Consider the following 72,089-nt stretch of genomic DNA (forward strand, 5'->3'; position numbering starts at 1 on the left):
TGTGTGTGTGTGTGTGTGTGTGTGTGTGTGTGTGTGTGTCTGTATGTGTCTCTGTGTGTGTTTGAGAAAGAAAGAGAATGAGAGAGAGAGAGAGAAAGAGAATGAATGAAAGAGAGAGGAGAGAGGATAACACTGGGGAGGTAAGGAGGTGAGGAGGATCTGGGAGACATCAGAGGAGAAAAAATAATCTGATCAGAATATATTGCATGAAAAAAATTTAGTAATTTTTTTTGAAAGAGATGAGTCACACAAAACACAGCAAGGAATGTTCACAGCACACAGACACAAACTGCTGCTCTGTCCCTCAGCAATGGAGAGGGCTAACTGTGGCTACTAAGCTAATCAGAACACCAGACAAACCCAGCCATCCTGCTTGTAAGCACCATCCTAAGCCATATAACTCAAAAGCAAGGTGAGGCGCTAATCATCAGTTGTGTGTCCTGAGTCATAGTCATCAACACACTACACACACTTCAAGGTTCCTGTATGTTTCACCTCTCTTGTGTATAAGAATAGACAAAAAAAATCATGCAGCAAATGTCAGTTTAAGGATAATTTAGCACATGTTAATTTTGTCAGTAGAAATAGAATCTAACGGATATCAGTAAAGGAGTAGTTAGAGTGGCATAAACCAGAATACTGGCAACAACAAGTACTAGTGATTCTTTGGGGCAACACAGCTGCTCCTCTGTGGCTGGTGGGAAGGTGAACAGCCTGGCTGCTTTGGAAGGCAACCTGCAGGCTACTCACAGAGTTTGTGCATCCTTCCCTTACAGTTCATCCATGTGCCATGGGTCAGCATCGACCCAAAGGATTTAAACTCATACGACACAAAGGCACATGCATTTATGACAACTCTATCTACTGTAAAAATGACTAGATGTCCCCTCAATAGATGAATGAATAAAAAAAAATTCCAGACAACGGAATAGTATTCAGCCCTCATAAAGGAGAGAAATGAACTAAACTGGATTTTCCCTCCCTTGAGCTGTTCATTCTGGGTCTTTCGCCAGATGCAAAAACAATGAACACCGTAACTAAATCTCAGACTTCCCAGAAGTGGAATGCCAAGGGAGAATGGCTAAGGTGCTGGTATAATAATTAAAGCGTCTTATTCAGAAACACCACCTATTTATCATGAAATGGCATTTCAGTCAAGGACAGACTGCATACAAGTGTACCCCAGGAAGACTGTAATGAATGTTATTGCCCAGAGATGCCATAACAGCATCGAGATGCACCACAAAGCCCACGAACCTAGCATTCTGCCCACCGTATAAAAAACACACTGGCGAGAGGGTTCAGTGGCTTTGCCTGACAACCTAAGTTTGATCCCTGGGACTCACATGGTAGAAAGAGAGAACCAGTTCCCACAAGCTGGCCTTTGACTAACACATGAATCCTGTCACACACACAAACTCACACAAAAATGATGATTAAAATGTAATTTTTAAAAGTACATGACATGCCTCTGTGAATAGCTCATGGTGCCCAATAACAATAACCAAGGAAGGGGTGCGTTCATGAATTTCCTGACTACACTTTCCTCATCTTAAAGCCTATGCCTTCTTTATAGAAGATGACTACCATCAAAAGCTAGGCCTTGGGACCCCAGCGGAGCATTAGGAATGCCAATCCATCTACAAAACTTTCAACCCAAAATTTGTCCTGTCTACACAAAATGCAGGGATGGGGATGGAACAGAGCCAACCAACAACCGGCTGAGACCCATGCCATGAGCAAGCACCAATCTGTGACACCATTAATGATACTCAGTTATGCTTGCAGTCAGGAGTCTAGCATGGCTGTCATCTGAATGCAGCACTGATTCAGAGGTGAATGTGAGCTGTCGGCTCAAGTGCTCTCTCTTTACCCGAGGATTCTCTTCATTCTTCCTTCTTCTTTCTTCTCATTCTTTTTCCTCCCTCTCAGCAGCGAGCCTGAACCAACGGCCCCCAAAAGCCAAGCAGAAGGTCTGTTCCTCGGCCTCCACAGCCTCGTGACCACCTCCATTCCTCATTCCTGAGAACCGCATCTGCTTCCTTTATTATGGCGTGATTAGCTCTGACTGATGGGGAAACGTTATTCCCCAGAAAGAGAGGTTGAAAGTAAAACAAGAGAAGAGACAGCACATCCGCTTCAGGGCAACAGCAGCTATCGGCACCCGTGGGGATCAACAGCCCGGTGATGCTGTAGGGGCAGGGACTGTGGCAAGATACCCCTTAAGCAACCATGCCGGAACGACTAGGCTCCACGAAGCAGCTGACTCAGACAGATGCAGACACCACAGCCAAAGAGTGGGCTTTCAGAAACTTATGGAAGAGCTGGGGGAAGGATTGCACGGCCCCCAAAGGGACTAGGAACTCCACAGGAATAGAGTCAACTAACCTGGATCCTTGGGGCTCTCAGAGTAGAGCATACACAGCCAAAGAGCATACACAGGCTAGACCTAGGCCTCCCCACATATATGTAGCAGATATGCAGCTTGGTCTATATGTGGGTCTTAAACAGCCGGAATGGGAGCTATCCCAAAGGCAGTTGCCTGTCTGTGGGATATGTTCTTCTAGATTGGCTGCCCTATCTGGCCTCAGTGGGAGAGAATGTGCCTAGCTCTGCAGAGACTTGATGTGTCGGGGTGAGGAGATGGGGGACAGGGGCTCCATCCTCTCAGAGGAGAAGAGGGGGATGGATCATGGGAGGGGGAGCCCGGGAGGCAGACAGTGAGCAGGATGTAAAGTGAATGAATAAAAATCATTTTTAAAAAGAGTTATGCTTTATCATGACATAACATGTAATACCTTATAATTCTGTAACATGTGATGCCTTATCATGCTGTAACATGTAACGCATCCAGTGTCAGCCACATTTCCCATCTGGAAGAGGAGGTCATGTGAAGAAGCTGACCACCACGTCCGGGCAAGGTCTCCTGGCAACACACTTCTCAGAACAAACTCCTGGTCGGGTGAGGTGAGTGCACCCAGCATGTAAACACCAGCAGCAGCAGGCAGGGTCCCAGCTGCGACAGGGAAAGAGAAGAGCAGACGACTGTTGGCAATGCCTGTGAGTCTCACAGCACAGAGGCTCCGTGCATGGGTAACGTTTGGGTTAAAATAATTACTCTTTAAATTTTACTTATATAAGAACACTCATACAAGCTTGTAAATCTAAGAACCCATCTGTATGCATCGAAAAATTACACATGCTCTGAGCCTTCGAGAGTGTTTCACAGCCCGATTTCAGTACTTAACCATCTCCAGAAACCTTGGCAGATGACTCTTTAGGATGCATTTTTAAGCCCTGGGAAACAAGTAACATTATACTCAAGCTGGGGCTTTTTTTGAGAGCACTGAAAACGAGGCATAGCATTGCCGTAGCCTGACACAGCTGGGCTTTCACTATGTAACTCTAACAGTAACTGTGCCTCAGTTGGGGATCCATGGTCCCCCAATGTCACCTCCCTCGGTAGAGAAAAATACAGACACGAGCTCTTGGTTGCCTTCTGTCTCGAGTCATAGGATTTACTACTGGACTAATCCACGGGAGCTGGGGAACATTAGCCAGACAGACAGCAAGCCATTCTGCCACAACACAGCTCGTGGCTGGTCAACAGGCATCGATGAGGAAAATCTGAGGAAAGGAAGGAAGGGCTCATGGGAAATCAAACCCAGTACTGAGAACATAGGGATCTTCCTCTGTGTGGCCATGAAGCACAAAGGGGAAAACATGCTGTTAATCATTGATGCTGTGCAAATGCATTATGGTATAGAATATGGAGGAAGAGGTGTGTGCTCCATGCTAAATCCACCCTGTGTAAACCCTCGTATTGTCAGTAAACTGATTGCCTTACTGCCTAGACCAGTTTTCCTTATCACTCAATTTGTTTTCAAAGGTATTAACCTGAGGCTGTAAACTGCGTGGCCATCGTCAGAAGGTCGCTGCCCACAGACAACCTGTCATGATCCTCAGTATAGAAAGGATCCCAATTTCCCTTAGGCTAATTGCCATCGGACGCCTCTGATCCCTCACATCCTCCCATCTTTTCCAGGTTACCTTTTTATAACTTTCCCATCTTTATAATTCTCCAGAGCTGTGGGACATGGCTTCATTCTTATTCATTTCCGTCTCTGAAGACATTTGTATTTAATCGTGATAAACGCCCCTAATAAGATCGTAAGACACACTGGTTCCAAACTCCAGGAAACACCACACTGAAGGCACACCCATGCTGCCGTGATTGTCGGGGACCCCGAGGAGGAAATGCATGGCTGACTTTTGGTGCAGAGGCTGGTGAGCTGCAATCCCATAGTGACATATCAGCGAGGGGCCTCAGACATCACCACCGAGAGTATAAAAAGCATTCAGAGCTCACATGTGTAGATGTGGATGCTCACTGGGAAGAGCCTCCCTAACTAATCCCGGAGCATGGCCGTATAGCAGACAGTTTGCATTATCCATAGGATGCTTCCTGTGGACCCTACCCATCGTTCAGTCAGTCTTCTAAGCCCAGTTTCTCTTTTCCCTGCAGCTTGCAAAGGCTCAGTGGGCTCAGTGGAGCTAGGCATCGTTTCCCCCTTATGCCAATTAACTTGGAAACCTTAAAGCAGACCACAGCTCTGAGTCTCACCACAAGAGGCTTCTGTGAGCCCATCCACCATGGGCTTTGCTCTTCCCATCATATGACATAGCACCAAGCGACCTGGGGCTGACCTGCCACCTTCACTACAGGCACTTATAACATTGTCTGAGAAGACCGCAGGTTAACCCCATAGGAAAGCCCTGCCTTGGCGTCCAATGGGTGTGGAGACACACCCATATCTGACAGGGCAGGGACAGGGGCAGTCAGTCCTTCTGGGGCCCAGTCTTGCCCATCTGCTCAGACGATCACAGCCACATTTCTGAGACTATGCTTCTCTTCCCTGTTTTTGGAAGCCTAGCTCAGGCAGGTCCTGGAACCCTGACTCTAGTTAATATCTACCCGCATTGATCGTGTGTGCCCCCGCCCCATTACCGCCTGGGCCGTTGAGCTCATTGAAAACAAATATGCCATCAGCCACGCACGATGCTCTTGGTGATATATAAGTGCAGATTCCTTTCCACGCCGCGGTTGCAAAGGCGTGGGATTTAAAAGTGTCCCTAAGCACTCCACCATCACTGGAAGAGAGGCTTTATTTTTGGGTTTCCAGCTTCAGGGGTTGCAATCCATGGCCATCCAGCTTCTGCTAGGTGCTAACACCGCCTGAGAGTCCTGGCTAGGCACTGGACCCATCTCCGGAACTGCTCCTCGCCGTGGGCCTGAGTCCGGCCACAGTTCCGGAAGTGTTCTTTAGCCCGCCTGCTTCAGTCACTTTCTCCACAGCTAGCCTGAAGTCTGAAAGGAGGCCCCTCTGCAGGGACCTTTAGCCCCTCTTGTTTGAGTGATCAAGGGGTAGGCAGCAAGGGTCTGCGTGATGAAGGATCACCCACCGTGTCTAGGCGTATAGCCTAGATGACAGCAAGGGAGCGTCTCAAAGAGAGAGCAAGCCATGTGCCAAGCCTAATATCACCCAGTCCGGTTCTGAACAGATCTTCCGGCCGACCAACAGACCCTGTGTCTGCATCTCCTCTCAGCAGCACCCAATCCTCTGGTTCTAGACCCCACTGCTCGAGTGGTTTGCCTCAGCTGGAGGGGACCCCTATGACAGGCTTAAAGTTACTGACAGAAGGGTGTAACTATTACTGTGCTGGGATTGCTGTAGGGGGGTATCTCACGCTACTTCAAAATCAGTACACAACACAGTCGATTTGGGGATATTTTTTCCCTTCAGTTTTTAGAAACTTTTAAAGTTAATGTTTATGCGTTCTCTAGAAGCTGGAATACATTCATAGGCTACAAAGGAGGGACAAGAGTCCCTGTGAAACCGAGATTTAAGCACGGCCGACCTTCACTTAGCAAAGCATCTTGAAAACTGCTGCTCTGCACCCGTGCACAATTTTCTGTGGCTTATTATTTTTTTCCTCCTCGAGTGTGAGCATCAGCTTAAATCCTTTGCTAAGGCAAGCATGTTCCCGTAAGCAGCCCTTACATGTCACTTCACTGGTGCTGGGGACACAGTCTCAGCACAGGGGTCATTAGCTCAGGGGATAATGGGCCTGCAAGACTGGCTGGCTATTGCTAAGGCCCTCCACATCTTCAGAGTGTACGCTTAGAGTGGCTTCCATGACGACAACTTGATCAAATTAGATCCATTTTCCCAACGATCCCTTTCTCTGTGTGATTCCAAAGTACAGTTGGCAAACCTGGAATTCACACAAAATTGGAAGAACAAGTGGAGCTGGCATTGTGGCCCTCACTGCAGGTTGCCATGGTCACCACCAGCATCAGCAGCCATAAAGAGACATGGCAGTGGGTTCCAGCCCCAGCTTCCTCCTCACTGCTTCAGCCATACACACAGCTCCATAGCCACAATGAAACTGCACCTGCATGGAGGCCCTAGCTCCCCTTGCTGCTGGACCACATGGCTTCTCAGCCCAGTGGCTGCCCATCACCTCTGATCCATTAGCTCGGCCTTCTCTGGCTAGCTCCTGCATGCCAGCAGAAGTCTATCCCTCCAGTGAGCTCCTTCACCTCCATCCATGGGTCTGTCTCACCCTAGAAAAGAGGTGTGTTGTGGGAAATGACCTCCACTCTTAGAAGGAGGTCAGGGTGGTTCATTTATGCTTGGGAGTAGGAAAACCTATCAGACCCTGACCTCTGACAGTGCTGACCTACACGCCTCATTTCTTGCGAACTGGTCAGAGCTCGCCCACTGGTTACTAAGCGAGAGGTGCCATGAGAGATAACTCGCAGAGTAGGCAGGGCTGTCTTGTCTGTCTACACTGGAAAGCTGTGGCCAGCTATGTGCATGATTTAGATTAGGGGTGGGAAGTAAATTGGTTTGGTTTTTGCTTTTCCTTTCCTTTTTTAGCTTGAATCAAACACATTCATTTCTGAAGGTGCAGACCAGGCACCTATGGACACTTTGGGTTGTGTTCTTAACGTGCCCAAATAAAACACAGTCATGATTAACTAATATCTAATATTGTGGGCAATAAAACCCAGAAGGCCTCAATCTCAGACTGATTCTCCAAAACTAGACAGAAACAGATGTGCAAGTCCTATCACATGGGTTGAGCAGGTTGTATTTATGTTTTAGGAATAGCATATTACTGATTATATAATATATTCTTAATTAAGAAGGAAGGGAAATAAGATATAACTGTGTCATAATCCCCACCCGGCTTTTTTTTTTAATATACACAACAGATGGAGAACTGGAGCCACTGGTCCCACCACCCCTCCCTCAGCGTCTGTCAGCTCTAACTGCCGTACCTCCGAGCTTCCACAAACATCTGCCCCCTCAAATTAGAACTCGTCTGTGCCCTATCTACCCCTGTTTTATGACAACCACTTACCTTGCCTAAGTCATCTTGGCAGTCAGAAAGGGAAGCTCTGACAACCACTGCTTCCTGTGGTTCTGGTTAACACATACATCCTGGTTCCTATGGTTATATCAGAGATCTCAGCTACTCTCTCTACGGGCAGGTGAGTCGTCTACTCCTGGCTCGAGAACCACTCGCTTTAGTGAGGAATTTATATAGTGGTTCCCTGTTGAGCAGAATCCCAAAATAAGGCCCTTTTAAAGATGGGATTCTGTGAGGAAGTTTGCAACCCCGTAGGAAGAACAATATCAACCAACCAGACGCCCCAGAGCTCCCAGGGACTAAACCACCAACCAAAGAGTACACACAGAGGGATCCATGACTCCAGATACATATGTAGCAGAGGATGGCCTTGTCTGCCATCAATGGGAGGGGAGGCCCTTGGTCCTGGGAAGGCTCGATGCCCCAGTGTAGGGGAATGCCAGGGCGGGGAGGCAGGAAGGAGTGAGTGGGTGGGTAAGCACCCTCATGGAGGCAGAGAGTGGGGGAATGGGATGGGATTGGGGGGGGAGGTCTGAAGAGGAAACCAGGAAAGGGGATAACATTTGAAATGTAAATAAAGAAAATATCCAATTAAAGAAAAGATGGGATTCTGGCCTTTCGCCATGAAGTTGGATTTTTGCTATAGGCTTTCTGTATGCACTAATTAAGGTTTACATTTGAAGTCAACAGAAACCAAGTCCCTCTAGACTCACAACAGAACCACAGCAGCAGAGTGGTACCAGGTAAAACGGGAATCAATGAAAAGTCCAGCAAGTGGGCTAGAGTCAGTAGAATTCAGAGAGCAAGGAACATTCCAGAACATACCAGAAAAAGCACCAGAAGATGCTTCTGTTCCAGAAGTCAGAGATAACCCCAGACCCAACTGCTACCCTATAGAGCCCATCATCTTGGACTCAAGGTTACCGGTTGACCAGGGACAAATCAAGGTCTTCAGAGAACAAAGTAAGGGAAGCCTGAGAGGTGACAGATCCCTGACCTGGGGCTTCTCAGCATTTATGAGAATACAATCTCTTCTTTATAAATGTCTCGGCTGCAGGAGAACTAGACACATCTCCCAGAAATGCTTGCGGCTAGATGAACTATGTGGCAAAGGTCTGGCCAATGAGGAAAGGAGTCGTGTTCAGTTTACCTGTCTGGTCCCTAGAGGAGCAGGCTATCCTCTTGACCAATTTATCTTTCTTTCTTGTTGGAATAGATCATTAAAAAAATTTCTGCTGTTATATTCTTGATTTCTAAGTTCTTTCTCTGTTCTCTAGCTGTTTTTTTAATGTTTTATTTAGTAATATTGTGTATGTAATGTATGAGACTGTGGAGGCACATGTATGTGCCACAGCATACATTCTGTGTGTGTGTGTGTGTGTGTGTGTGTGTGTGTGTGTGTGTGTGTGGTATGTATGTGTGTGTAATGTATGTGTGGTGTGGTGTGAGTATGTGTATGTATGTATATGGTATGTGTGTGTGCAGTGTGTGTGGTGTGGTGTGTGTATGTATGTGTGTGTGTAATGTATCTGTGGTGTGGTATGAGTGTGTGTGTGATGTATGTGTGGTGTGGTGTGAGTGTGTATGTATGTATATGGTGTTTGTAGTATGTATGTGTGGTATGAGGTGTATGTATGTATATATGTATGTATGTGTGTAGTGTGTGTGAGAGAGAGAAAGAGTGGGAGGGGGAGAGAGAGAGGGAGGAGAGGAGGAGGGAGAGGAGGAGGGCGAGAGAATTTGAGTGTGAAGACACATGTATATGCCACAGCACACATTGGGAATTCAAAGGGCGACTTCTGTTATTCACTTCTCCTTCCATTTTATGTGTCCCAAGAATCAAACTCAAGATGTCAGGCTTAGGTGGCAAGACCTTTCCCCACTGTACCACATTGCCCACCCTAATTCTCATTCTTAAACACTTCCTCTGCTTGTATTCTTCAGACCCTTTTCATTGCTGCAATACACACAACCAGAAGCAACGTGGAGAGGAGAAAGTTCGTTTCAGCTTACAACTCTCGGGTCACACTCCATCCCCAAGAGAGGACAGGACAGGAAACTGGGCACAAGGGTCTGAAGCAGCAGTCATGGGGGAATGCTGCCCACTGACTTATTCCTCATTCCTCGGGCTTGTTCAGTTTGCTTTTTTATCCAACTACCAGCCCAGGGTTTGCTCTGCCCATAGTGAGCTGGACCTGAGCACATCAGTCATTAATGAAGAAAAGGCCCTAAGGATTTGTCCACAGGCCTATCTGATGGGGTTAATTCCCCAGTCGAAGTTCTCACTCCTTAAATGATCCAAACGGGTGACAAGCCGACCAAAAAAAAAAAAAAAAAAAAAAACCAACACATTTGACCCCTTGCCAAATCAAGGCACAAATGCATCACTCATAACCTTTCTTTTTTTAATTATTCCCAATGTCTTATGTAAATAACACAGTATAAAACATAGTATGACTTTAAAACTCTCACGGGGGTTAAACTTTCAACGCTGTTTAAATCCGAGTTCTCTGTTTAAAAGGTTTTTTAAAGTCTGAAGTCTCGGGGCTGGGGATTTAGCTCAGTGGTAGAGCGCTTACCTAGGAAGCGCAAGGCCCTGGGTTCGGTCCCCAGCTCCGAAAAAAAGAACCAAAAAAAAAAAAAAAAAAGGTCTGAAGTCCCTCATCACAGGCTCCTGTAAAATAAAAACTCAGTTAAACAGGGCTAGAGAAAAGAGAGAAATAGCTCACTGATTAAGAGCACCAACTGCTCTTGCAAGAGGAGCCAGGTTTGGGTCCCAGCATGCACTTGGCAGCTCTCAAGCATTCTCTGCAATTCCAGTTCTAGGAGATCCAGGGACTCTTAGCCTCTGCAGACAGTGTATATGTATGGTGCACATACGTGTACGTAGACAAGCATAAAATAAAATAAAATAAATCTCAAAGGGGGTGGGCAGAGAAATGTCTCAGTAGTTGAGGACTTGCCACTCTTCTAGAGGACCTGAGTTTAGTTCCCAGCATCCATATCAGGTAGCTTCGCCACTTTCTATAATTCCAGCTTAGCACTGTCTTCTGATCTCAGAGCACACACACACACACACACACACACACACACACACACACACACAACACGTCACATGTTTCTTATTTCAAAAAGGAAGGACCACAGCAAAATCAAACGGAGCAGCATAAATACCTTAGTGTCTTCTAGTACTTGAGGCTCATCCATGATCTTCTGAGTTCTTCTCTGTCTAACTCTGCCGTCTGCACATAGGGCTGGCTTCCTTCTAAGGTCAGGCCAATTCCACTCCACACCTTCTTGATGGGCATCCCATGGTCCTGACATCTCCAGTGTGGGGTCTCCACAGGCTGCACCCTCAGAAGTGGCTTCCTGGGTTCTTTTCAGGGACTCCCAATTTGCCACACAGCCCAAGCCTCAACTGATCTCCTTGACACCTACAGTCCTGGGGTTTTCACTGTCACCGAGACTGCTCCTTCATCAGTGACCTCTCCTGGACTCTTTCTGTGCTAAGCCTCAGCTGCTTTCCGTGATCCCCTCGATTCTGCAGTTCTCATGCTGCTAAAGCCAGCTCCATGTGGGAGACTCTTACGCACAACCAAACTCAGCTGCCAGCATCAGATGCAGCCTTGGCCCCCTCTAGGCCCATCACCAACACCAACACCAGGGAACAGAGAGAGAGAGGGAGGGAGGGAAAGAAGGAGGAATAGAGGAAGGGAAGGAAGAAGGAGGGAGGGGAAGAAAGAGGGAGAAAGGGAGAGAGGGAGGGAAAGAAGGAAGGAGGGAGAGGGGGAAGAAGGGAGAAATAGAGGGAGAAAGGGAGAGAGGGAGGGGAGAGAGGGAGGGAGAGAGAGTAGGAAGGAGGGATAGAGGAAGTCGAGGAGAGAGGAAGGGAGTTCTAGGCAGCTATAAAATGAATGATAAGCAAGTTTGCTGAGTTGATTTGATCTAACCCTGCCAGACCTCTTTTAAGACACACACCTTCAACCCTAATCTGGATTCCAGGCATAAGGCTTAGAGGTGAACCTCAGAGAGAACTTGTGATTCCCTTGACAAACTGTTTCCGCTCTCCAAGACTCTGAATCGGGTGCTTCTCATGGACGGGGTCTCCTCTTCCACATTCTAGGATCAACAAATCACAAAAAAGCATTAGCTGTTAACGGCTCACCCCTGGCACCATGGTTTAATACAACATTTGAAACCTGGAGACAGAAAGAAATGAGTACAAAGTCCTGCTTGGTTCTGCTGTTGTGCCTGGCAGACAGATCACTGCAACTCGGCTTCACCACCTGACTAAGAAGAAACTAGGCTGCTCCTGCCCAAGGCTCCTCCCTGTCGGCTGTTCTTAGCTTTCACCTGAGGCACATAGGTGTCACAGTACATGTGTGGTGCTCAAAGGACAACCTCCAGGGTCAACCCCTGCCTTCTACCTTGTTTGAGGCATTTGCCATTTTGTCTACCTGCCCAGCAGTCTCCACCTCCTGTCTCACAGTAGAGAAGCTAGGATAACAGACACATGCTTCTGGGGATCCAAACCAGGCATTCCTCTTGCTTGTGTGGCAAGCACTTTATCCATTGAGCCATGACCCTGGCACCTCTTCCGGCTTCTTAACAATCCAGTGCAGACCACAGAGTCTGTCATGAAGCAGAGGCATACAGGATGAGCTGCCTTGGGAGATGGTGGAGAAGCAGGCTGGATGCCCGCCCCTCCCGAAGGCTGGAAGTAGTTAGCACAGGGAGGGTGCGGTTCCTCCACCAGGATGGACCAGAATGTACCTGGTGAGAGAAACAAGCTGAGAACAGATAGCATAGGGAAGACTGTCCTTTGGAATGGTTTTTGCACTAAGAGAAAAAGAGAGACAGAACTGGAGAGGAGGGGGTCTGGAGAAGTGTCTGTGCAAACAGAGTAAGCATTCTGTGTACTGAGGGACTATTCTAAAAGGGAGGGAGGGAACACGGGAGCTGCAGATGGAGATGAGAAGAAACGGTGGGAACCTCGTGGGAGAGGCAGCAAGACAAGCACACAGGCAGGACAGGGCCAGCAGAGAGGCAAGGTGTAGCTGGAGGGTGAGGGGTGAGCAAAGCCTTTGGAAGCCGCCAGGCTCCAGGCATCCTGCACTTCCATACCCAGCCCTGTGGTCTCCCTGCTGCTTCCAACTTTTGTTTGGTTTCTGAGACTGGCAGGGGGGGGGGCAGGCAGCAGGGAGCACGGGTGCAGATTCAAGAGCTGCAGCATGAGACATGAGAGTCATGCTAGCACCAGAGGGAGACCTTTCTGACTCATCCACCTTCGACACACCAGAGATCCAGGATCCAAACTGTGCCTCTGAAACAAATAATCCTCAAAGACACAGTCAATTCACGGTATTAATTTCTTAAGCTTAAACAAAAGAAAAGTACGCCAGAGAGAGAAAAATTCCACAGGACAATTGACTACTAATGTCTGGATTTATAATGACCAATAGCACCCCACCACCGCCACTCCTCAGACACTGATTGCTCCGAAGCCCTCCAAACTGTAGTTTTATGGCTTTGACCCTCCCCCATGATGGAAACAAGAAGTCCTCGTATCTTTCAAAGATAAGGATCTTCAGCAATACTTTTCTAGGCATACAAAAATCAAAGCCAAATTTAAAAAAAAAAAAAAAAGTTTTTCTGTTTTTCCAGACACAAACATCAGTGGAAAAAAGAAAAGATAGCACAATTTAGGCCATACATGACCGCCCACATACATTATGCTGCTTGTAACTTAATTTTTATTAAAGATAAATATCATTAACAAATCATAAACACGTACACCCGCTCCCAAAACACAGTATCAGCGCCTGTAGAACCTCCTCCACATACAGGCAAGTGACAATTCCAAACTCCAGTGACATAGACATTGAATTTTTTATCCTTTAGGAAATCAAATTTGACCACAAAGTGTCCACAGCTTCGGATGAGTCGTTTGCAGTCATGGAAGGCATTTTTTTTTAATGTGAAATGAATCAGCTCTCCTCCTCTGATAGTTCCCTGAAGCAGCTTCTGGGCTCCCCTCTGTGTGGGACAGAGGGGTGGTACTGGATGACATCCAGGGCAGGGTAATGTGAGAAGGGTCCGATCCAGTGTGTGCATCACCCTGAGCATCTGGTTTAGCTTCATTTCCGTTACCATGACAAAATCAACTTGGGGGAGAGAGGGTTGATTTGGCTCACAAGTCCAGGTTGTGGTGTGCTATTGCAGGGAGGTCAAGGCAGGAACATGAAGTAGATGGGCACACCACAGGCCCGACAGACAGAGAGGTAAACACGGATCCTTGCTGGCCCTCGGCTGGCTTTCTCCTCTCATACTATTTAGTATACCCTGCCTAGGGAATAGTGTCGCCCACAGTGGACTGAGTCTTCCTACATCAACTAATAATGAAGAAATAATTTCTCATTAAAATTCTCTTCCAGAGTTAACAGTTAAAACTACCCATAGCATAGCATCTGAACAGCAGGTACCAGCCTCTGATCTCCTAGACCCCTGCAGGAGGTAGTAAAATGCAAAACAACTCAACCAGGGCTGGAGAGGCACAGTAGGGGGACCCCTGATAAGCATTAGGGCTCCATTCCCAGCACCAAAAACCACAAAACAATACCACAGAAAAAGCAGGTATATGACATTTGGCCACAAAAATCCATTTTCTACTTCTATTTAAAACTGTTACACCTGGTAATTAGAAAATACTACTTTTAGTAGACTTAAAACCTTGTGTTAATACGCTTCACTGTAACTTGCTCATGTCAGGCTCACACAGCCCTTCTTGAGTGGTTTCACCCCTCACCTCCAGGAACAATCTAAGGTTATCTCTGAGGATGTTATCCTGGGAGTTAGATTAACAGGTGGGAAACTAGACAGACCTGGGGCAAGCCCGACAAATTTCTATTGAATTCCCAACCAAATGAAAGCATTTTGCAAGTAATCCTGAGAGGGTTTTTTTCCTACTATACCTGTGCCAGTGTTCACATACCTGTCCTAGTGTTAACACACCTGTACTAGTGTTCACACACCTGTGCCAGTGTTCACACACCTGTTCTAGTGTTCACACACCTGTGCCAGTGTTCACATACCTGTCCTACTGTTCACACACCTGTCTTAGTGTTCACACACCTGTGCCAGTGTTCACACACCTGTCCTAGTGTTCACACACCTGTGCCAGTGTTCCCTCACAAGGATTTGCATCATGGAAAGCAATGCAGAAATAAAAATAAGCAAAGAGCCTCAGAGGTCAGTGTCTGAAGGAGCCTTGGCAAATATTTTGTTTACATTTTATGTTTTTTGCATGCACGTGTGCAGGCATATATGTGCCACCGTGGGCTTGTAAAGATCAATTCTCTCCTCTACCATATAAACCTCAAGGACTGAACTCAATATACCAGACTTAGCCGCACATGACCTCGTGATAAGGCTGGTCTAAATGGGGGGGTTTGTGAGAACTGCACGGATAGCCCCCAAGGCCAAGTCACAGGAAACCATGTAGACCAACACTGAAGACAACACCCAGGATAGAGGTGGCGGCATGCAGGCAAAGTGAGATGCTGGTGACTCCTGGGGTAGCACCAGCCCCAAGCTTCTGAGAGAAGCAAGCACACGGGAAAGGATGTTGATGGTGCACCAAGGGGGAAGGCCAAGTACTGTGTCTGGGCCATGTCTCAGCCACTGGGTGAGTCACGAGGTCACCTCAGCTGCCTCTGCTGAAAACCAATCTGGTTGTAAGAATGAAGAATGGCCACTTGTGAAGGATGCTGTTGTCTTTAACGAAACAGCAAGTGTGGACACAGGTGACCACACCTGCTTAGGCTCCAGGGCGCTGTGCATATACTAAGAAAACCTATACCCAACCATCTTCTCAGCCCTGGATGCTCGAACTCCCGCTCACTCGGGTCTGTTGTCTGGAGACCCAGCCTTAACCTCGTTCATGATGTGTGGGTGCAAAGAGAAATATGGCTAATGAATGAGTAAAAGGAAGGTGCATGGAGGCTGGTGCCAGCTCTCCCACCCTTTAGACAGCAACACCACCACATTACAAGCTTTGGCTTCCCCCTCTGTCAAAGAAGATGTGGCTGGGTTTGGTTTTGACGGTGCATGTAATCCACAGTACACACCCAGAAGCAAATACCCTTTCTCTTTACGTGGTTCAGAATTTCATATATTCTCAATAAGGGTCCAGAACATGATGCTGCATGATTTTGAAGAATGCCACAGACAGAAGAATTTCCTCTAGAAGTTGTGGAAGAGATTCGTAGGAGAGACAGGAACAAGTGTGGAAATGAGGCCCTCTAGGCAGCTTCCAGCTTCCTCTACCCTAACAGTGTTTGCTGCAACCGTCAAGTTTTCCTGAGTTCAGGTGAGAGCATATTCCAACATTGACAACAACCTAGCCACATGAAGCCTTTGCTCCAAGCTCATAGTAAAATCTAGAAAAGTAAAAAGCTGTGGGAAAGCAATAATAATTCCTGCAATACAGAGCAAGATTACATGTCTGGTGACTGTGGCTGAATGGTCAAAAGCCCTATTTTTACCCAGCTCTGAAAACCTTCAGGGGTCGGGACACCAAACAGGAATAAAGTTAAATTCCAAATGGCAACACTCAGTATGTCTATGACTAACTACATGATAAATTCAGGGCAAAGAGCCAAAGTCAGGAAGGACCCTAGACTGGGCCTACTCCCATGCTCTGTATCTCTGGAGCTTAAGACACAGCCCAGAGCCCAGGAAAGCTCCTGGATACCCATACAGACTATCCCTATACCTGGCTGCCCTTGAGTTTGAACTTAGAGGTCTGAAGTACCCCAGGGCTACAAATGGTCACTTATAGAACATGCATAGCAGAGTCGGCTCAGTGGAGACATCAGTGGGATGTCAGCAGTGTGGTCAGTCTACATCGCAAGACTCAGCAGTGGCTTCTCAGCCTGACTTTTATGGTCGTGTGAACCAGTTTCCTTCTAACATGGAAGTGAGCCACAGAGACTACAGGCATGTGTGTCTCCTAAAATCCTACTGAGGACACTTTGGGTACCAAGTGGTTAATCCGTGTTAACTCAGAACCCAGCTACATCATTCGAGCCACGGGCAAGGCCTGAGAAAGCTGGTTCATCCCAGTCTTAACATTCAAAAAGTAGAAGGGATTGGGAAGCGAGGGGCAGGAGACTGAAGGACGCTACTTAGCTTCTCCCACCACCACCTTCTCCCAAGGCATGGGACACACAGTTGAGGACCGACCACCAACTGAATCCTGATACCACTTGATTCTCATTCCTGCTCCGTCTGCAGGCTGTGAGTTTTAAACGAGTAAGTGACTCTGGCTGCTGGTTTTTAAACTACAAAATGGGGATGATCATATCCAGGGCTTCTTCCTATGTATGCCGAGCCCTGATATGGGTGGATTAAGGGCATGTCTCAAGCATCGAGGGCATACTGCAAAGGCATGAACAAAACAACATCTGTTATTGCTCTGGGTGCCACGTCGTTCCTCAGGTTTGTGTTTATCCTTTCTCCTGTGGCACTGAGGACTCCTTATCCTCTCTCTACCCCAGACAGTTCCCAGCAAGACCCAGTATCCCAGGTCTTCCCAAAACCATCACCAAAGGTTATCAGAAGTTTGTCCTAGGCGCCACCAGGCTCCCCTCAGACCGCAGGACAGTCCTCGTCTTTCGAGGTCTCCAGTGCCTGCCAGTAAGTGAGCAGGTCCTGGGGCTTCATAAAATGGCACGCCACAATTTTCTGAAAGCGGCACACAGAGAAGCGTAAACCACCAGGGAAGAAGGTCTGCTTGGTGTGGAGCTCCTCAGGTCGGATCTTCAGCTTGGCCAGGCAGAGCCCAACAAACACGTCCTCCAGCTTGATGAATGGAACGCTCTCTGAGACATTGTATACTTGGATCGCCACGTCGCTGGAAAAGACATAACCAGTACCAGAGCAAAACGGTGGGTACCTGTCCCAGGGGTACTCGAACTTACTGACAAACCACTTGTTGAACTTCTGCCTGATGGGAAAGTCGTGGGGCTTTATGTAGCCTGTGAAGAACCTGGTTGTTTTGTTTTTCTTTAGCAGCAGTTCGGTCAGATAGCCAACATTCACAAACATGTCTGAGTCCGTTTTCATCACATAAGCGGTCTGAGGGCAAAAGTGGTAGACCCATTCCATACCCATCATGGTCTTCAGGGTCAAGTTGAAATAGGCGTCCTTGAAATCCTTCTGGATGATGTCACGGTGCTGCTCGCTCTCCAGGGCTGTAGCGTCCATGTCCTCCGTGCTGTCTGAGGACCCCAGAAGGAAGAAGGTCCTCACGGGTTGGCCCTGCACCGATGTCTCTCTACCCCACGTCTTGCGGATGGCCATGCGAGCCGCCAGCTGCTTGTGGGATGACGTCACCAGAAGCACCAGGAAAGGCGGCTTCTGCTTGCAGTCTATCTCCGGAAGCTGAAGGAACTTCCCGTGACTTTTCTTGAAGACAAAGGGGAGTTCTTGGAAAGACTCCATGCTGAAGTACAGGCAGAGCGCACCCATCATGAGAACTGAAGCATAAAGGAGCCTCGTCTTCATGTGGGCCATCTGAAAGAACCAACACAAACAGCTAGGCCTGAGGAGTGTCGGAGTAGACTAATACGAACTGGAACACATAGACTGAAAATTTTAAAGTTTACCAAGAAAGTTCCCAATAATAAGGAAAAATAAATGTTTAAGGAAATAGAATTGTGAGTCGATGCAAACATCACACGTTATATATGGGTGCAGAATTATATCAAACCTTATACATACACAATTTAAAAAAATGAACTTTTTAAAAAAAAAAAAAATACCGAGCTGATGTGCCAGGTAGTTGAGATACAGGAAGAGATGCACAATTTAGTAAACTCCAGAATCTTTCAGAACAGAAATGGAGGCCAGGCCTCAATAGTGAGGCACAAAGGTCCGCCTAATACATTGGCTCACAGCACCACATGCAGGATTCTAGACACAGGGCCAGTTCTGGGGACAGCCAGTCCCTCAGTGATGGACATTCAGACTCCATGACGAAGAATGACACAAAGTAGCTAGACAGCCCACCAGTCTAGAGGCATTCTGGGTGTAAGCACAGGACTAACCACAGACTTCTCTGTGCTCAAAAAGCAAATCTTAAGAATTTGGGTTTCCTGCCAGGCTCAGGAGCTTGAGCTCCTACAGCTGACGGTGTAGTTATAGAAGAGAGCAGAGCCCTTTACGAGGGGGCCCAGCTACAAGAAATGAGTTTGTGGGGATGGGCGTTCCGTTTATGGCACCGTCCACTACGTATCCCCTCTCTGTCTCCGGACCACAAGATGTGAGCTAGCAACCCCACACTCCTGCTTCCATAACTACAAGCTGCTCCCAGTGATGTGTATGTCTTCCTATGGCAATGAAGAATAACTCCAAATCACGGTCCAAAATAAGTCCTTCCTCTGTCGCCGATTCTCATCCGGTGCTCGATCATGGCGATGAGAAAAGTCGTGAGCACAGAGCCACGTCCAAGTTTATGATTTGCATAATTGCCTCGACACTCTAGAAACCTGTGAAGGTTTTAAGGTTACTCTTTAAACCCTCCAACCCAGTTTTCTTTCATCGTCTGCCCGCTCCTTTCTCAGCAGGTTTGGGAGCAGCTATGTTAGTGCAGTAATACCGAGAAAGAAAGGCACTTACCTTTGCCAGGTAAGAGCTCAGGTCTGTCCAGAGGGCTAAGCCACAGGGTAGAAGCCAAGAGGAAATGAATTCCTTTTGAAGAGCAGCCGGGGAGGGTGAGCGAGGTTCCACCCTACCTTCTCAGACAACCTTTTGGACTCGGTTTGTCTACCAAAAGTGATGGTTGTGTCTCTTGGGAATAACTTAAAAAAAAAAAAAAAAAGAGTTCAAGTTGTTCACTCTTTACTAGAGAATTTGACACTTCCCCCTCTGGGTGTGACCTTGAACAAGAGTTTGAGCTGCAATCCTAGCCTCCATTTTGTCTCTTCTAAAATGGGTACAACCGAGACAACATAAAGTCAACTACGTGAGTAACCTGCCTGCAACAGCGAATATCTGAGACTCTCCCCTTGAGCCTCACAGGTGAAGACAGGACCTGTGTCAGTTTGAATGAGAATGGCCTCCATCAGCCTATATTTCTGAATATTTTGTCGTCAGTTGATGTAACTGTTTGGGAAGGATTGGGGGGGGTGGCCTTGTTGGAGGAGGTGTGTCATGAGGTTGAGCTTTATGGCTTTAAGGGCCTGTGCTCTTCCCAGGGTGCTCTCTTTCTACCTCATGATTGTGGATCTAGACGTGAACTCTAGCTGTTGCAACCACCATGTCTTTGCTCTGCCGACTCAAACCCTCTGAAACTACAAGCTCCAGTGAATGAGTATGAGTTCCTTTGCTCACGGTGTTCTGTCACAGCAAGAGAAAGGTAACCCAGAAGTCAGTACCAGGAGTGCAATAAAGCTAGACAAGCCTGACCTTGCTGGGTTCTGGAGGAAGGTAGAAGTCGATGGGACTTTGGACTGAGAAAGTTTTTGAATACTGAAAGCCGAGCTTAATGGGCCATCCTTGTAGGGGTATGGAGGACAGTTCTGTGGACTATGGCGGCCTACCTCAACGGGTTTCAGAGGAGAACAATATTAGTAACCCAGGTAGAGACCATTCTTGCAATGTTTTGGCAAAGAATGTGGCTGAGTTCTGCCCTTGTCATAAGAATCTGCCTGACTGGCAGATTTTATCCAATTAAAGTTGAAGATCAAGGGATTGATTTCACTGGCAGAGGAGATTCTAAAACAGCTTAATATTAATACTGACTTTGCTACATGGTTATTTATAATTACTCCTATGCAAATGCACAAATGCAAAATGCACATCTGAGGAGAAAAAGAATACGGGGAATTTAAGGTTGGAGTCAAGGCTTGTGCTAAAAGACATAAAGAAATTGTCTTAGTTAGGGTTTTACTGCTGTGAACAGACACCATGACATCTTCATCTGAAGGCTGCTGGCAGAATACTGATTTCCAGATGTGAGATGATGTCATTATGCAGGTACAAGATAGAACAAGGCCTGTCGTTGGATGAGAAGGATGGGCAGGAGAAATTTTGAGGGAAGAAGAGGAGACTGGAATGGGAAGTCAGGAGAAGCCATGGAGAGACCATGGAGGCTGACACTCTGTGTATTTATAGGTTATTATGAATATTCTTAAGGGGTTGGTGTGTAGTATAGGGCTTTGAAAGTTTAGGTGGGCAATTATATCTTATCAATTGGATCAGAGGTTATTATGTTGTATCTTCTTTCATGTGGCGATTTAAGTTTAAGAGAGTTTGTGGTGGTGGAGACATTGGGCCACCATGGAATTGAGATGTATATTTCTGCCATGGTGGCAGCCTGCCTTGGTAACTGGATGGGTAGAGAGATTGTTGCCAGGCTCAGAGAGAGGCCATCAGCAGTGTGATATGGGATGGAGCAAAGCGGGTGAGATGCTTTGCTGACTGAGATGAAGATGTCTACCAGATGTCTTAGGGCACTGCGGTGCCGGATCTAATGCAGGGTAAAAGACGGTTATTAATTTTTATAATTTTACAGCAACATCCAGGCAGCTAGGGTGAGGGTCTTAAGCCCACCCACAGTGACACACCTATTCAAACAAGGCCACACTTCCTAATAGGGCCACTCCCTATGCCGAGCATATACAAATCATCACATTCTACTCCCTGACCCCCATAGACTCATAAGTCTATGGGGCCACACCTAAACATACCATAATGCAAATACATTTAGTCCAACTTCCAGAGTCCGAATAGTCTATAGCAGTCTCAACAATGTTAAAAGTCCAAAGTTCAAAGTCTCTTCAGAGATTCATCCAATCACTTTACTGTAATCCTCAAAGCAAGACAGGAAAAACAGCTGGGCACATTCCTAACTCTGCATCTCCATGTCTGATATCAAATTCCTCTTCAGATCTGCAACTCCCTTTTCATCTTTGTTGACTACAACAAACTTCTTTCCCCTGGGCTGGTTCCACTCCCTGTTAGCAGCTTTCCTCAGCAGATAGCCCACGGCTCTGGCATCTCCAACATCTTGGGGTCTCCAAGGCACCTTCAATATTACAGCTTCTTGTTTCACTCATGATCTTCTGGGTTCCTCCAAAGCACTGTTGTCACTTCCCAGCTCTACCCTCTGTAGCACTCTAAGCTCAGGTTGATCCACTCCACTGCTGCTGCTGTTCTTGGTGGTCATCCCATGGTACTGGCATCTCCAATACACTGGGGTCTTCCTCTGCAGCTAGGCTTCTCCAATAGCCTCCCATAAGCTCTCCTCATGGTGTCAAGTCTCAACTCCTTTGCATGACTCCTTCAGTCCTGGGCCATCAACTACAACTGAGGCTGTACCTTCACCAATGGCCTTCCATGGCCTCTCACAGTTCCAAGCCTCAGCTGCTCTTCATGACCCCTTCACGCCTTCAAAAAACAGTACCACCTGGGTGACTCTTAAAACCTTATCAAGTCCAGCTGTAGCATGAGGTATAACTTTGGCTATCTCTGGAACACAGCTTCTTTGTGCTCTCAGAAAACACTTCCCAGAAGATTTGACCTCAGTGATGTTGGTCTTTTCCTAATCACCACTAATTTCTTAGCTCCAGCTACCCAGCATCAATTGTCCCAGTAGTCCCTTCTATTCTGGACTCTAAAGTCAGAGCCACATGGCTGAAGCTGCTGAGTTCTGCTAGTTGCAGGAGCTGGAACATGGCCCCCTTGTTCTATTACTAGCTTTGTTTTCTTACTCCCTCCTAAGCTTGGCTGTCCTGGAACTTGCTCTGTAAACTGACCTTCAATTCAGAGATCTGCACGTCTGTCTCCTAAACACTGGGATTAAAGATGTGGTCCACCAAGCCTGGATTTAATTTTTTATCCAACTAGAGCTTGCTCTGTTCTAGGCTGGCCTTGAACTCAGAGATCTGCTTGTTTTTGCCTCCTGGAATTAAAAGCTTGTACTATCATGCCTGGATCTAAATTTAGCTAGGTAGGATCTTGCCCCAAAGTCACTACTGTCTTAATTCAATCTGATATCGTTGAACACAGGATTCAGTTCCATTTCACTTCCTGGTGCCCCTTTAATACTTGAACCATATGTTTTCTCAGCTTGCTATGCCTGTTCAAAACGTTCTTCATGAGACTTAACCAGAGAACACAGTCTATGGATGATGGGCATTTCTGAGACTTCCTTTGTCAATGCAATCCATTTGAGTCTCTTCACCTTAGTGTCAAAGCAGATTCTTCAGACAAGGGCAAAGAGTAGCCACATTCTTCACCAAAATATCACAAAAACAGTCTCTAGCCCACATACTGAAATTCTCCACTGAAACCTCTTGGGCCTGGTCCACACAATTCAAATCACTTTCAGTAACAAAATCTTCCATATTCCTACTAGGATAGTCTGTTAAGCCCCACTTAAAACATTCCATGGCTTTCCAAATCCAAAGTCCCCAAATCCACATTCTTCCTAACAAAAGCATGGTCAGGCCTATCACAGCAATACCCCACTCTTGGTACCAACTTCTGTCTTAGGGTTTTACTGCTGTGAGCATGACAGCATCCAGGCAGGCATGGTGCAGGAGAAGCTACACACAGAGAGCATAGAGAGCTGTGTGTTGCAGGGAGCAGAGCTGGAAGGGAAGAGACAGCCAAACTCAATGACATTGGATACAGAACCACAGGATGTAGACTTGGCCGTGCTTAGTCTCAGTCCTGCCTTTTATCCAATACTTGTTAACTATGACCTTTGCTCCCTTTTGGAATGGCGATATATATTCTTTGCCATTGTGTGTTGGAAGTACGTAATATGGTTTTTATTAGATTTTATATGTGGTGTTAGTAAAGAGATTGCCTCACCTCAAAGGAGACTTTAGACTTTTAAACTCTATTAAGACTGTGAAAGACTATGGGGACTTGAGTTGAACCAAATCCATTTTTCAGTATTGGTGTGGCTACAAACCTATGGGGTCTGAGAGTGGACTATAGCATTTTGAATAGGAATGGCTCAGAGGACCTGATTTCAGTTCCTAGTACCCACATCAGCAGCTCACAACTACCTGTAACTCCAGCTCCAGGGAATGTGACACCCTCTTCTGGCATGTGTGGAGGTCAGACAAGAACTTGCTGGGAGCCCAGTTCTCTCCTTCCATGTGGATACATGTCTCATGTCATTATGCTTGATGACAGGTACCTTCACCTCTGAGGTGCCTTTTCTCTAGACACTTCACAAAGACTGAAATTCTAGGGGCAAACACTCCACTCACTCACTGCATACATAGATAGCAAATGGCAGCCCATAGGCAAAGCAGAGGCCACACCCAGTGTTAACACTCCCTGGGTTTCCCGTTCCCATAAGGAGTTTTTCCTATCTACAATAGAATTACGAAGAAGCTATATCCAAAGTTACACCCTCAGTATTCCATGTGCAGAGTAAATATTTGTACCTTGAATTGTGAGAACCAGGCACCTCCCTCTTAGAAATTAGAGTTTGAAAGATACTAGAACCATCAAGAACATAGATTAGGACAGCATTTTTCCGGAAGGGCAGTGCACCCATAGATTGCAACTCCAAGCTTCTAGTAGACGGAAACAGGATGTCACTATGTGTGATGTCAACCAAACCTGGGCACTAAGGCAGAGTGAGTCACTGACCTCAGGCCACTTAATCTTTAAGCTCTGCAACCGAAAAAGATCCATTCTGCTGGGTGGAGTGGAGAGCAGTGACCAAGGACAAGAGGCCAGTACACAGAAGGGAAATGAACTCATGGGTCATCACCATTTGAAGCCAGAGAAGAACTACAGCTCTCCCAGTGAATCCAACCCCAGTGTTACCAGGCAAGACTGAGACACCCTTTCTCAGGAAAAGACTTTTCCATGATTTGCAAGGAAGGCAGTCATCAGGCCCCACTGGCAGACGCCATGCAGGAGGAACTGCAAAAGGCAACTGAGCTTCCTGGAGATGGTCCACCATTTTGCACAACTGCGATGGACGTACCTTGAGAGGCATAGCCTTGGTGGCTTCATCTCCTGATTGCCTCTTACTGCTGCTGAGCCTTCCCAAGTTTGTCATTTCTGTGTTCCTCATATACGTTGTGATTGGGTATGGGGAGATCCTCACTACCTATAATCTGGTATGATTGCTTCCTGGGAGACCCAAAAATAAACCCACACACCTATAGACACTAGGTGTTCTTTTACAAAGAAGCCAAAACCATACAATGGAAGAGGAAAAGCATCTTCAACAAATGGTGCTTTGTCTACCTGTAGACAAATGCAAATAAATTCATATTTATCACCCTGCACAAAACTCGAGTGTCAGTGTATCGAAGACCTCACCATAAAACCAGATACACTTAATATAATAGAACAGATAGTGGGGAATAGCCTTGAACTCATTGGTACATGAGACAATTTCCTGAACAGAACACCAAAGGCTCAGACCCTAAGATCAACAGTTGACAAATGGGATCTCATGAAACTGCAAAGCGTCTGTAAGGTAAAGGATACCGTCAACAGGACAAAACTGCAATCTACAGATTGGAAAAATAACTTCACCAACCCTACATCTGACAGAGGGCTAATATCCAAAAAAATGTAAAGAACTCAAGAAGTCAGACACCAACAACCCACACATAAGCCAATTTGAAAATGGATGTATTGGACACAATTCTCTAGAGTCACAGAATTTATGGAATGCCTCTATATGCTAAGGGAATTTATTGGAATGGCATACAATCTGCAATCCAATTAACCTAATAATGGGTAACTGTGAGTGGGAAATCCAAGAATCTAGTGGTTTCTCAGATCCACAAGACTAGGTGTTTCAGCTGGCCTTTCTGTGTAAGCTGGAATCCTGAAGAACTAGGTTTCAACAGATGTGCTGGCCAGTAAGTATAAACGGGCAAAGACTAAGGGAACTTGAGTTGAACCAAATCCATTTTTCAGTATTGGTGTGGCTACAAACCTATGGGATCTGAGAGTGGACTATAGCATTTTGAATAGGAATGGCTCAGAGGACCTGATTTCAGTTCCTAGTACCCACATCAGCAGCTCACAACTACCTGTAACTCCAGCTCCAGGGAACGTGACACCCTCTTCTGGCATGTGTGGAGGTCAGACAAGAACTTGCTGGGAGCCCAGTTCTCTCCTGCCATGTGGATACATGTCTCATGTCATTATGCTTGATGACAGGTACCTTCACCTCTGAGGTGCCTTTTCTCTAGACACTTCACAAAGACTTCCAGGCAGCTAGGAAGAGGGTCTTAAAGCCCACACTCACAGGGCCACACCTATTCCAACAAGACCACACCTCCTAATAGTGCCATTCCCTGGGCCAAGCAAATACAAACCATCATGATACGGAAGCCGAGGCTGCCTCCACATCTTATTGGGTCTCAGGGTCCAAGGGGAACATGGAGGCCAAATGTCCTTTCACAGGAGCGATTTGTTATTAGAGTTATTAGGGTCATTGGTGCCGTGGGAGGAAGCACAGCAAAGGGATCTGAGAGGAGTTCACGCCTGTATGGCCGAGAGGGGGTAACTTTGGTAGAGCCATCGGTCCCCAGGAGATTGATCCTCAACCCACTGAAAGCCTGTGTCCACCTGCATTGTTCACCTAAATCACCCTGCCAAAGGTCACAATAACCTGCTCCGGGTCAGAAAAGACCACAGGAACAACCATAGTCTATTCTCACCTAATCTATCAAGAATATTGCCCAAGATGCTGGGGCGGTAGCTCAGCTGGTAATGCACCCGCTAAGCAAACACACGAGCCTGAGTTGGGTCCCTAAACCCCATTTAAAAAGCTCTATAATGGCTTCTGGTCTGGCATCTAATGCCTATAACTAAGTGCCCTTTACTGAAAGAACAAGCTGCCAAACATCTTATCCAAGAAAGCTGGCACAAGAACATGGTTGGTGCAGGCTCAAGAAGCAAGAAACAGACCCATACAAAGGTTAGATCTACACACAGAGAGACACTGAAAAAAATTGAATGGCCACCATTGTGCTGGCTAGTTTAGTGTCAAATTGACACAAACTAGAGTTATTTAAAGGGAGGGAACTTCAACTGAGAAAATGCCTGTATAAGATCTGGTTTGGGGGCCATTTTCTTAATTAGTGATTAATGGAAGAGGGCCCAACCCATGAGCTGGTGGTCCTGAGATCTATAGGAAAACAGGCTGAGCAAGCCAGGAGGAGCAGGCCAGTAAGCAGCACCCCCCATGGTCTCTGCACCAGCTCCTGCCTCCAGGTTCCTGCCGTGCTTGAGTTCCTGTCCTCACTGTTTCCAGTGATGAACTGTCCAATGGAACTGTGAGTGAAATGAAGGCTCATCACAGCAATAGGAACCCTGACTGAGGCATTTATTTAAAAGGATGTATTGAGAACGAATACCCAGAAGCCTCAGTGCCCACGAAATGCCACCATCACTGGTTGTGGTGGTTCAAATGAGAATGCCCCTCCTTGGTTCAAAGATTTGAATGCTTGGTCACTAGTAGGTAGCACTATTTGAGAGAGATTAGGAGATGTGACTTTGTTGAAGTAGGTGTGGCCTTGTTGGAGGAAGTGTGTCTAGGGGTGGGCTTTCAAAAGCCCAAGGGGGTAGGGGGTGCGGGAGGGGTGGTTCAGTGGTTAAGAGCACTGACTGCTCTTCCAGACGTCCTGAGTTCAATTCCCAGCCACCACATGGTGGCTCACAACCATCTGTAATGGGATCTGATGCCCTCTTCTAGTGTGTCTGAAGACAGCTACTACAGTGTACTCATATATAAAATAAATAAATAAATCTTACACACACACACACACACACACACACACACACACACACACACACAAAAGCCCAAGCCGGCTCCAGTGTCTCTCTTCCTGTCACCTGTGAATAGCATACAGACCTCTTAGCTACCACATCTGCCTGTGTGCCATCATGACCAGCCATGAGGATCATGGACCAAACCTCTGAAACTACAAGTCAGCCCCAAAACAAATGCTTTCTTTTGTAAGAGTTGCTGTGGTCACGGTGTCTCTTCCCAGCAAAAGAACATTGACTAAGACAATGAGTCATGAGAAAAATGAAACGTTCGCTAATCGTGACTGGGACGCGCAGTGGCATCCACACTGACCAGGAATGAGAAGAATCGCATGCTCAAACCCTCCAGTGGGTATAAATTGCAAGAAATGCTTCATTAGGAGAGTCCCACCTACTTTGGCAGCATCCACCCAAGGGGGACACACATGTCATGATACAGCAAGCATCTCCTGATCCTAGTCAACAGAAATTGGTGCTTACAGACACCGAGAGACATGGCCCCGGAGCATTCATAGCAGCATGGCTCATAGCTGCCAGAAATACCTCTGCATTCCAAATGAGAGGGAAACCACTAGAAAGTTTAATTTTTTAAAAAAGAGCCTAGTACAAAGAATTTGCTACCTTGGGGCAGATGTAGATGCACAGCTAAGGAAAAGCCTCACAGCCCCAGATCTGGACCTTGGGGTAAAGGCAGAGCCATGTAGTACATCTAGGAACATGATTGAACACAACACACATACACACACATACATATATATACATACACACACATAGACACATATATACATACATACATATACATACACACATACATACATACATATACACACAGACACATATACATATACAAACACATGCATACATACATACACACACACATAGGCAGACACATATACACACATACATACATATACACATACAGGCACACACATATACATAGACATACATACACGTACACACATACACACATAGACAGACACATATACACACACATACATACATACATATACACACACATATATACACAGACACATACATAAATATATGTCTACACACATAAAACATACAAACACAGATATACACACACACACACACACACACACACGGAGGGAAGGAAGCACGGAGGGAGGGGGGCTGGAGCGCCTGGGCTGACAGGAGAAAGCTGTTTGCAAGTGCCCTCACAGCTGCTCTGGGGTGGGGTGGCCTTGGAAACTGCTTTCCAATGGGTGCTGATGGCACCATAACTGTTAGGAGTCTGTCATGCCAACAGTGCCGACCTCCAAGGGAAGCTCTGTCCCCTCTAAGGCTTCTCTGGCACTGACAAGCTTTAAAGAGCTGGTCTCTGAGCAGCCATATTCGAAAGATCCATATCTGATCTCACAGTCTGTGAGAAAGGGCGGATTTGAGGACCAGCAGGAATACATTAATACCCAACACAACTGCTGTGAGGAAATATCCATCAACAGAAAGACAGACACGTGAAATGCCACACAGCCACAAAATACAAACAACACCACACCACATGGTAACACAACAGACACTGTGCGGGAGAGAGAGAGAGAGAGAGAGAGAGAGAGAGAGAGAGAGAGAGAGAGAGAGAGAGAACACCCATGCATGAATGGACCCATTTATCCAAAGCAGAACAAGGAAAACTCTTTTTATGGTAGAGGAAGTCAGAACAGTGATTATCTTTGGTGAGGGATTGTTGACAGGGAGGGACACAAGGAACCTTCTGGAGGGCTGAATACATTCTATTCTTGCTCAGAATCCTGGCTACAAGGATATAATTATGTTAAGATTTATTGGACCAGACAGCTAAGACCTGTGCCTTTTGTTATAAGAGTACACCATGCATGGTGGCTTGATCCAGAAATGCCCCCCATAGGCCCCTGGTTTTGAACACTACACTTGGCCATCAGTTAGTGGTGCTGTTTGGGAAAGTTATGAAACCTTTGGGAGGTGGAGTCTTACTGGAGAAAGGACATCACTGGGGACAGGCTTTATATCCTAGCCTGTTCTCTCTGTCTCTCTCTGTCTGTCTCCCGTCCCTCTCTCCCTCCCTGCATCCCTCCCTCTGCTTCATGTCTGAAGATGCGATTGCTAAGCTTCCTGCCCTGCTTTCCTCCTTGCTGCCCTTCCTCCCATGATCGACTCTTATCCGTTTAGAACGGTAAGCTGAAATAAACTCCTCCTTCCACTTTTAGCCTTGTATTTTATTGTAGCCACAAAAGGCAGCTAACACAGAGTGCTGATACTTTCATCACAATTAGAACTCTCTGAAAACGTGGTACCTTCTACAGAACTGAGTTCAGTTGGTCACAGATTTAATCCCCCCGCCGCCGCCACCACCCACACACACACAACACAGTTCGTGTTCCCGCATGTCTAAAACAGGCCTGAGAAAGAAGATGGGGTTTGTTCTTTGAGTCTCATCCAAACCACATATCAGCGGCAGGGAAAGGGCTGGAGGCTGGCAGAACCCTTGATCACGGTGAGTTTGTACAATGACTCTCGTAATATCTCATCAGTTAATGAGTCAGTCGATTACATGCCAAAGCCTATTCCAGTTTCCATTATGAATGGGCTGTGAGGCAGCAGACGGAGATATGGGAGTCCCAGGGCACAAATAGAATGGAATAAATCAGGAATGTGGAATTAGAAGGCACTTTACCAGGCTGGTTCAGTTGGTGTAAGCACAAGGGCACGAGTTCTTTCAGAAGAACTCTCCTGAAAGAGACATCTTCAGAGTTCTTCAGAAGAAATCTGGTCACAGTGGCAGACACTTCTGATTCCAGCACTGGGGAGGTGCAGACAGCAGGTCCCTGGGGCTCTCTGGCTAACCAATCTAACCCATTTGGTGAGTCCCGGGCATGAGCAATGAGACCCAGGGTTGACCTCTGACCTCCACATACACGCACATACACATAGGCCCTCACACACATACACAAAAGAAGGCTGCTCCCATCCCAGCTCAATCCCAGAATGGTGTATAGTCCTCCACACCTGGGTCCTGAATCCCTCATCACAGAGGACATGGTCACTGGAACTCTTCTCACTACTACGGGAGCACCCACATGGTGCCCAGGGATGCCAGCCTGGTTTTGCTCCTTGTGTCTCACCTTCTCATAGGCAGCCTGGGCACTAGCCTTCCTGTCTGTAAGTGGAGGTCTCCATAGGTTAACTAGAAAGTGCAGAAGTCAAGATCCCTGCTCCAAAGTCCTTGGTTACATTTCGAAGCCTCATCTCGAGGTCTAAGAACACAGCTGAGGACACCTTGCCCCTCAGAGGGCTGTGGCCCTCTCTTAAAAGGCAGTGTGAGCACACATCTGGCCTCCCATGGCTGGGGCAAGGAGTTTCATCCAAAGCCAGCGGGCAGGGCCCAGGCCAGGGAAGTGACACATGGGGATACTTAGTGGAAGCTACTCTAGGGAGTCGATCAGTAGAGATGGGGCATCCATGCTGGCCTGGTGGGTTACAGTACAGTGTGTGGAGGGAAAAGCTGCAGCTGAGGGGGAACTTAGAGAGGCAGTGCCACGTGGCCTTGTAAAGACCAGTCTCAGAGCCCACTCACCAAAGGAGGTCGAGTAGGAGGTTTCTCCAATTGCTCAGCTGTGGTGGGGAAACACAAAGTGGCTAAAATCGTAGCTGTACCACACCACAGTTCTGAAGATGAAGTTGCCAAACAGGGTATCAGCTGCTAGGGGAGGACCTTCTCCTTACCCTGTTTTCACACAGCAGAGACAGAATTCTAATGTGGATTTTTTTTGTTTTGTTTTGTTATGTTTGTTTTGAGATAGGTTCTTTCTACATAGTCCTGGCTGTCCTGGCACTCACTATGTAGACCAGGCTGGCCTCAGAGATCCACTTGCCTCTCTCTCTCTGCCTCCCGAGCACTGGGATTAAAGGCATGTGACACCACACCAAGCTGTCCTTCTCTACCCCTATGGGGACAGTGTTTCCTTCAGCAGGACTTCATCCTGCTGAGCTGAGATAAACCTGCTCGACTCCCCGTGCCGGTGCTCTGGAGGCTTGGGCTCTCCCTATGAGCTAGACGGTAGCCTGGTCTGCAGCCGGAATCGCCTCCAAGAGTTACGGGTCACCTCCAATGTGAGTTATCCTGATCCTGTATCTTACTGTGGCAATATGAAAGTAACTGGCAAGCACTTTGTTGACTGAGCCCTGTCTTGTCTGAGCCTTGGCCATGCAGCCACCTTAGCTCTCCTGGTGTGAGTATTCTTAAAGATGTGGCTCCCACAGTCTTCAAGCTGGCTCACTACTCCCCGTGACTCCCCCTGACTCCAAGCCTTCACACCATTTTTTGAGACCTGGTCACTCCCACACTGTGTGGGTCTTACGTCCCCAATGCTCACTCCCCCCTGCCTCCACTGACGCACCTGTTTTTCACTGCCAGCGCCTAAGCGAGGCTTTTCCTTCATAGGCTATTCATGTCACTAGTGTGTCGCAGCATGGATCTAATTACAGGCTTGCATATCATTAATGCTTTGTACAACCCACCTTCCTATTACTGCTAACTCCACAGGCTAAGGATATCATTTATCTGTGTCTTTCACCGTGGCGGACTCTGTCAGGACAGACGATTTCAGCACACAGCAGCCCAAGGGAAAGTTTGGAACCAGTCCATGAGAAGGGAAGAGATTTCTGTCTCCAAATGCCTGATTACACTTCTTGGCTCAAATACGTTTTTCTCACTTGAAAGCATATGCAAGGTTTATGTGGGTTCTCACTGTTGGGCAAAATGTTCACCGAGTTGGCTACGCTTGCTTTCTAAACCCTTCTTTCATACGAGACTTTAGTGATTTCGGAGAGGCGAGCCTGGTTTACTTCAGAGATGTGGTCCTGTTTGACTTCCTGCTGCTTCTGGGATGCCAGCAGGGTGAGCTGCTGGGTGATTAGAAGCCCAGTGTGCTCCTCAGGCAGGTTCGACACCCAGGTGCTCCAGTGTCTCTGTAGAGCCTCTAGCTTCCCTAAGCAACGGAGAGTGATTACCACGCTACCCGCTTCCTCTTCTTTCTATTGAAACAGGACTTTTAACAAAAAGTGCCAACCAGGGCTGAAAGGGCAGCTCAGTGGTCGAGAGCACTGGCTGCTCCCCCAGAGATTCCAGGTTCAATTCCCAGCACCCACATGGCAGCTCACAACTGTCTGTAATTCCGGTTCCAAGGGATCCTCCAGTCTTAGAGACACACAGGCAAGCAAAACGTCAATGCACATAAAAATAAAAAATGCATCACTTAAAAAAAATACAATAAGGGCTGGAGAGATGGCTCAGCAGTTAAGAGCACTGACTTCTCTTCCAGAGGTCCTGAGTTCAAATCCCAGCAACTACATAGTGTCTCACAACCATCCGTAATAGGATCTGATGCCCTCTTCTCTTGTGTCTGAAGACAGCTACAGTGTACTCATATATAATAAATAAATAAATCTTTTTAAAAAATAAGATAAAAAGCACATACCACTAATGAGTGCTTGGCAGTGAAGGAATTGAGAGTAAATGCATTCATGTGGCTGCCAGATCAGCACTGAATCCTGAACTCCTCAGGGGAGTGTTTCCTTTTGATGACTTTGCTGAACAATGCCAGGTGCAGGTCCTATGGCCTAACAGGGAATGCTTATTTTTTTTCTCCCGCTTTAACCAGTGCCTGGTCCTGGCTCCTGGCATTTCTCCAAGGCTGTGGCCTAGGAAGAAATTTGGCTAGATCAGCTGGGATCAGTCACTAGTTATCTTTATCCAGAAGTCAAAAGTCCCCAGCTGACCCCTGGCCAATAGAGACACTGAACAGGACCTTGTCTCCGTATCACTGTCCACAGCCCCTCCAGCCACGACGAGGTCACCCCGTGCAGTGTGAAAATACAAAGATTCTACAAGCGCCCAATATAGATCAGACACAAACCAAAGCAAGGCTGAGATAGTCACCCGGCGTGTGTCAAGAAAGCAACCCAACGCTCATGTACTCTGGCATGCTGCCGAGAAAGCATCTAGAGGGAAAAGCATGAAGCAAAGAAGGGTCTGCCTCAGGATGAATACAGGGCCGCGTACTGTTGGGGTGATCTTCCTTATATTGTTTTGAGGTATGTCTCTGTATCTTCCGTTGTTAATTCTGTACCTGAACTAAGTGCTGGCGGGATTTCGGTATTGTCATTTCTATGGCCCATCATTGCATTTTTCCAGTTTGTTAATGTCCATCCTCCCTCACCTGCCTAAAGGCAACCTAATACGTCAGGTGTTGTCTCACTGCTGATGGGTTGTAATAAAGACCGGATGGCCAATAGCTGGGGCAGGAAGTATGAGGGCGGGACTTCCGGGCAGGGAGAGTGCTACAGAGGAGAGTAGATTTGGAAGATTCGGAAGCAGACCCAGAAGGGAACACACGGGGACAGGAGCAAAGCTGGGAGGAGATATAAAGCTAGCCACATGGTGGGTCGCAGGCTAGAATAGTTGGATTAAATTTAAATGCTAGCCGGAAGACTGCCCAAGTAAAAGGCCTAAGCCTTAAACTTATTAGAAGTCTCCTTATCTTATTTATACCTCAGGCAAGTCTACAGAAAGCTCCACAATAAAATACACGGTGTAAGAACCAAAGATCTGATTACCAAGTGTGGAAAGAAAAACAAACGATATCAGTCAAGACGACTGACTGTCATGGGCCTGAGCAGCAGCATCTGACAGGAGCAAGGGTGCCCTGGAGCCTGAGAGACAGCATCAGACACAAGAGGAGCATTACCTTGCCCTGTGTGCAGCACAGATTCCTCAGATAGAGGTTAGGCTTGACCATCTCAAAGGAGCCTTCCTCCACCACTTACAGAGTACAATGCTCATAGTCACCTCAAGCCTAGATCTCTTTGATGCCACTGAATCTTCGGACTTGTTATACTTTGGGCCAATTATCCGACAAAGAAGGGAGCCGTGAACTGTTCGTCTCCTTAAAGCTGTCCTGGTGGAGAATGCTTCTGAGGCACAACCACCTTCGTAGGAATGCCTAATTTGATATTTAAAGTGATACAGAAATGTCTCTGTGGCTCAGAATTGTCCTGCCGCCTTCAAGACAAAACAAGAGCTTCATTCCCAGAGAGTATGGAGGAATCCTTGTGTTCCTGCCATGCTCCTACAGATGAGTGAGGGCTAGCGTTTATTAACCTCATACTCTATTTCATGAGCATTTTCTTGTTTAATTACCTCACCAGCCTTTAGATTAGGTCTTTTAAAAACGAGAGACTGAGAGGCTGGAGAGATGGTTCAGTGATTGCGAGGACTTGCTATGCTTGCAGAGGATCTTGGTTTGGTTCTCCAAATAGACATGGCGACTCGCAACTGTCCTGTTCCAGGAGATCCAACATTGTCTTCTAGATGCCATCCTCTTCTGCATAAATGTGGTGCCCATACCCACACGCAGGCACTCATACATGTACCATAAAATAAGTTTTAAAAAATGTAAGATAGAGTGTCTTGGTTTGGATTTTACTGGTGTGAGCAGGCACCATGACCAAAGCAAGTCTTATAAAGTCAACATTTAACTGGGGCTGGCTTACAGGTGCAGAGACTCAGTCCATTATCATCAAGATGGGAACATGGCGGCATCCTGGCAGGCATGGTGCAGGAGGAGCTGAGAGTTCTACATCTTCATCTGCAGGCCTCTAAGAGAAAACTTGTTTCTAGGCAATTAGGACAAGGGTATTAAAGCCCACACCCACAGTGCCAAACAAGGCCACACCTCCAAATAGTACCACTCCCTGGGCTAAGCATGTGCAAACCATCACATTCCACTCCCTGGCACCGATAGCCTTTTTCAAACATATGAGTCTATGAGGGACATACCCTAGTCATAGCATTAAAAAAAGTACATTAGGTCCAACTTCCAAAATCCCCATAGTCTATAGCAGTCTCAACAATGTTAAAAGTCCAAAGTTCAAGGTCTTTTTAGAGATTCATCCAATCACTTAACTGCAATCCCCAAAGCAAGACAGGAAACAAGCTGGGCAGACTCCAAACTTTGCATCTCCATGTCTGATGTCAAATTCCTCTTCAGATCTGCAACTCCTTTTTCATCTTTGTTGACTGCAACAAACTTCTTTCCCCTGGGCTGGTTCCACTCCCTGTTAGCAGCTTTTCTCAGCAGACACCACACTGCTCTGGCATCTCCAACATCTTGGGGTCTCCAAGGCAACTTCAATATTACAGCTTCTTGTTTCATACATGATCTTCTGGGCTCCTCCAAAGCACTGTTGTCACTTCCCAGCTCTGCCCTCTGTAGCACTCTAAGCTCAGGTTGATCCATTCCACTGCTGCTGCTGTTCTTGGTGGTCATCCCATGGTACTGGCATCTCCAATATGCTGGGATCTTCCACTGCAGCTAGACTTCACCAATAGCCTCTCATTCATAGGCTCTTTTTATGTTGCCAAGCCTCAACTCCTTTGTATGACCCCTTCAGTCCTAGGCCACCAACTGCAACTGAGACTGCACCTTCACCAATGGCTTTCCCTGGTCTCTTACAGTGCCAACCCTCAGCTGCTCTCTATGACCCCTTCATGCCTTCAAAGTCAGTGCCACCTGGGTGACTCTTAAACACTACCACATACAGCTGCAGCACAAGGTACAACCTTGGCTATTTCTGGAACACAGCTTCTTTTTACTCTCAGAAAACACTTCCCGGAAGATTTCACCTCAGTGACGTGGGTCTCTTTCTTCTTAATCACCACTAATTTCTTAGCTCCAGCTAACCAGCATCAATTGTCCCAGTCGTCCCTTCTATTCTGGACTCTAATGCCAGAGACTGAAGCTGACAAATTCTGCTGCTTGCAGGAGCTGGAACATGGCCCTCTTGTTCTAATAACTCTAGTATTCAGTTGACCTAAAGGAAGACAGTAGGATAACCCTGGGCTAGCTCCTACTAGGGCTAAGACTAGTGGTTAGAACTAGGGTTAGGGTTAGTATTAGGACTAAGGTTAGAGTTAGGATGAAAATTATAGTTGAGATTAGACTTTCAGTTATAGTTTTCTCCCCTCCTCTCCCTTCTCTCTCCCTTCTCCAGCACTAAGCTTAGAACCAGGACCCTAGCTGGGTTACCCTTAGGCTAGTGTCAGGATGAGAGATGAGCTTAGGGATAGAGATCTATTAGGGATGGAATTAGATTAGGTTTAGGGTTCTGAATGGGATTTAATTAAGGATGGATTTGGGATAAGGTGACTATTACACTTAAGATTAGGGTTGGGGTTAGGCTTAGGCCTAGGCTCAGATTTGGATATGGTTAGGGTTGCCTCTTAGGTTAGGGCTAGAACTAGGGACATGGTTCAGGTTAAAGTTAGAGTCAGTTTGGTTTCTGGTCATGGATGTCTTCTGTGATGTCAGGATTCATCTGGGGTTTCTGTTTCTTTCTCACTAAGAGCGAGGCTATTTGGACAGCTCCCCTGGCAGTCTCTCAATTCAGTTCCTATCATTCACCCACAATTCCTCACTGCCTCTCCTTCCCCTACGAGACTATTTCCTTAGCACACTGGCCACCCTGATGCTTACAGCAGAAAAAAGTTCACAGCCTTCCATAACACTTCGTGCCCAAGAATGTCAATTGAACACCAAGAAGTCAGCCTCTGAAGCCTGCTTTGTTGAGAATGGCTAGGGGTATTCTTTCTGCAATAGCCCAATGTCTAAACCTCCTGTGATACATCCCTGAAGACCTAGCTCACCCTCTCACATACAGCTTCAGGTCCTCACTTTTTTGTCAAGACAGGGTTTCTCTGTGGAGTCCTGGCTGTCCTGAAACTGGCTCTGTAGACCAGGCTGGCATCAAACTCAGAGATCTACCTGCCTCTGCCTCACAAGTGCTGGGGTTAAAGGCATGGGCCCCCACTGCCTGGCATGTCCCCATTTTTCACTTAAAAACAAAAATCATTCAGCTAGCATTTTCCAATCCTTCAGGAAGAAAAGAACATCATGTGATGATTTCCTTGGAGGAAAGATCATGTAAAAGGAGTTGCCTGTGGTAATTCAGTCTGAAGCTTGTTGAGTCTTTTGACAAGGGTTCCCCTGCCAAGTGTGGCTTTGCCTTAACAAACTGCGGGAAGAAGGAAAAGCTGCAGTCAGCGAGTCCCCCGGGAGATGGGTCAGAGGACAGCAACAAATCAGTCTGGGAACAAAGAGGCAAAGCCAGACCTGCATCAAAGGGTGGCTTCCTTCTCAGAATGGGGACTCAGAAAGGGCAGCAAGTTTATGACAAGATTACACACCAGAGTTTTATAACATACAAGATTTGCCTGCATGTTCACTGATGGCCCTCCCTGCTTGCTGGGCTGGTGGAGGCTTTCGATTGGCCAATGTCCTTTGGTTTTGGCCAGTGGTGAGCAACAGCAGAAATACAAGGGCCAGGAGTCAGGATACCAGACCCCAGGTCCCTATCTGGCTTCATCTGACCAAAGGGTTATTCTCTGAGGTGCTCCTCCATCAGATGGCCCCTCGGTACAGCTGCGTTTCCCACTTGGTGTTAGGTTCCAAGCCTTCTCCCACCTCTCTGGGGTACCATATGCTCTGTCAACATTGCTGTGCCTGAGTTGTTAGTTGTGGTCACTATACGTTCATTGTTCGAATGCTTGGTCCCTAGTTGTTGAAACTGTTTCAGGAAGGATTAGGAACTGTGTCACATGAGGTGGGCCTTGAGATTCCAAAAGCCCATAACAATCCCAGTCTCTCTCTCTCTCTCTCTCTCTCTCTCTCTCTCTCTCTCTCTCTCTCTCTCTCTCTTTCTCTCTCTCTCTCTCTCCCTCTTTCCTCTCTCTCTCTCTTTCTCTCCCTCTCTCTCTTTTTCTCTCTCTCTCTACCTCCAACTTGAGAATAAGATATAAGCTCACAGCTACTGCACCATGCCTGCCTGCCTACTGCCATGCTCCCTCACCATAATGGTCATGAACTCACCTTTGAAACTATAAGCAAGCCCTCAATTAAATGCTCTGGTCATGGTGCCTCTTCATGGCAATAGAAAAGTAACAAAGACAGCCCTTTGTTTTATTAATCATGTTAGGAGAGAGTTTATCTGAGGCTCCTCCAACCCCAGTGTCCTTACTGTGACTTTAATCAGGTTTCTTAAAACCTTGAGCCTGTGTGTCTTCAAGATTAAAGTAAGAAAGATTATATATCAGATTATAAGAATGTATTTACTGAATAAAGCAAACATATTGGAAGGGATTTTAAAACCAAGGTGAACTTTGCACACATGAGTAGCTACTGCCTTAAAACAAAGACGCTGCACGCTTTGAAGCTTAATTTCAGAATTATACGCTTTATTCTCTGCAAAAGCATGTCTAGTGTCATAACATCAAAAACAAAAACAGAACAGGGTCCCTACAAGATTCCTAATTCATGTATGAGAATGCAATGACCAAGTATGGCCTGGTGGTAGAGCATTTATCTAGTATGCACAAGGCATTGAATAAAAAGATGGGGATTGCTGAAAAGTTACAATGGAAGCCTTAGCTATGTCTCTGTAGGCCATTTAAGAAAGTAAACTATAATAGACCATTCTAGAAACATATTTTGAAATTATAGCTGTACATGGATTCTGTGTTGATCATAAATATTCAGGCCACAATCACAGTCCAAGACTTACCAAGGTACCCCATAGCAATATCCTATTAACTAGCATGAACCGGTTCCAACAGAAGCCATGGAAGTCAGTGGCATGGCATAACACAGTCACCCTTTTAAACCAACCTTTCCCTTCAACCTGGGACTCCCCAATCACAGTGTTGGCAAACACTGTTGAATCATCTCTGCTTTCAAGGTCCTCATTACCATGGGACCAAAGCACAAGAACCATGGTCAAAGCAAATCCTTGTGGAGTCCAGTGGATGGGACAGCACTCTACTACATCCGCCCTCTGATAAACCAAGACAACCATTCCCCTGAGCCTAGCAGTCCATCCCTGGGCCTTTTCACAAAAAAAAAAAAAAAAAAGCATGGTAGCCATTTTCCAGGGGCCATCTTTGTGCTTGGGAAAGTTAGCACAGCTTGTACATTGTAGTCTGAGTTTCTGTGGGCACGCTCTCTCATGCTTTCTTAGTGACATAGGCCACGGCAGCCTCAGGTGGAGTTCTACCCGCAGGAAGATCACTGCTGTGTTGGTGTCTATCTTAGTCCTCAGAGTTGGATGGCACAGAACACTTGTCAAGAGGGTTAACACAGAACTCTGACTCTGAGCTGCCCCCTCCAGCTTCTGGATTTCTATTGAATCTGATTTTAGCTTCTCACATCCACCTCACTCCAAGTCTGGCTGCAAACACACATCTTGCTCTGGAGATGACTTTGCCAGGAAATCTACAGATTTTACTGTGAAATGATTCACAGCTAACATGCAACTCATTTTACAACCTTGTTAAAATTGTTAAACATTGATAGGTTTGTTAGAAATTCCTCCTGTTTGGTAGAAAGAGGCCTCCTGTGTCTCCACAGGTGTTGGGCTTGCCGTTCTGGCTGATACAGAACAAATTGAGACTGTTTTCCCCATGAAAATACAAAGTTGTAATTTTGTCTACTGATTTTACTGATAATATATATTCTACTTGTTTACAAACCAGTTGATTGAGGAAGTAGGAGGGTGGTTCAATGGATGAAGACCTTGCTGAAGAAGTTTAATGACCAGAACTCAGATCTCTAGTACCTTCATAAAAGCTGGGTGGGCATGGTGGCTCACCTGTCATCCCAACACCAGAGAGGCGGAGACTGGGGATCCTTAACTACCTAGAGGGCAGTGGATCCCCTAGAACTGAAGTTATAAATGATTGTGAATCAAGGAATTAAACCTGGGTCCTCTGAAAGAGCGGTCAAATTCTTGAGCTCCAAGATCAACAAGAGACCCCACCCCAGTAAAATAAAATAGAGAGTAATTGAGGCAAACAGCCAATATCAACCTCTGTTCTCCACACGCACCCATCCACATGTGAACACACAACACACACACAACACACATATGCATGTAAAAGCATAACACACAACACACATACACATGCAAAAACACAACACACACATGACACACATACACATGCAAAAACACAACACACATACACAAACACACAACACACATGCAAAAAACAATTGAGGAAATAAAAATCTTAATTTTATGCTAAAATTAGTGCGTTTTGAGCACAACTTCCAGATTCTAGCTGCCTTCAGCTTAAACCAACATCGTTGTTTTTGTGTATATCTCCACACGTCAGCAAAACCACATCAAATTTAAGAGGAAGACTGTCATCCTGCCCACAAGGCAGCAAGTAACAGAAAACTTCATAAAGATCAAAACTTCTAACTACTTAGAAAGAAATAAAATTGATCCTAGGAATGGAGTACAATGTACAATCCCAGCACTAGGGAGACCAGGAAAAGAAGAACTTGAGTTTGAAATCAGCATCACTAGACAGCAGAGGGAGAGAGGGAGGGAGGGAGGGAAGGAGGGAGAGGGGGAGGGAGGAAAGTGGGGAGGGAGGAGGAAGAGGAGGGAAGGAGGAGGAAGGGGAGGCAGGAAGAAGAGGGAGCGAAGAGGGAGGAAGAAGGAGGGAGAGTGGGAGGGAGGGGGGAAGGAGGGAAGAAAGAAGAGAGGGGAAGAAGAGGGAGGGAGGGGAGAAAGGGAGGAAGGGAGAAAGGAAGGGAGGGAAAGGAACAAGAGGGAGAGTGAAAGGGAGAACCAGAGCCAGAGCGATAGCAGAAGTGAGAGAAAGAATAAGAGGGAGAGCGAAAGATCTAGAGAAAGAGCAAAAGCAATGACGAGTATCTAACAGAGTTGCCACAGATGACCAGAAAGGGGCTACAGAACAGCTCAGGGGCCCACAGAGTGGCTATAGTAACACCACCACATCAGAACCTCTACCCACACACACACTCTGCTCAAGTCTGGCTCTCCACAGCATAGTGCTCAGCTATGAAATTCTAGGGCCCCCTAATTGTGCCAGAAGGCTGGGCAAAGCAATGTCTGACATTCACTAGATGTACTGAGAGACGAATGTGGCTACACACTTTTTACAAATCAGTAGTCAAGGTCCTCAGCACCGTGGGTTCCAGACATGTGATGGATAGAGAAGGTAGAGTGGATAGCGACGCCCCCTGGGCTGTGGAAGGTTAAAGCAAACACTGAGAGCCTCTTAACTCTGACCCTACACCCTCCCTGACTGACTCTGGGAAGTCCCTGGTATCACTAAGAGACAGAAACTACAGTTTCCACATTTGGGTTCAGAATTCAGGTGTTTGAGGTCTCCCCTCTTGATGTTTCTGCTGCTGTTAGTTTGTTGAATTTCATTTTACTCTTTTGTGTGTCTGTGTGTCTGTGTGTGTGTGTGTGCGTGTGTGTGTGTGTGTATCTGTGCACCACAAGCATGACTGGGGCCTGCAGAGGCTAGAAAAGGATGTCGAGTTGCCATTATTACTATTGTATGTGTGTGATGTGGGCATACATGGGAGGATCGTTTTTTGCGGACTTCCCTATGACCTTTACTCGGATTCCAGAGATCGAAATCAGGTCACTGAGCTTGTATTTTGGCAAGTGCATTCAATTCTTCAAGCCAGGTCACTAGCCCAGCTTTCAGACTCTTTAAGACGCTGGCAGGAGCTAGGGTCTGGTGGTTCCCACCTGCAAGCGCAGCATTCAGGAGGTTGAGGCACATCGGGTAGCACAGATCTGAGATCAGCGGAGAATCCACAGTAATGACTTCCAAGCCAGTCTGGACTACAGAGTGAGACCCTGACTTTAAAAAAAGCAAAACAGCAGCAGCAAAGAACACAGACGAGACACCCTTGAGCTTTTCTGGCCTTTGTGACCTTGCCAGATTGTCAAGGTCACCAATTAAAAAAAAAAACAAAAAACAGGGGGTTGGGGATTTAGCTCAGTGGTAGAGCGCTTGCCTAGCAAGCGCAAGGCCCTGGGTTCTGTCCCCAGCTCTGAAAAAAAGAAAAGAAAAAAATAAATAAATAAATAAATAAATAAATTACATCAAAAACAACAATGCCTCTAAGAAAGCTTCCCAGCACACTACAGGGGCTCACCAGCTATTGTTTTCCCTTTTCCTAGAGGCTTATATTGAACTTTATACTAACGTCTACATTTAATTGGATAATAGCTAAAGATGGCTAAAGGTTGTTTGGGGTGAGTCTGTCATAATGAGCTGGCTATAAAATGTATCTCAGCCTCTTTTGTACCTAGAGTTCCGGGTGGTCACTGTTTGGGGATCAGCTCCACCTCATCTCAGACACCTCTGCCCTTCCTGGGAAGCAGAACAGCCTTGAAGCTTCCAGCAAAAGGCGGCACATAGTCAACTCTTTGATTCCTCTCTCCCACCAGTCATGCTACCTCTCCATCCCATAACTTCTTCTGCTCAGTGTATGTAACAGCTGATTGTGTCTGACGGAAGTCACAGACGCAGAATCTTAGTCCTCTGACAGAAGGATAGCATCAAATTAACACTAAGCAAGTGGAACTAACCTACACTTAAAATGCCAAAGAAAAGCATAGCACTTGATCAAATATGTGATTACGTTCAGTTTATATCCACTGAAATGACTACGTTTTCACATTTACCAAACTCTTGGCAATTAAAGATAAGGCAAGGGGGTCTCTTAAGGATTAAAGTGAACACCAAATCTTGTGTTATATGTAGCTAAAACAGAGGCTTGGAATCCAGGATGAACAGCAAACAGATGGAAACACTGTTTCTCCATCAGACAACAGAAGAGGCAGGAAAAAGCAGAGAGTGTGGAAAATATCCAGCAGGAGACAAAAAAAGTAGAAAATGGAGCTAAAGAAAATGTGACAAAGAGGAAATGCATGATAATCTGTTCTCTCCAATTCCTCAGAGAATGTATATTAAATGAATTAAGATAATTTATTTAAGGGAATGAAGGAATGACTCAGAGGTTAAGAGCACTGGATGTTCTTCCAGAGGACCCAGGTTTAATTCCCAGCACCCACATGGCAGCTCAAACTGTCTTTAACTCCAGTTCCAGGAGATCCCACACCCTCACACAGACACACATGGAGACAGTGCACATAAAGTAAAAATAACAACAACAACAAAGCCCTATGAAGTCAAAAATTTTAAGACTATTAAAAATATATAACTATTAAAAAATATAATTAAAAGGACTATTTAAAATAAAATGATCAGACTTGGGAAAATGAACAATATATAAGTTTAAGTAATATCTTCAGAAGGGAGGTATAAAGGAAGGTCAGGAAAGTCTCTATGGAAAATATCTATAACTGTAGAGAAAATTTTTTTAAATTGCTTCCATGAGAATACTATTATTAATTCTGTCAATAAATTCTGAATCTGAAATTATTTATAGCAAATCATAAACCTGTAAAGTTTGCTTTACAAGAAACAGAACATGGATAAACAAAAAGCAATTAGACAATAAGTCTGTAATAAAAAGTCAACCTGCCTTCATTTTATATATATATATATAAAATATCCCTTAGAATATATTGTCTAATATATATAATATACAATATACATTATTGATTTTATTAATATTATATATTACTTATATAATAAATACATATGATACAATATAATGTGTAGTATATCATATATAAGGTTTGATGTATAATATATATTATATGTTATATTTATTATATCATGTACCATGCATTGAAATATATTCTGATATATAATAAATATAAAATACTGTATAATAATTAGTGTTATATATTCAAAGAAACAGAATAGCTAGGTATGGTGGCACACACCAATAATCCCATATTCAGGAGGTAGAGGAAAGACAATTAGAGGTTCAAAATCAACCTTTCTATTTGGGGGCCAGCCTGGGCTACATGAAACCCTGTCTTTAAAAAACAAACAAAAGGAAACTAAACAAGCACTCAACTGCAGCCAAGGATAAGGAAAGAAAAGCAAACTGTAACCACAAAAGCAACATCCCTAAACACCACCATGTGTGAGTATGGGTTAGCCTGACAGAATCTGGGTCACTCAGAGATGGGCCTAGGGATGGGATTATCTTGGTTATGTTAACTGAAGTGGGAAGACCCACTTACCATGGGTGGCCCTATTCCCTGGACAGAAAAAGATGGAGAATTAGCAAGCGTGCTTTTACTGCTTTCTTCTTTTGACAACAGACACAATGTAACCAACTACTCTGATTCCCCCACCATGATGGGCTGCATCCATGAACTATGAACAAGACTAGGCCCTTTCTCCCTTAAGCTGCTTTGTCCAAGTATGTTATTAACAGACACAGAAAAAGAAGCATGTACACCATGTCACAATATTGGGAGCGGGGGAGCACAATATTGTTGGAAAGGATACATCAGAAATGAGTCAAGATTAAGCACTAATCCATCATTTTAAAAAGGAAACTTCTTCATTTGACAAAAAGTAACCATAAATACTTAATGTGGACACTACACTTCAGAGTGAAATTTAAAATCATTGCCGTCAAGGTCAGGACCAAGACAAGAATGCCCATCATGGCCACCTCCATTAAACACACCTTACTGGCTGGCCACAGCCAATGTAATAAGAACAGGGTAAAAAAAAAATGAATAAGGAATAAAAGAAGTGAAAGAGGAGAGCCTGCGTTTGTTTTCAGTCAATGTGGTTATGACCTCAGACTGACTAGGCTAGCTTGTCTCAGAAGCAATTCTCAAATCTTTGAGATCTATCCCTGAGGTGACCAGGCTGCTCTTGAAAGCAACTGACTTTCGTGTGCTGGTTTATCACTTTGTACTATTGTGACTTTACAGCATATTCCTATCCGCATGTGATTATGCCAACAGAACAAGGACGGCTGGGAAAATCAAACGCCCACGTGAAATATCTTAGCACAGATCAATTCACTTCCCTTTTCATCGGTCAGGAAAGTCAGGTGTCCATGCTAACCCCATGCTGTATCCTCCTCTTTGTATTTATAACCAAAACAGCTAATATTTAACTGGCTGCATTCAAACAGTCAAGACAGGAGCTGGAGAGAGGCCCAGTGGTTGAGAACACTTTCTGCTCTTTCAGAGGACTCAAGTTTGGATCCCATTTCTTCCCGTGTCAAGTAGCTCACTACTGCCTTTAACTCCTTCTCTGAGGGATCTGATGCCCACTTCTGGCCCCCACAGTTGTGTACACACACCGCACACACAAAGACACACAGAGAAATAAAAAATAGTAAACACGTATTTTTTTTTTTACATTTAAAGACATGCTACATATGAGCGTTAATACCAACAAGAATACAGCTAGGTTATTAAGCCTTTACAGTATTATTAATAAGAATTCAAAACTTTACCCTAATGATAAGAAATGCCAGGCAAACTCCAATTGAAAGATACTCTAGGAAACCGTTGTCCTGGCCTTTCCCAATATTGTTTTTAAAGATTTTATTTATTTATTTTATATATATATATATATATGAGAACACTACAGCTGTCTTCAGACACCACCAGATGAGGGCATCAGATCCCACTGCAGATGGTTGTGAGCCACCATGTGGTTGCTGGGAATTGAACTCAGGACCTCTGGAAGAGCAGTCAGTGCTCTTAACCACTGAGCACCTTTCCCAATATGTTAAACCCATGAGAGACAAAGACTAAGACACAGAGCAAATATGGGAAGGGACATGCTAACCAAGAACAACATGGGGTTCTGGCTGTGATCCCAGGCCAGAATGTTATTAGCAAGAACACTGCAAAATGTAAATGGTCTGAATATTAATCATGTTGAACCAGTGTTGTGGTGCATGACTATAATCCCAACACTAAGGAAACTAGGAGAGAAGAATCTAAAGTTTGAGGCCGGCCCCAACTATGTAGCAAGATAACAACAACATCATCATCATTGTCATCATCACCATCAATGTTGTATTTGCTCTGAAATCGACAAATTATATTATGACAGAACAACAATCCTGAAAATCGACAAAATTTTTTAACTCAAACTTGACAAGTTTACTTGAAATGCATGTGGACGAAAATAGGTCAGCACATTACAAAGAAAGCCAGAGGGAAGCTTGGTGCCTGTGAATCCTCCCAGTCACTCATTAACTCAACACATAGCTGAGGTACAGGCAAAGAGGCTAATACTAAGAACTAAGTAGTGCCTCCCCAAAATTCATATTGGAGTTTTGACCCAAAAATGGCAGAACCTTTGAAGATTAGATGATGAGACCCCAGCACAGGGCCCTAATTCAATTAAGTTATTAGAAGAAGAAATGTCAGACCCCTTACAGTTATAGAAAGTGGAAGTCTGCAACCAGAAGAGAGACCTCACCAGGAGCCAGCTATCCTGGGACTTTGACCTAAGACTTACTTGGCCTCCACAAGTTTCTACTGCTTAAGTCAGCTAGATTAAGATGTTTGTGTCTTACATCACCAAGGTAATCTATAAAAAGAGAATAAACAAGTTGGAAACAGATTTGCACATTTATAAGGAAGTGGCGCCCATCACTAGGAAAACAGTCACACCTGAGGGTGCTGGCTATGCACATCAATAGCCACACCTGAGTTCTGAGCTCACAAACGATCCAAACCAAACTCCAGGCACCTTAAAACCCAAATGGTTTTCTCATGTAGGGAAAGTTACCCAAACTTCAAAACTTTTACAACCTTTCAACTTTTATAGGAAAAACAATGTGATTGTCTTCAAAAAAAAAAAATTAGCATGGAAAGATGCTCTTAAGCCAGAACACAAACCACAGACAAAGACTTGACAAATTTGATCAAATTAAAAAATAAAAAGCTGTGGTTAGATAAAATGTGATCATACAAGCCCCAGACCAGAAAGAAATGCTCCCAGCATGAATGAAGGCTCTAATGAGCTTCTCCCACCAATAAGAAAAGATATTCAAAAAGAAAAATAAACAAAAGATACAAACAGGTCACTCACAGAGGAATCCCAAGCGGTAGGCAGACAGACAGACTTCCATAATTTCAACATGATATACGCCCCCATGGGATTTTGAGGATAAATGCTTACTCATCAACTTCTAACCCTGTTTGGGGGAGACAATGGACCCTTGGGTGTGCACACACGGCTGGAGAAGGTTGGGGCAGGCCTTTAAGAATGGTAGCCTGGCCTCCTTCTTGCCTAATCTCTGCACTTCCTGGCCAGTGTGATTTAACTACTCACCTCATGTTCCTGCTGCCACAGAAATCAGTTGGTTCTGACTCCATGCCTACCCTGCTGTGATGGACTCTACCTTCTAGACTGTGATCTCAGATCAATCCTTCCTCTCAAGTTGCTTCTGTCTTATTGGGTATTTGGTCATAATGAAAAAGAAGCATAGGTAGGTAGATGATCGATTAATAGATAGATCAATGATGATAGATAGATGATAATGATAATGATGATGGTGATGTGGATAGATAGATATTAGATAAGTAGATGATAGATATATAAACAGATGATAGGTGATAGATAGGAAATAGATACATAGATGATAGATAAATGATAGGTAGGTGAGAGTGATAGATGATATGTAGGTGAAAATAGATAATAGATGATAGATACAGTAATAGATAATAAATAGATGATTGATAGATGATAGACACAGATAGACAAGAGATGAGAGATAATAGATGATAGATTATCAATAGGTAAATGGTAGGTAATGGAGAAATTATACATGATTATGACTAGAAGGCAGATGACAGATTATTAATAGCTATAACAAAAAGATATACAATAAAAGATAGGTAAGTTATATAGATTGTAAATAGTAGATAATAGAATAATGACATATATAGATGACAGATGCATGATAGGTGATAGATGAATAGGTGATAGCTATTCAAACTGATTGATAGATAATTGATATACTAGATAGACATTAAATGATAGATTCATGATATATATTATGAATAGAAAATAGACAAGTGATCAATCATAGATGATAGATAAGTGATAGATCCATAGATGATAGATGAATGGATGACAGACCAGTGATCAATCATAGACGGTAGATGGGTAGATGATATACAAGAAAATATAGATGATAAACACAGGGACAGATGGAAGATGGATAGATCAGTCGACAGAGGAGGTTGACAGACAAACAAGACACTTGTAGGTGGAAAAACATGACCAGCTGTGCTAGAATCAGCTAAATGCACTGAATGCAAGGAGACTGAGTTCCTAATCTTTCTGTTAGTACAGATGCAAAGGTCTAACTGTCCTACGTGTTGCTGAAGCTGAGGGGAACAGGCACTGAGTTACTGAACCATGAAGTTGTTGAGAGTGAGATTTAGAGCACCACCAACCCCAAGTAGCATCCTTCGAGATCTAGGACCAATGGAGACGCACTTGTCCCCAAAGTCAGCTATGCTAATATAGATGGGTCCTTAATCTACAGAAAATTACACAGGTGTGCAAGAGACGACTGACCAGGAATGCCTACCACGGCGTTTTATATGAAAATGTAAAACAACTAAAGATCCAGCAATAGCAAAGAGAATGCACAAAGTTATCACTGTGCCTCAACCCCAGTGACCATCAAAAGCGTAATGGCAGCAAGTGAGAGATGCAGATTCACATGTAGAGTTATGAACACCCACACGCAGGATGGGGAAGAATCCAGTGAGAAAACGCAAGAGGTGCGAAGAGACCTAAAGGGTAATAATGCCATATGACCAGCTCACCTGGTCACATTCTCACCTCATAAGTGACAAACAGGCACTACCAAAGTGACACATTGTCACACACGGGCATGCTCACACACAGGCATGCTCACACACAAGCACACACACACAGAGCTTGTCTGCTACTCTCTGGCTTTTCAACATGCCTGAAATATTTACTAAAATTCTTACCATTTTAAGAAAAATATATTTGATTCCTCCCTGGCCTGAGTGGCCTTGAAAACGAGTTTTAGCAAAATTCCAGAAAAAGCAACCTGCCAGTCCTGATTGTTATTCATACAGCCTGATGCCTCCCTTGTCCCCTTTTTTCCTAGCCCGGGACAAGAAGCAGATTATGATACTCAGGACTCGACTAAAACTCCGAGAAGAATTCAGATGAGACCCACATAATTGGAAGGCAATAACGAAAAGTCAACTTAAATTTTACCTACAGAGACAGCCAACCAGGTAACCTGTCCTTGTTTAACAAGAACGGCAGCACAGAAAATCTGGAAGAATGAACTCACGGAAATGGATCAAAGGTGAGCCCCATAAATGTACTGCACCCCAGAGACATCGAGCACTGAGCTGGCAATACACAATGAACGTAGGAAATGGCGAGAGACCCAGGAGATTAAAAGAGGACTTGCAGAGCTAACACGTGGCAATTAAAACAGCCTCAGGGAACAAAGAAATGGGGCCTTGCAAGAAAGACTACAGACAGCCTTGGACAGTGACCCTGGAAAGGGAGTTTGGACACAGAGAATCACAAGCTACAATAGTAGAGAATCCAAACCCAAGTCAGCTCATCACCACTGAGCCCCAAAGTCTGTCCTCTGTTTTAGTCATTCTACCATGCCCCAAAATATGTGTCATACCAGCTGGCAATGACACTTAAAAATCAATTACTTTATAATTTGAGAAGCTTTCTTATTCTTTCAGTACTCAAGCAAGATTCAGCAGAGAGCTTAGAGAACAGTAGGTAAATGATGACTTCAATAGTCACTGTCACCAGAAGCCCAGGGACAGATGGGACAATCTAGGCCTCACGTGCCCTCAGAGAAGTAGTATTATCAGCATCTATAGCAGCAGCTCTTAACCTGTGGGCCTTGACCTCTTTGGGGGTTGACTGACCCTTTCACGGGGGTCACGTATCAGATATCCTGCATATCAAATGTTGATGCTGTGATTCATAACAGTAGCAAAATGTAGCAATGAAAACGATGTTACGGTTGGGGGTCATCACCACATGAGGAACTGTGTTAAAGGGTCGCGGTGTTAGGACAGTGGAGAACCACTGCTCTGTGGAATCAGTAGAGAGAAGCAAGGTGCAGGGTTGAAGTGATCTGCCCAAGCTCCTAGGTCTCTCTGTGAGGAAATAGAGAATAAGTGATCCAGTACATTCTTAATGGTTTCATCCGAAATGACTTCCAGCCCCTATTGAGGAGGTAGGATAGTGTTCAAAAATCAGATATCTGAGACAGACGCGGATACTTACACCCAACCAATGAACTCAAGTCAGGGACCCCTGTGGTTGAATTAGGGAAAGACTAGAAGAAGCTGAGGAAGGGGGCGACCCAATAGAAAGACCAGCAGTCTCAACTAACCCAGACCCTGACAACTCTCAGAGGCTGAGCCACCAACCAGGCAGCTACTACAAGCCCCCCTGCTCCCTGACGCATATCCAGCAAAGGACTGGCTAATCTGGCCTCAGCGAGAGAAGATGTGCCTAACCATGGAGAGACTTGAGGCCCCAGGGAGTGGGGAGGCCTGGCAGGGGTGAGATGGGGGGACACCCGGGGGGGAGGAGGAATGAGAGGTAGAACTGCGGGAGGGTGGACTGCTGGGAGTGGGTAACAATTGGGTTGTAAATAAATAATAAATGAATAAGTAGATAAAAGTAATTTTTTAAAAAGTCTGGTTGATGTTTCTAAACTCTTGATCTTGGTTTTTAAGCCAAATGTTATTTTTGTCAGGCTCAAAACAAACAAATGTCTATCTGGGATGCCTATGAGCATACCAAAGCACCAGTTGGCCTCCAAGATCACTCAGTATCTGTGGTTACCCTAAACTTCCAACGGGAGCTGCTACCCTAAACTTCTCATAGGATTCCCTTCCCCCAGCTTCTCATTCCCATACAACCCTGGCATTTCCGGCCATAACCCCTCTTAGCCTCTCCTCTTCTTTTGCTCTCTCCTGTCTTCCTCTTTCTCCCTCTCTTCCTCTCCTGCTCGCCCTTCCCTCTCCCCTCGCTCCTCTCATGGCCCAGTTCAGCTTACTGGTGATGTGTAGTCTACTGCTTTCTCTCCCTGCTCCAGGCTCTCCCAGACCCCTCTGGCCATACTGCCCCTCGTATCTACAATAGAAACCTCCCCTCCGGCTGTAGGTTGGAGCAGTCGTGCCCTCGCTTTATGCAATTTTGTCAAAAGCTCAACAGTTTCCCCATCCGTAGCCGAATCCGCAGGTACAGCTTACAAATGGCTAACGTGGTCTGGAAGCCAGCAGGAAATTTCAGAAGATGCCCAATGACTAATGCAGATCAGCTTACACACCACAGCAGTCTTGCCCTGTCCCAGAGCAGGTGTACACTCTGGATGGCTACTCAGACTGTTATAAGGGGTGTGACACACACGCTGGCATCCGAGTTTATCATAGGAGTAGGGCAGATTTCCGAGAACCTGGGTGCTTCCTCTTTCCCTCCCTAATTTGGACATGTTCAGGTCTCTCTCAGCCCCGACAGGTGTGTTTTTATTGCTATATTGAAATCATAAGGAATGTGGGTCATTATAATTGTCAGCATGGCATCTAGACCGGATAGAACTGGTCTAGAACATTACCACCCAGCCCTCCCTTAGCTGGAGAGTTGGGGAAATGAACTAATGTAATAGTTGGCACCCAAAGGCTGTGATTTTCAGTGTTCAGGGTTTAATCTTTGAAAGCTGTGCACTGGCAGGACAGCTGGTCATCAGTTGTTTAGGGGTTCAGTCTGGTGACATTATCTCCTGAGCCTGGTTTTAAATGGAGAGCCATGTTGCCCCCCATCCGAATCTCTATCTTCTCTCTTACCCACTCTTTCACTTTATAGCTTGACTCAAACAATTCCCTTACCAGAGGCAAAGAAAAGTGTTGTTTAAACCCACTGGAGGCCAGTCACAAAGCCCGATAGAGTGAAATACCCAAGCCTAGCCAGAGGGTAGGCTGAAATTGGGAGAATGGAAAGATTTTTGTCAATCATGTGTTTCCCTGATGGCAGGGTAGTGAGCAGAGACGAGCAATCGTGTGCAGGAGAAAAGTCCACTCCTTAACTCCTCCACCCACAACCCCACACACACACACACACACACACACACACACACACACACACACACACACTGCTCACCCAACCCAGGGTGAAGCCAATGCCATGAGCTCCTGACAGCTGATACTTACAGTCAGGTGAGAGGGCGTAGTGGCTTAAGTTCTGTCAGGACTAAGGAAGGATCACACCTTAACTTACTTATCTAGGGGTAGAGGGTGCCCAGCAGCAGGAAGCTATTCAAGGAGCTGTGGATGGACGCTCAGTTGATCAGATCTAGTCCTGATGGGAAATCCAGGAGAAATGGGATCAGGTGCCTAGTTAAACGAGCTCACAGAACAGATGGCAAGTTCCTGAGCTCAGAACCCAAGGACAAGGCCATGTCCAGAAAAGCAGAGATTGCTGTCTGGAAGCCCTTTTAGGACCCTCTGAACCTGCCCTGTCCACTGCCTGTAACTAACGCTTGGAAACTGAAGGAGAGCCCAGCCGAAAGACTTAACCAGCATGCTGGGACTCATAACGTCGGTCTCAGAGATGTCCACGGTTTACTCAGAGCACCTGCCTAAAACCCACAAGGAAGGGACATCTGGTGAGAGGGACATTCAGAAAGGAACAACTGTGTAGGTCAAGCTGGGGGAGGGGCAAAGGGAACCAAAAGGAAGGATCTGCTCCACAGAATCACTTCTCAGACTTGGTACCATCAGCCCTGTCCTAAGCTTCTCCCTCAAGCATCAGACTTTTTTCTTTTTAATTAGACAAAAACTGAAGGTAACACAAAACAACCGTTCCTTACATGATCTCTCTGAAGCCAAATGGGCGTATTATTCAAACTTTTTTTTTTAAGAAGAAACACTGAAAAAATGGGACACACTCGCAGGGCATATACAAGACTGGATGGATGGTGGTGGACAGACAGACAGTTTTTTGTTTTGTTTCATTCAGTTCTGAAGATTGAGCTGGTGCCTCCCACATGCCCGGGGCCAATTCAACCACTAAAGCTAAATTCCTTGCCAAAAGTTGCAATTTAACTAAAAAACGTCACTGTACAAGAATGGGCTTAATAAACATGCATGTAACTCAGCCATGCAACTAAGGATTCCCTACATTTATAAAATGAATAAAAACAGCCACTGGGTACCCCAACACTGACTGTAGCAAGACCTATCCCCAGACCCCAGCACATTAAAACACACGCACGCGCACACACACACACACACACACACACACACACACCACAACACAGCTAACCCCTACCCCCAACCCACCGCCAGAGAAAATGTTGATTACCAAGCCCAAGGCACTCCCACGGCCAGAAGAGCACCCCAGGAAGTCAGCCCCTGGCTGTCACCCCTGACTGTCACCCCTAGCTGAGAAGATGGCTTTTTCCTCTCTTGTTCTCAGCTCTGGGCCCACACACTGCAGGAGCTGCTGCTGCTGCGGCAGGATGCTTCTGAGTTGGTTTTAGAATTTGACTTGATTGATGTTATTTTCTCTAGATCGGGGCGTTCTTTTGAATCGCGTGCTATGTCCATCTGATGTGTAACCCTCATTTATGTGTGCGCTGCTACCCACCCAGAAGCACAACTTCCTTCGGTGTGGTGTATATACAAGTCTCTGCCAGTGAATCCAAGCTAGCATCAAGCTCTGTGACATCTCTGCCTTAATTTTACAGGAAGAACACATGGATGACAGCCTGCCCTGCTGTTTCTAGTCCCGGCGCCTTCGCCTCCCCCCCCCCCTTCCCCCGCAATCCCTTACCGTCGTCCGGCTGGAGCTTAGAAGGGACAGGACAGGGGACGCAGGCGGCCCGCAGGCTCTGTCCAGGCCAGGGCAGCCGCAAGCTGGACTGGTATTTGCAAGTGGGAGGAGCGCGCGGCAATGCGCTTAGGGACTCTGATAGGTGCGCGGCGGCGGGAGGAGGTGCACTTGACTCCCGCAGCGCAGCAGCAGCCGGTCAGTCAGAGTCTGGGCCCCTGGACCACAGCTCTGCGAGCTACGCTATGGAGAAGCAGCAGGAACCGGCTGCCAAGGTCCCGCCTCCCGAGTGTGCTGGCCAGAGCATCTTCCCTGGCACCAGCATTTGCGCAGATCCTCCGGGGCCTGGGCTGGCTGTGCGCTCTGGCCCTCCCAGGGGACCGTCTCGAAGTTAACTTTGAATTTACTCCCGGTGCGAGCCAAACCGCAGAGTCCCGCGTTTCCCAGACCCCAGTGACCTCCGGAAGACCACACGATGCTCCCTCCCCTCCAGAGGAGAAAGGGGAGAGAGAGGGAGACAGGAGGTGTGTTTGGGGGGGCGGGGGGGGGACGCGAGGCACGGCAGGGATTCTCGTAAGATTTGTGCAAGGTGGGATTGTGCCTACACCCTATTCACTTGGGCAGTGACGAAGGTATAATTCATTTTCCCATTTTGCAGATTTGGAAATTGAGGCACAGGAAAGTTAAGAGGCCCGTGCTGGGTAATGCTCTCTGCCACAGATCAAGTGGAAAAGGATGTGTCGGTAGAACAGAGGAAAAGAGGCTAACTGGAATAGCAGAAGACACCAAGCCTTTCTCTGGCCTGAAATATGTATATATTTATGTGCCCATATGTACAAGACTGCACAATTCTTTACCAGTTGAATACCGCTGCAATTCAGTGACCCTCAGCCCTAGCTGCACAGTAAAATCTCTGAGAAGCTCTGAAGAAGCTCCCATCCCAAGCAAGCTAATGTGGCTTATTTTTGTTAAGGCCGTGTCTTCCATGTTCTCAGAACAATGCGGGTTCTTGTTAGCCTACAGTTTAGTGGGCCATTGCTTTTGCACAAAGACAAATGCGCTAGGGACGTGGAGCAAACATTAGGAAGACTGGAGTCCTCAGCCCTGATACGGACTCCTTTCAGAGAAGGTGGGCGGGGCCTATGGATTGTGGGGACTGCGGGAGAGGGAAGGCATTAAATGATACACCGCCGACACCCTAAATTATTAAACTCCCACACTACTCTGTTCAGGGCTTCATGAAGAAGCTCAGTTTCCTAGGGAAACCAGGGACTGATATACAAGCAGGACCAAAACATACAGAGCCTCCTACAGCCAGGGAGCTGGTGACGGGTGCAGGGCTGAGGCTGCTACCCTCCACATCTGGCCTCTCCTTCCTGACTCTCCCTGACCTCTGAGCAGTCCCTCTCCCCACCTATCCCACAGCTTCTCAGCCAAGGTGTCCTTGGCTCTAACAGTTCATGGTCGTCATGCAATCGAGGGAGTGGGCCAGAGGCAGGAGTGTTCTGCTTGTTTCTGGGTTTGCTGACTTACAAAATGGTGAGTGATGTCTCTGGATTGGCAGATGCCTCACGGGAGAGCAAAACCGACTCTAGTTAAGAACCACTACTCTAGTAGAAAGATCAGGACCCAGTGACCTACAAACAGCCCTGTAGAGTGTCTCTCGCTTGGGCATTTTGTTAAAGGTACAGATCTGATGCCTACAGTCTCACTTTAACTTCCTCCGTGTTACTGCTTGGCACTTCAATGGACACCTGCTTCTTTGGTCTCTGGCTTCTGTGCCAGAGGAGACACTGGGACACCTCCAACACATCATAGTTAAAGTACCAGCCCAGCATGTGGAAAATGAGCGTCAACACGTGTTGGAGCAATTAACAAGATGAGGAGTGGATGGTGTCTGTGGTGTGCCAGCCGGGATGGTGAAAGTGGTGATGATGTGGTAGCAATGACTAGATCAGACCATACCTTCTTCCACTGCCGACCTGGGCTTGGTTGTGGGACACAGAGGAAGTGTTACTTGCCTGACTCTCACTCTTTTCCGAGAGCCTCAAGCAACTGCCAGCAAGATATTCCTGGCTTCTGAATCAAGAAGCTGGGTAGGGGCAGCCTGTGGCTGAAAGTCCCAGAGACCCATCAGAGGTTCTGTGAGGCCTGGAAAATGGTTCTCCCAGGGAAGCCATTATCCTAATTACAATGACTCTGTAGGGAAGGTTTCTCAGGCCCACAGCAGTTTTCTGAACCATTAAACACAGCTATCTAGTGGAACAGGAGAAGGGTCATTGAGACAGAGTCGGAGAATAAATTGGTTGCAGCTCAGAGTACCTGGTGTGAATGCTGGGTGCTAAGTGTCATGGACAGGGAGGCCACTATCCCAGAGCCCTGCATTCCTGTTCTACCAGGGACACCCTGCCTATGTGTGTCAGCACCCTTCCACAGATAGGCTGTCCTTTTCCAACCTGGGCAGGGGCTTTCAGTTGGGTGGCAGAGTAGAGAGGGGTTCTCCCTCCCTTTGACCCACATTGGTGAAACTTCCCCTGTTGTGGCAGAGAGGCAAGGCTGAGGCCATTTATATCATATATGGGGGCAAGTAAGTGACCCTCGTTCTTGTAAACAGGTAGGCCCTCAATGCCCCGGTGATGGAGTCCACTCTCTGGAAGGTCAGTTACACACAATACCACACACACAAACACATATACCACACACAAACACACACAAATAACATAGCATACACACACACATATGACACACACAAACACACACATATATATACCACACACACACACAAATACCACAGACATTCACACATATAACACACACACACACACACCACATACCACATACCACATACACACACACAAACATACTCTGCATGGCCCCAGCACTCACACCAGACACTCTGAGCTGCACACAATTTATTCTCCATCCTTCAGTGGAGAAACTGAGGGCCGGGTCAATGGAAGAAGGCTGCATTTGGAGGCCTTTAGTTACCTCAGAAATGCAGAGCCTTCCAGCCCTGCCACTAGGACTGAATAGTACTGGGGATGCGGAATGTCCTCCCCTCCCAGAGGCCCATGCCTTAAAGACCTATTGAAGAAGCAATTGGATCCCAGGGACTCTGACCTCATAAACAGTTTCAGTCACTTGTCACTTGATGGCACTGAGAAATTGGTGGGAGGTGTCCTAGAAAGTGTGTGTGTGTGTGTGTGTGTGTGTGTGTGTTATATGTGTATGTGTGTGTGTGTAGTATTTGTGTGTAATATATGTGTGTGTTTGTGTGTGTATCTGTGGGTATGTTTGTGTGTCTGTGTAGTATGTATGTTTCTATGTAGGTGGTATATGTGTGTGTTTTGTGTGTGTGTGTGTATGTGTGGGTAGGTTTGTGCATGTGGTATATGTGTCTGTATGTGTGGTTTGTGTGTGGTATGTATGTGTGTGTGTATGTGTGGGTATGTTTGTGCACATGGTATATGTGTATGTGTGTATGGTTTGTGTGTGTGATATATGTGTGTCTATCTATGGGTATGTTTGTGTGTCTGTGTGGTATGTATGTCTGTATGTAGGTGGTATATGTGTGTGTGTGTGTATGGGTATGTTTGTGCATGTGGTATATGTGTATGTGTGTGTGGTGTATGTGTGTGTTTGTATGTGTGTACATGTGCACTCAATCATATGGGCATCCATGAACATGCCAGAGGTCCAGTGTCTTTTCTCAGCCACTCTCTACCTTATTTTTCCAGACAGGGTCTCTTGTTGAACCAGAAGCTCACCGTTCAGGCTACACTTGGTGGTCAGCAAGTCCAAAACCTCCTGTTTCCACCCCTCTGGCACAGGCCATCATCCCCACCCCTGGCTGAGTCCTGAGGCTCTAAACTCAGTCCTCACGCGTGTGCAGCAGGCACCTTCCCAACTGAGCCATCTCTCCAGCCCTTCGCCTCCGGTCCTTGCTCTCAGTCTGGTTCTGACTGCCATGGAGTGAGCAGTCTCTGAATACACTCCCGCTGCCAGGACGCTCTGCCTCACTTCAGGCCGAGCAGAGGATCCAGCCAAACTTGACTTCTGAAACCACAAGTCAGATGAACTCTACCTCCTTATAACTAGTTTCTATGTCAGGGGTTAACTCACATAGGGAGCACAGTTACTCACTTTACAGTTTGTATTTTCATCTCTTCTTCATCTGAGATCGTTCTGAGATTGTTTTATGGCACGCATGAAGTCCAGAGACGCTGAGTGTCTTAGTTTGATTTCCTGTGGCTGTGACAAAAGACTCTGACAAAACCAAGCCAGAAAGGAAGGATTTACCTGGCTTACAGTTCCAGGTCAGTTCATCACTACCAGGCAGTCCAGGTGTCATAAGGCCAGGAGTTAGCCCCTCCCAGGCAGGCAGAATGGCACCCCAGTGACTTTCCAGGTGTCAGCTGCTAAGCTGACAGCTTGTTGCCTGGTGACTGGTGACAACAGATGAACCCATTGTGCTTCCTAACTTCTTGCATCACCAGAAACTTGAAACACAGCTAGTCACTGCACATCCTCAATCCCCAGCAGAAAACAGTGACTTTACGCACATGCCAGTGCCCAGAAGACTCTCATGGTTATACCATCTAACATCCCCTGCTCAAGGAGCAGCGCCACCCACAGTAGAAGGTCTTCCTACCACACTCCCACACCCCACGGACACAACCATGGACCGATCTGCTCTGGAAAATCCCTCACTGAGACTCTTCCCAGGTGTTCTACATTGTGTCAAGTTAACAATTAAAAAATAACCACCATACTTAGACGTGGGCCATTTACTTTTAGACAGTGGGCTAGCTATCCATACAAAATACCACCCTTGGTCTGAGGCTGCTCTCTGACATATCCAGCAGGTTTTGGAAAGGAACCCCTAAGATAAGTCAAAGGTCTTCAAATCTAAAATTCATCTGGAATCTTAGGATAGAGATTCTAATCCAAAGAGAGGCTTGGAAAATGAAGAGTTTAGCTAGCCAACCGTCATAACCTTTCCACTCTGGAGGTTGGTGCTACCCTTCAGTTTCTTCATCTAAAGGTCAGGTACCAGCTCCACACCACTGCAAGGATTATGGATCCACCATGACCATGCAGCCGAAAGCTGGGAGTCTCCAGAGGGCCTTGCACTTGCTTTGCTAACATGTAATGTTTGTTTGATTTTGTTTCTGCCTTTTACCAGGTGACAGTCTATGGGCAAGAAACTATTACTATCTTACTAATGTTATTCCTCCAGCTGCTGTCTCAGTGCAATACCTGGTGGGATGGTTAGTAGAAACAGTCAACTGGACACAGAGTTTCCTGGGAAGAGAGTGTCAGGAGAGATTATGTAGGTCAGGTTGGCCTATTGCATATCCGTGGAGGATTATCTTAACTATGTTGACTAAGAGGAGAAGACGCGACCACTGTGGGTGACAGCATTCCCTAGGCACAAGATTCTGAACTATATAAGAGTGAAGGAGGAGTCTACAAGATGGTACAGTTGTTGGCAAAGGTGCTTGTCTGAACTTGAGCTACATGGAAGAAAGAGATACCTCCCAAAAAATTGACCTTTGACATCCACATACATACATGTACTATGCCACATGTGACACACACACACACACACACACACATATACACACAAAAATATCAATGTAATTTTTAAACAGTGGACAATGAAAGCTGAGTGTGAACACATGAATCTGCTGTCCCCTGCTCTTTACTGTGGATGTGATGTGACCTCCTGCCTCAAGTTCCTGAAACTTTGATTTCCCACGATGACTATAACTTGGAACTGTAAACCAAATGAAACATCTCTCCAATAACTTGCTTTTGTCCGGGTATTTTTATCACAGTAACAGGAACAAAAAGAACAATGTGAGCACTCAAAGAAGGGGTCCATGGATAGAGCAATACCAAATGCACATACAAGTGAATGATGGGTAGAACTCAGCACAGAACCCAGAATGCAGTGAGCACCATATACATGATTCCCCAAATGCAGTGAGGACTGGACACATGGTGCCCCAAACGCAGTGAGCACCACCCACACAATGCCCAGAATGCAGTGAGCACTGCACACAAGATACCCAGAATGCAGTGAGCACTACACACAATCAACTTCATTTGCCATCCCAGGGCTCACTTTGCTTTTACAACAAAGGGTCTTTTGCTAGGAATGTTGCTCAATGCAAAGATGATGCCATCAGTGGTGATTTTGGGAAGAGAGGACCATAAAAAAATCTCTCTCCCTGAGTTCAAGCAAACAAAAGACACTTCCCACTGGTCTTTTCTACATCCGTTTCAGAAGAGAGGATGGAAACCCTGATTCTTTAAGACAATGTGGAGGATATGGTTCAGTGGGTCGAGTACATGCTATGCAAACATGAGGTCCCAAGTTCAGACCCTCAGCATTCATATAAAAAGCTGGTTTTCATGGCACTGGGGAGCCATAGACAGGCAGATCCTTGAAGTTCATTGGTTGCCTGGCCAACCTCACTGCTCCAGGTTCACTGAAAAACCTCTCACAAAATAAGGTGGGAAGTAACTGAGGAAGGTATTCAACATCGTCCTCCCTCTCCCTTCATAAACATGAGCACACATAAGCTGGCAAACTCACACACATGTAAGCATGTGCCACACATGTGCTCGCATGCATGCATGCACGCGCGTACATACATAAAACTGTCTTTCTGACACTAGAAGTGAAACATGCACATACAGAGAACAGCAGTTTGGAGAAAGGAGACTTAGTTCTGTCTGTCATTCAGATCCATGGATAGCCTGGGCTTTCTATAGAACCATCCAGAAGCAGAATTGAAGAGCCATAGCTGGAGAAATCAAGAAGGAGGCAGGAGGAAGCATCATTCCACATTAACGAGCTATTCCTTTGAAGATGTAGCAGCCTTCACATCTGTGAAGCTGCCCTGTCACATTAGATCTCTCCTTTCTGTCTCTCCTAGAACATCCGCCACTCTCTCCAGAAACTCTTTCTTCACAGACAAATACCACTCTTGTCAGAAAAAGCCACCTGCTAGCCCTGGGTGAGCCGGGTGACAATGAAAATCAAGTCCATGTTCTGAGAGATAAAGAGGTGTTTATTCTGCAAACAGCTGGGAAAGAGATGAGACCTGCACCATTTGCACTAAGGGACAGTTTTCTGAATTGTGTCAATTCTTTGTGAGATTCATACATTGATCTACTTTTAAGGATGAGGACTTGAGTCTGAACCCCAGAACTAACAATGAAAAATAATTGAACCCATGCATGGATGGATATGGGTAGGGTTACCAAGACATAAGCACCGGCACACGTGTGCTTGCACACATGAATGCACATACATGCACATGCACATACATGTACACACATGCACACACTCATCTGTATGACCACACATGTATACATTCACACACATGCACATACACACATGCACACACATGTACACACATGCACACATGCATATGTTCATAGGTGCATTTACATGATAGTCTTTCTTCCTCAGGAACACAGAGGAGCAGGAAGAAGACCAGCATGGAGCCAGCAGTCTTTCCAATGCAGAACCAGGATTCTCACACAGGGACAGCTCAGCACAGGATGACTGCTGGGTGCTAGGGAACTTAGTAGAATCTTATCCACTGTTCTCTGTTTAAAGGTTAGAAGCTCTTGTTCTTACATAATGTGTGTAGACTTGGAGCGAACTAGCCGAAAAGGCCTTCAGTCAACAGATGGCATCTTACGACTTGCCCACCACTCTGGATCAGAGGGCTTTCCACACTGGTCAGTGGGACCCCTGTGCAAAATGCAGAAAGGAAGCCACGGGAAGAGGAAGCTTGTCACCCTGGTGTCCCAGGCATCTCCTGCTGCTGCTGACTTCAAACAGTCCTCTGTGGCTAGTCCACGTGGTAGAGCACCGGATGAGGCCTGACAAGAGGTTTCTTGTCAGCTCTCGGCAAAGGCAGGGATGACGAATCCACAAGAGCTGGAGGGAACAATGAAGGCCGACAGCAGTAAAGCGCATGAGATGCTGCAGCAAAGAGGTCACAAAACATCACTTTGTGAAATCGATAGACGCTGATAAAAATTTTAAGGAATAAAATAGCAAAACGAGCCTCGGAAGATCTGCCGTCGCCTACCAGAAAGCCGCCGTTTTCAAAGCGCTGCACACACACACCCTGCGCAGCCCGAGAGCCCACGCAGCGGGCAGGATGTATTATTTACATGTGAAATTGAGACCCACCAGTGACTGAGCCCGTGGCCTCTCGTTACCTCCAAGTGCAAGGCTTCCTGTGCAGCGCTGGCCTCTGCTTGGCTTGCTTGTCATAGAGTGAGCAGCCCCTTGGGAGGAGGGGCGGGAGGGAGTGCCCAGACAGGGCCCAGCCCTCTGCATCCTCTCCTCTCACTCTGCCAGGCTGGTGTCCTTGTGGTGACTGTGTGCACCACGAATAAATTAAAAATGCAACTACGCGGGGTTGGGGATTTGGCTCAGTGGTTAGAGCGCTTGCCTAGCAACCACAAGGCCCTGGGTTCGGTCCCCAGCTCCGAAAAAAAAAGAAAAAAAAAAATGCAACTACGCGAATACAAAGAACGCTGCTGTGGGAAGACTATTTTTGGTGGTTAGTCTTGTCGAGTAAAACCTAGAATCAAGGGCCATTTGGAAAACACATTTGAGCACCTTTTTGAAGCAAAAATATTAATTATTATTATTAATTACTGTAATAACCCTGAGTCAACCATAATTCCAAGTATTGGCATATTAGCTCATTTCCCTCTCACCAGACTCCTATAAGGCAGATGGTATTTTGCAGATGAGAAAAATGGGGCTCAGAGAGGTCAAAGCATTGACCCAGCATCATCTAAACGAGGAAGGAAGTGTTAATATGTTATTAGCACACCTAATTCAACCACTTTTTTTTTTTTTTTTGGTTCTCTTTTTTTCGGAGCTGGGGACCGAACCCAGGGCCTTGCGCTTCCTAGGCAAGCGCTCTACCACTGAGCTAAATCCCCAACCCCAATTCAACCACTTTTAAAAAGATTTATTTTTAGTTTGTGTGCATTAGTGTCTGGCGTGTGTGTGTGTGTGTGTGTGTGTGTGTGTGTGTGTGTGTGTGTGTGTGTGCCTACAAATAGGAACTGGGAGTCAGAACCCCTAGTTCTGGAGCTACAGCTATGAGCTGCCTTGTGGGTCTTTGGAACTAAACTCTGGTTTCTGTGAGATCATCAAGTGTTCTTAAGCACTGAGCCATCTTCCCAGCCACCTCCACCCCCTGACTTTTATAATGATAAACGAGTCTAAAGTCTCCAGTTGGAGAAGTCAGCCTGCAGCGGTGGGATGGTGAAGGTTAGTTAGCAGCATAGATTCATTTCTAAGGGAAAAAACCCTAAAGCCATAATTAACCACTAAGCCAGAATGCGGATGAGACACTGTCAAAAACAGAGACAAGGGACTAATTGCCCTACTTTCATCTGAGGTAAAATATCAAGAACTAGAATAAATAAGAAAACGTTAATGAGAGAGAAGGAAAAACTGGAAATGGAAGATGAAGGCAGTTGACATGCTCTCCACAGGGTCTGGAGATGCCCTCGTGCCAGCTCCAGGGCTGCCCAAAGCCCTTCTACTTTCATGGACTCTCAGTGTGACCAAAAGGCTAGCCTGGTTTGGATGTGCTATGACAATGTTTGCAGCAGTCTAAGCCCAGTTGTTAAAGCTATAGTCAGCAAAAAGTGCAAAACAAGGGGCTGCGGAGATGACTCACTGGTTAAGAGCATTACGGATCTTGCAGGGACCACAGGTCAGTCACCAGCACCCACAAGTTGGTTCATAACCATCTCTAACTCCAGTCCCAGAGATCCACTGCCCTCTTCTGGCCTCCACAGCCACTAAGCATGAGTGTGGTACATAGGCATAGGCAAAACACACGTACACATAAAATAATGCTACAATTTTAATACAAAACAGCAAACAGGGTTTCGTGCCCCGACAACCAAGGGAGAGAATATACAGTTTAGAGGAGTGTGTGTGTGTGTGTGTGTGTGTGTGTGTGTGTGTGTGTGTGGTGTGTACATTCATGTGTGCATGTAGAAGTTGTCTAGTATAAACACACATGTGTGTACATTTATGTGGTAACATAATGAAGCCAGCACAAGTTATCTTCCTATAAAGCTCCATAAACAGATACATACATATATACATACATACATGCATAGATACATAGATATACATAGATACATAGATGATACATTGATACATAGATATACATAGATACATAGATGATACATAGATACATATATCATATCATGTCCTGTCCTGTCCTATCCTATCATATACTATCATATATATCCCTGAAGCTCATTGGCTGCCTGGCCAGCCTCCTACTCAATGAGCTCCAGGTTCATTAAGAGACCTCCTCTCACAAGGTTAGGTAGGAAGTAAATTACATATGTATATGTGCGCATATGTATGTATGTATGTATGTATGTATGTATGTATGAATGTATAGTGGAGAAAGTATCTCCTTACTGAACCCAGAGCTCGCTGATTGGATAAACTGTCTGGCCATAGATTTAGTCATCTTCTTGTCTTTGCTCTCCCCAGGACTAGGGTCATAGATGTGCTGCCCCTTTTACCTGTGTGCTGGGATCTGAACACAGAACCTTATGTTTGCTCGCCATGGTTGTGAGATATGAAGCAATGGGACCAAGTATGCATCTGAGAGGGGACAAGCTTGAGAGTCTCCATCCTCCTGGACTTATGGACATCCTCATTGACTTATGGAGTTGGGAGTATAGCTCAGTTGATACACACAAAGTCATAGGTTCCGTCCCCAATACACTGTAAACCAAGTATAGTAGTACACTCCTAGAACCCTAGCATTTGGGAGGTGGTATCTGGGGGATCAGGAGTTCCACCCCCTTGTCCTATTTACCATCTTTCTCCGCTACCTTTGAAAAGTGGGCTAGAAGGTGGGTGGGAGCATTTCAGAACCTTATTAAAAGTAGGTTTTCAAAAACTAAGCCTACACTACCCCCTTGGCAGATGCAGCCCTTGGCTTTCTTAGCATGAAGTGCTATGAGCTGAATGACTTCTTTCTTTTTAAGTTCCTAGTCTGTTGCATCCCGTTATCTCAAAAGAAAACAACGAAGACAAGCACAAATTACAACTCCACTCCTTTTGATAGACCCTGATCCAGGTGGGAAGATGCCGGGCCAGCCTCTCATGTCCTGCCATAGATGACAGTGTGTGTTTAACCCATTCCCTGCTGATGGTGTCTCATTGGAGCCTGGGCATGCTAAGGACACCTCGGACTATGGGTCTACATCCATGTGGAACCTTTGACCTTTGCCAAGGCAACACTAGACAGATGGCAAGGAGAGACTGAGAAGCTGGAGACACAGATTCACCAAGGGGCTTCCTGCAAGTCATTCCCAGGTAGGGACTCAGTACCATCATTCATATGACAACTGGGTCAGAAGACTTGTGTCCCCTTCACCCTCTCCAAACTCCCACCCCGTCTTCCTGAGTGCCACTGAGAGCTCTTCCCATCACTAGTAGACTCTCCACAGCATCCCCTGGGTGGCCTCTCTCATGAGCTCCCCTATTAGCAGAGAGACACTAGCAAAGTAGGTGTCTCCACGTGATTTTGATTATTATCTGGTGATGATGCAAATTTGGAGCTGGGAGCTAGAGTGACCATCTGAGCTACGATTTTGCTTATATGTTAATAAACACACACACACATACACACACACACACATACACACACACACACACACACACTGAATGTTCACCAGATTGCTATAGAGGTTTTATACAAACAAGCTCATATCTTTGAAGGGTCCAAGTCCCCACAGAATCAGAAACATGGTATTTCATGGATTCCCACGGATGAACTATCACCAGATGTTAAGTTTCAAACTCAGGGACAAAGTGCTGGGGTGCCCATTTAGCATATCAAAGTGGACACGGCCTCCAGGTTCTTCCAGCATCCTTAGTCTCTATCTGTTACACGGTATGGCTGGCATACCCTGCCCACTATCTCTCCAGCTCAGGGGCCTGGGCTGCCCTTCCTCCATAGGCTCTTCTCCATACAGTCCAGACATTTTAGTTGCCTGCCTTTTTGTATCTTTGGCGTCCTGGCTGCTGCGCCTGGTTCTCATCTCCCTTCTCCTCTCTGTCTCCTCACAGGGCTCACAGTCATGATCACTCTGGACTCTCCCAGATGTCCCTGCCTCTGACTGTATAACCCTTTTATCTACAATAAACTTTCTCCTCCACCAAAGGAGACGATGACCTAGGAATAGTCATGTCTTCTCCTCTCCTTTTTATTTCTTTCTTTCTTTTTTTTGTTTGTTTGTTTGTTTGTTGCTTTTGTTTTTCATTTGCCAGCTACCAAGGAATTCTCTCTATGTAAAATGAGACATGTTGAGTATTAGGGGACAGCTGGCTCAATTTTTCTTTTTAGTTAAACGACGTTAGACTCTGATCATGTCCTCAGTTTGAGGGCAACCTGAATCCTTTGATTAGTTCTTTTATTGATAATCTTATGGGTCGCACATTGTAACTTGTTCCCACTATTCTGGGAATTGACCAAACATCAAAGGTCTCATGATATGTTAATTCTTTGACCACAAACTCATAAGGTGCACCTTCCCCATAATCATAAAAATAACTGCCATTAAAAAGGCCTTTCTGTTTCCGGTCTGGGCTGCTTTCATTCTTGTACCCCTGAGGAGAATATAAGTCTGACCCAGCTGTAAAAATAATGTTTTGCCTTGCACCATCTCATTATTATGTCCTGGTTCTTGACATCATAACATTGCAGCTGATGAGGAAAATTCTGTAATAAGTTAAACTGCTGGGCTTCGGTTATGTAACTTAGAAAACTTAAGAGACCAAACAAACAGGCAAATAGGGCTGCCTTATAGACAGAGACAAATCATCCACCCGGGCACTTTCTACAGTAAAAGCCTAGAACTCACTAAGTAACTCAGGCTGGCCTTGAACTCTCACACCCTCCTGACTCAGCCTCTCTAAGGGCTGGAACTCTAGTCATGAACCACCACATCCAGCAGAGTTAAAAGTTTCAATCTTGGAGAAGTTTTATGAAGAGACTTTGCTCTTATCCTGAAAGAAAATAGCTTATGTGTCTAGAGCCCAAGTTTCTATGTTTCTAAGTGCTATGCTACCAACCTCCTAACATTTACTTTTCTAGAGATGGCAAGACCTGCTTTGCCATGCGCAGACCTCCCTGATAAGGAATCAGTCAATAATTTACTCTGCCCAGCTCTTCTTACCATGCACCCCAGATAAGCCAGGAGCAAGCCATCTACTTATGTCTTTGTGTTCCCCCCTCCTCGAGGCATCCTGAAAATACAGAGATGGGTCACACACTCGACACATGTCCTCTGAGTCGCCCTTTCTCCTACCTGAGGTTACCTGCACCCTGCAATCCAAACACAGGTTTTAAAGTGTCTGCCACAAGCCTGCCTGGTTTTTGCATCCTAATAAGTACTGGTGGCTAATTGTATGTCAACCTGACACAAGCTGGAGGCATTTCGGGAAAAGGAAACTTCAACTGAGAAAAATGCCCCCAACATTGATTGGTGTAACAGGACCTAGCTCACTGTGGGTGGTGCCAGCTCTGGGAAAGTGGCCCTGGGTTGTATAAGAAAGCAAACTCAACAAGCCCCGAGGAGCAAGCTGGTGAGCAGCGTTCTGCTCCAGTTACTGTCCTGTCTTCCCTCTGACAGGGACTTGCAAGATGTAAGGTGAAATAAACCCTTTCCTCCCCAAGTTGCTTTTGACCACAATGTCTTATCACACAATAGAAACACTGACAAGACACCAGGTATTCCACCAGACCAACTGAGCACAGTGAGCCATTGATCCATAAGTCATAAGCGCAAACCACTGGGCTGCCATCACTACTTCATATCTGCGGCTTCCACATACTCAGATCCAGCCGACCTGAGCTGTACTGCTCTGAATACACAGACATTTTCTCGTCAATCCATAAGCCGTGCCGCGCGGTGTTAAGTTGTATTAGCTGTGCTAACTCATCCAGAGATGGCTCGGCATGTGATAGGATGTGTGTGGGGTTTATGCAAATATCGCATCATCTTCTGGCAGACACTTGAACATGTGTAGACACTGGTTCTTGAAGGGATCCGGGAGCTCTCTTAGACACCATTCAATTGTTGGTAACCATGAGAACTTACTCCCTTATGGTTCTGAAAATTGGAAATCCATGTGTCCCAGAGCTGAGAATGTACTCCCCTCCTAGCCTTGTTAGCAGGACAAAGATGGCTTCCACCACTTAGTATGACCTTTGCATCTTGTCCTGGAGAGGCCTGAAGAGCCTTCTGGGTTTGCTGGGACGGAGGCCAGAAATCCATGAGCAGAAATACATGTTCTCCCTGGAGCCCTGAAGAAAGGCCCAGCTCCCATATTCCTCTGTCCTGGTGCCTCTCAGAGGCTGCTGAGCTAGGGGCTCACAATTCATGGGTCATTTTGTAGTTCTGGTTGCAGTTTCCAGTGAGACTTGCATTCAGTCAGCTTAGATTGGGTTCTTGGTTGGGGAAAGACTTCTGTTGCCCCTGTCTCCTGGGAAAGCTGAGCTTGGAGGACTTAACTCTGCCATACCCTCTCCTAAAGAAACTCTTCCCATCCTCACTCATCACCATCTGCAAACTCTCATTCAGATGCTTAGTTAAAAAGTCGAAGACAAGGGCTGGAGAGATGGTTCAGTAGTTAAGAGCACTGACTGCTCTTCCAGAGGTCCTGAGTTTAGTTCCCAGCAACCACATGGTGGCTCACAACCATCTGTAATGGGATCTGAGGCCCTCTTCTGGTGTGTCTGAAGACAGTGACAGTGTACTCACGTACATAAAATAAATAACTGTATTAAAATATGGAAGTGGAAGACAATTAATATATTCTAGGGCTGGAGAAGTGGCTCAGTGGTTAAGAGCACTGGCTGCTCTTGCAGAGGACCCAGATTTAGTCCCTAACTCTTACATGTCAGTAACTCCAGTTCCAGGGGATTGGCTTCTCTCCTTCAACCTGATCAGGTTTCTGTACACATGTGATGCACAGACATACACTCAGGCAAAACATTAATTTCTTAATAGAAAATTAATAAATCCTATTTTTAAACCTCTTGTTCTAGTTGCTGGATAGAGACTTTGAAGCACTTATATAAATTTTAAGTGAAAGAGAAGAATTTCCAAAGGGAAAAAGATTAATAGCTCATCCACCCATGTATTGTAAGTAAAGCATTTATACTGAAACTACAGCATTGAAAGAGAAAAAAAGCTTCTGGTTTCATCTCTCCCTCAACCTGCACCCAGAGCTGACCCTGTGACAGCACACCTGAAAGCTCTAGAACAAAAAGAAGCAAATACATCCAAGAGGAGTAGATGGCAGGAAATAATCAAACGCAGGGCTGAAATCAACCAAGTCAAAACAAAAAGAACTATACAAAGAATTAACAAAACCAGGATCTAGTTCTTTGAGAAAACCAACAAGATAGATAAACCCTTAGCCAGACTAACCAGAGAGCACAGAGACAGCATCCAAATTAACAAAATCAGAAATGAAAAGAGAGACATAACAACAGAAACTGAGGAAATCAAGATGCTACTACAAAGCCTATACTCAAAAAAACTGGAAAATCTGGATAAAACGGGCAATTTTCTAGACAGATACCAGGTACCAAAGTTAAATCAGGATTGGATAAACCATCTAAACAGTAAAGAAGCAGTCATTAAAAGTCTCCCAACCAAAAAAAAAGGCCCAGGACCAGATGGGTTTAATGCAGAATTCTATCAGACCTTCATAGAAGACCTAACACCTATTGTCCAAACAATTCCACAATAGAAACAGAAGGAACACTACCCAATTCCTTCTATGAAGCCACAGTTACGCTTATACCTAAACCAAACAGAGACCAACAAAGAAAGACCAATTTCCCTTATGAATATTGATGCAAAATTACTCAATAAAATTCTCCCAAACCAAATGCAGGAACACATAAAAATGATCATCCATCATGATCAAGTAGGCTTCATCCCAGGAATGCAGGGATGGTTCAATATATAGAAATCCATCAACGTAATCCACTATATAAACAAACTCAAAGGAAAAAAAACACATGATCATCTCATTAGATGCTGAGAAAGCATTTGACAAAATTTCAACACCCCTTCAAGTTAAAAGTCTTGGAAAGATCAGGAATTCAAGGTCCATACATAACCATAGTAAAAGTAATATACAGAAACCAACAGTAGCCAACATCAAACTAAATGGAAAGGAACTTAAATCAATCCCACTAAAATCAGGTACTAGACAAGACTACCACTCTCTCCTACCTATTCAATATCGTACTCAAAGTCCTCACCTGAGCAATCAGACAATCAAAGGGATACAAATTGGAAAGGAAGAAGTCAAAATATCACTATTTGCAGATGATATGATAATATGCTTAAGTGACCCCAAAATTCCACCAGAGAACTCCTAAACCTAATAAACAACTTCAGCGAAGTGGCTGGATATAAAATTAACTCAAACAAATCAGTAGCCTTCCTCTACGCAAAGGATAAACAGGCTGAGAAAAGAAATTAGGGGCTGGGGATTTAGCTCAGTGGTAGAGCGCCACCTAGGAAGCATTAAGGCCCTGATAGGTTCGGTCCCCAGCTGAAACTAAAAAAAAAAAAAACAAAAAAAAAAAAAAAAAAAGAAATCAGGGAAACAATACCCTTCACAATAGTCACAAATAATATAAAATACCTCGGTGTGACTCTAACCAAGCAAGTGAAAGATATGAATGTCAAGAATCTCTGAAGAAATTGAAGATCTCAGAAGATGGAAAGATCTCCCATGCTCATGGATTGGCAGAATTAATATTGTAAAAATTGCCAAAAGCAATGAACAGATTCAATGCAATCCCCATCAAAATCCCAACTCAATTCTTCATAGAGTTAGAAAAAGCAATTTTCAAATTCATCTGGAATAACAAAAAAAAAAAATCAGGATAGCAAAAACTATCCTCAACGATAAAATAACTTCTGGGGGAATCACCATCCCTGATCTCAAGCTGTATTACAGAGCAATAGTGATTAAAAAAAAACCCTATGATATTGGTACAGAGACAAAAAGGTAAATCAATGGAATAGAATTGAAGACCCAGAAATGAACCCACACACCTATGGTCGCTTGATCTTTGACAAAGGAGCTAAAACCATCCAGTGGAAGAAAGACAGCATTTTCAACAAATGGTGGTTCAACTGCCAGTCAGCATGTAGAAGAACACAAATCGATCCATTCTTATTGTCCTGTACAAAGCTCAAGTCCAAGTGGATCAAGGACCTCCACATAAAACCAGATACACTCAATCTAACAGAAAAAAAAGTGGGGAAGAGCCACAAACACATGGGCACTGGGGAAAATTTCCTGAAGAGAACACCAATGGCTTATGCTCTAAGAACAAGAATTGACAAATGGGACTTCATAAAATTGCAAAGTTTCTGTAAGGCAAAGGACACTGTCATTAGGACAAAAAGGCAACCAACAGATTGGGAAAAAATTTTTACCAATCCTACATCCAATAAAGGGCTAATATCCAATACATACAAAGAACTCAAGAAGTTAGACTCCAGAGAATCAAATAACCCTATTTTTTTATTATTTTTTTATTATTTTTTTTGGAGCTAGGGACCGAACCCAGGGCCTTGCACTTACTAGGCAAGTGCTCTACCACTGAGCTAAATCCCCAACCCCTAACCCTATTTTTTTAAATGGGGTACAGAGTTAAACAAAGAATTCTCAACTAAGGAACATCAAATGGCTGAGAAGCTCCTAAAGAAATGTTCAACATCCTTAATCATCAGGGAAATGCAAATCAAAACAACCTTGAGATTCTACCTCACACCAGTCAGAATGGCTAAAATCAAAAACTCAGGTGACAGCAGATGTGGAGAAAGAGGAACACCCCTTCATTGTTGGTGGGATTGCAAACTGGTACAACCACTCTGGAAATCAGTCTGGAGGTTCCTCAGAAAATTGGACATAGTACTACCTGAGGACCCAGCTATACCACTCCTGGGAATATACCCAAAAGATGCTCCAACATACAACAAAAGCATATGCTCTACTATATTCATAGGAGCATTATTTATAATA

The 72,089-nt window shown here is 45.6% G+C and overlaps 1 protein-coding gene and 1 long non-coding RNA gene across 3 annotated transcripts; both read right to left on the reverse strand.

The window, feature by feature from the left end:
- Positions 1-13,170: 13,170 nt before the first annotated feature.
- On the reverse strand, positions 13,171-16,027 carry LOC116898949. Its single transcript, XR_004387676.1, has 2 exons — positions 14,472-16,027; positions 13,171-14,411 (listed from the first exon to the last, which is right to left on the reverse strand). It is a non-coding gene; the product is annotated as an uncharacterized LOC116898949 (long non-coding RNA).
- A 10-nt stretch (positions 16,028-16,037) lies between these two features.
- B3galt5 (beta-1,3-galactosyltransferase 5) lies at positions 16,038-54,015 on the reverse strand. Of its 2 annotated transcripts, XM_032900366.1 has the most exons (3): positions 53,933-54,014; positions 19,120-19,301; positions 16,038-18,015 (listed from the first exon to the last, which is right to left on the reverse strand). In XM_032900366.1, the coding sequence occupies exon 3, from the start codon at positions 18,013-18,015 to the stop codon at positions 17,089-17,091; it is 927 nt and encodes a 308-aa protein (XP_032756257.1). In that variant the 5' UTR covers positions 19,120-19,301; positions 53,933-54,014; the 3' UTR covers positions 16,038-17,088. The 2 variants fall into 2 exon arrangements, with proteins under 2 accessions (XP_032756257.1, XP_032756258.1); XM_032900367.1 differs by lacking the exon at positions 19,120-19,301 and having other exon boundaries at positions 53,933-54,015.
- Between the last annotated feature and the right edge of the window lie 18,074 nt (positions 54,016-72,089).

This window comes from Rattus rattus, chromosome 4 (genome assembly GCF_011064425.1).
Source record: "Rattus rattus isolate New Zealand chromosome 4, Rrattus_CSIRO_v1, whole genome shotgun sequence".
NCBI classification, from domain to species: domain Eukaryota; kingdom Metazoa; phylum Chordata; class Mammalia; order Rodentia; family Muridae; genus Rattus; species Rattus rattus.

What these genes read in the sequence shown, in the direction of transcription:
- B3galt5 (XM_032900367.1), bottom strand. Translation starts at nt 18,015, where the DNA reads ATGGCCCACATGAAGACGAGGCTCCTTTATGCTTCAGTTCTCATGATG.